The sequence below is a fragment of the Nanorana parkeri genome, unplaced genomic scaffold (assembly GCF_000935625.1).
Source record: "Nanorana parkeri isolate BGI_ZX_2015 unplaced genomic scaffold, ASM93562v1 scaffold319, whole genome shotgun sequence".
NCBI lineage: Eukaryota > Metazoa > Chordata > Amphibia > Anura > Dicroglossidae > Nanorana > Nanorana parkeri.
This window is the reverse complement of record NW_017306587.1, coordinates 816,002-888,090: the sequence shown is the minus strand read 5'-3', so window position 1 is coordinate 888,090 and position 72,089 is coordinate 816,002. Positions and strand designations below refer to the sequence as shown.

Genomic DNA, 72,089 nt, shown 5'->3' with positions numbered 1-72,089 from the left:
ACAGGATAAGGAAGCAGATAATCAACATGTAGCCTCAGACAGATAGTCATTTAAGGAATTTTCTAAATCCAACCAGGCCTGAAGCCCGACCCTTCCCCTTTGACACCCTCTGATGGTCACAGTCTGGTGCCAGAGGCAAGCACATCATAAAGACGTTCAAGCGTTGTCAGAATCAAACAATCCCATTGAGGGTTCCTCAAAGGACAAGGGTAATGGAGGTTTTGACTTTTCACTGGTTCAGCCCTATGTTAAAGCAGTCAAAGTGGCACTGTCTGACCTTTAGGAATGCCGACATCCCAACCTGCAAAACCTTATTTCAGGGAGGTTCCCGTCTCATTTCAGGGAGGTGCCCTTTCTGTTTTTTTTTTACAGCGGCCGTTGTCAGAATATAAAAGAAATAATAATGATAATAATATATATATACACTAATATATAAAATAAAATCCATATACCAATAATACAATAATATTATATATTTATTTATATATACATCAGATTTGTGAATTGATGTTCAAGTATCTGTCAGTGTAAAGGTCACAATTTATTAGACAGCCCGAGACCTTTTTAAAAAAAACGCTAAGTAAAGTCCCTGATACACAGTTGACTGGTTGTTATGGGCAGCAAATGAAATAAATGTTCTTTATAACTAGACAACCAGGACATATAATTGATTCTATATTATCCACAAAGGGTTAACAGCACTCTCTCAACCCTGCAGCAGTAGATCTCAGGGCCTGTACCTGCTCTCAATAGTAGTCTATGTCCGCACTCTCTGTGCAGCAAGTAGCTTCTTCCTTCTGAGAGCCAAGCCTCGTTCTGAGGCTACTCTAGAGATCACATGACCTTCCTCCAGGAGGCAAGCCTCGTTCTGAGGCTACTCTAGAGATCACATGACCTTCCTCCAGGAGGCAAGCCTCACTCTGAAATCTTACCCACTGTTATCTTATCGGAAAGGTTTACTCAGAGTAAACCTTTCAGGGAGAAAATGCCTCTCTCGCGGACATCAGGGAGCCGTTATCTAAAAGAGGGAGACTCCCTGAACATCAGGGAGACTTGAGATCCCTGGGAATGTAAACACTTTATTTCACTTTAAATAGTTCTCTTTTGTAAATGGAACATTAGCAGATTAAAAGAACCCAATCATCAAATTCCAATATCTACAGTAGGTTACAATGTATTTTAAAAGTAAAAATAGGGAGCCATAGATAACAATTTCCAGGGACAATTATTTAAAGACTTGAGACTCACCATATATATTGGGAACAGTCAGCACCTTTCTACACTAAGTAAAGAACAACCACATAAAATGATAGAAGAAAAGGTCTCTGTCTCTACAAAGGCAGCATGTCATATTTCCTTGAATTTGGTTGTTTATGTGTTGTGAATGGGAGTCTTGTGAGAAAAACAGATGTGTCAATATCTGTTACATGCATCCAGATAGGCATATCATATGGCTGCAGAACTAGCCGACAAACATGAGATTAAAGCGCGCGGTTCAGGAAGAATTAAATGCAGAGTAAGCTCTCTGCTTAAAGAGGAACTGAAACTAAAACTTGTGGCATTTTTTTATAGCGGTCATCTTTGGTGGGGATATTTTTCCTACCTTCTGGTGTAGTCACAGGACAGGAGGTAAGAGGAAACCTGGCCAATGGGTGCACAGACTGTAATGAAAAATCTCGTCACAAATATACATTGTCCAGCAAAGTAATTCTGTATAGTTTTGCCCAAGCATGTACAGTCATCATGTTTCCAAAAAGCTGGTTCCATCTCTCTCAGCTTGGCTTCCCTGAACTTCCTGTCCAGTACAAGATCACAAGAGAGAGAGAGCAGACTCCAGCAGCTGTCCATCGAAGATAGAGAAGGTAGAAAGGAGGAATGGGGAGTGGGGAGGAAGGAAATACCTCCCTGTGAGTTTGTGGAGACACACACAGCTTACTAGCACACACAGGGGTGGCTCCATAGGACCCCGCAAAGGAAAAAAACAGGATATCAGGGGCGGTGCTCAGAGGACCAGCTGATCCTGCAGGAAGCTAAAACTTTTAAACATCATCCATTGTAAGGGATTTTATCAGCATTTGAAATCGCACAAAAACCTTTTGACTTTAATATGGCTTAAAGTGAGGATCTGTGGACTTTGGTTCCACTTTAAAGTTGCAAGCCAGGCAAACAGCTATATACACAGAACAAATCCAGTACATATACGAAGGCTATTTTACATGTCAAATTGTAATTCTGTCCATCCAGTGATAAGATATACTCAGCTCTGGCAAACAGCGCAGTCTTGTCTGGCAGGGCAGGAGGCCTGATTTTTCCCTGCTGCAGTTTAATTACACAGGCAGGACTTGTCCCTCCTCCAGCCTGTGACTTGACAGTGAAGAAGAAGCAGCACAGTGATGAGCTCATCTGATACAGATATAGGGACCCACTCCATCCAAGTTTTTATTCTTTAGATTTGCATAGAGTAGGGAAAAGTTAAAGCTGAAATCTGGGCACAAAAGGTTCATTTAAATATATTCCTCAATAGCTGCATAGGATATAATTCCTCTTGTGTGCACCAAATCCCTCGGCAAACCCAGTTATTACCTTCTATAAGTAGCATTGACATCATCACTGTGGTGCACAAAGTCTGCGCAGAGTTGCCAGGAGGAGGAGGAGAACCCAGTGGGTCCCTTCCTGTGCTTATGAAGCCCATACAAAAAATGGGGGTTAGGGACGCCCCCAGTACAGAAAGGCATGGACGGCAATAAAAACATTGTCAAACGTAATGAATCTCTTCAATTGGGACACAGAATGCAATAAGAAATCTAAAAGAAAAGGTTGTGATCAGGGATCAGCAAGGTGTCCGTACACAGACATTGGTGTCCATGAGTGGCCCTTGCAGGGTCCGCTGCCTAGGGCTGAAACAACGAATCAAGCTGCCTCCTCCTACCCTGGATGAATAGGGCCGTTCCGGCGTCACCCAGAGTCCTGGGAGCAGGGGCTGTTCCCTTTCGGTATCCGTGGCCTACCCCATGTCTCACCCTCCTCCTCCTCTCCTACCCCACGGGTTGCTCATAGTGCACTGTGGATGGGCTGAATGGAGATGTACAACTAGTGTAAGTAGTGTGTACTATGTGTTGTATGTGTGCTGTGTATTGTGTTGTAAGTGTGCTGTGTGTGTGTATTGTGGTATATATGTGCTGTGTGTGTATTGTGTTGTATGAGTGCTGTGTATCTACTATGTGTTGTATGTGTGCTGTGTGGTTAATATGTGTGCTGTGTGTGTATTGTGTATGCTGTGTGTGTATTATGTGCTGTATGTGTAATGTGTCCACAAAGGACTTTGATACTGCTGCTGCATCTAACTCCAATCAAAAAACATAAAAGGTAAGAATTTTGAAAATCTTTTGAACATTTTATAACTGTATACCATGAGCAGTCTTTATACAAATGTTACTTGAAACGTATTTGTACTTGTGGAAGGAGGCCAGAGACTGGACAGAGTGTTTATCATGGACCTTGGTCTCCTTCACTAAGGTCTGTACTTTGGAAAATGTCCGCCACAGCCTTGGTCCGTGCCTATCCCTGGTTCTGACCTTCCCTTCTTTATCCACAACTAAATAACAAAGTGTTTGGCAAGAATTAGGCTTTAAAAGCACATAAATGTAAGAAAAAAAAATCTGAAATAAAATTAACCCAATCTATTATAGTTCAAAGAATATAAATGTAATTTCTGTGCACCAAATGCCTTGCAAGCCCAGCTTCTGACTTGTGAAAGTAGCAGTGACACCGTTACTGTGCTGTACACAGCCTGTGCAGGGAACAGAGCTGTGGGAAGGACCCAGCAGCTTCACCCACTACAGTCTGCCTACGGAAAACTATAGGAAGGGGCGGAGACAAGACCAGTCACCCCTACAAGGGGAGAGAGCAGCAGTGACTGGTCTTTATTACAGGAAGTTGCACAGAGGTAAAGTAAAGGAAGGATACAAATGCCTCTTGTATTTAGACTATATTGGCTAATCCCGAAGCTGGCACATTTCAGTTTGGGTCAGTATGTAGGCCCATCACGCCCAATGATATTACACGACTTATTAAGAGCATCAGGTAATTCATTGTTATCACCAGTCATCTATGAAAATTGCGAAACGTGTCTGGAAATGTAACAAAGTTCACACATTCTTCTTATTCATCCACATCACATTTTCAGTTGACAGATCTCCATCCATGGCCCCGCTCATAATGGGCCATCTGAAGGAGTGACTGTGCACACAGCCTTGTAAATGGAATGATCTATTGTTTGCTCACATTGTCTTCTGTCAATGTGCTTTTCAAATATGCTTTTCACTTCTTCTGAAGACGATTATGTCATTATGTACTGTAACTTTCCTGGGTTGTTCTTTCTAAACACACCCTAAAACTGACAACTGTCAGAACGTTGTCAATATTTCACATTCAGTGTACAGTGGATGGCTGTAGACGCAGCTTGCAGCAAATACCAGTACAGGTAATGTGAGTATTCCATTGTAACCATAGGTGACTTGGAATCAACTTGACTTGGTAAAACTAAGAAAACTGTATCCTTGCAGTGGGGCTACCCCTGAACTGCAAGGGTTAAGTACTTGTTTTGGTCTAGGGTCTAAAATAACAGACATATACTCACCTGAACCTTGGAGCTGCATGGCTGCTATTCCGGTCTGTGCAGCCTCACTCCCCCTCCACTCCAGCCGCCTAAGAACCCGTGAGTCTTCACGTCCTATACAGTGTATTGCATGTGAGGACGCCCAGGGAGTGGAGGGGCAAAGGGGCTGCATTTTTACTTTAATATCATTTTAAGTTGGGGGAAGAGGAATTAATGTTTACCATAATTAACCCTGTCTGTACTGTATTGACAGATCTACATTATTAGTTGTAAACGAGATTCTCACAAGCTGTCCTAACAAAGGGTTAGAGATCTAGAAGCACTGTATTTCAATGAGAGAAACTCATTGAGAGGATATTTACCTAACTTTGGAAAGATTTGCTCTCATTTCCTGTTGTGTCTAAAGGGGTTTTAATGATTCTTTGCCGTATCCAAACTATAGATAAACTTTATTTCAACCCCATAACATACCTCCAAACTTTCTGAGATGGGGAAGGGGGACACCTCCGGGACAATGTATTTAGGCAATGGACACACCATTAAGAATTTACTGTGGATGCCAAAAATTATTGGTGAAACCCAAAATCATTTTTTTTCTGCCATTACTGTTCCTTTATACTGGACTTTCTAAATGGTAAACATGATAATTAGGAGATAAGATGAAGGTTTTAGTGTAGAATAACATTTTAGCACTTACCTAGAACCTTCTCATAAATATCTGTACATCAGACCAAAAAGAGGGACAACTGAGGAGGAAAGAGGAACACAGGGATTTGGTTTCAAATAGGGATAAGCTCAAGTTTGGGCTAAACACGGACCGAACCTGAGCTCCTCCGAACACAGAAAAAAGGTTCCACCCAATCAGCTGAAGCCAGGGAATCCCCTGTCCACAGCTGCAAGTAAGCAAAGGGGCAGGGTGCAGTGATGTCATTGACCATATATGGCCACGTAGCTATATTTGGTCAATAACATTGAATATGGCCATATGGCTATATAACGTCAATGTAAGTGATGCCATTGACCTTATATGGCCACATCCCTATATTTGGTCAATGACATTGACCTAATATGGCCATGTGGCCTTATATCAGGTCAATGACATCAGCACAAGCATCCCGCCTCCTCTGTTTGTGTGCAGATCAGGAGCAGGGAATGCCCCGGCCGCAGCTGATTGGAGCAAGTGGCCCATGGCACTTCCGTTTTTGAAGAAACTCAGATTCGGACCAGGTTCTGTCCAAATCTGAGCTTATCTCTAGTATCAAAAGAGAAACAGTACCTCCAAATGAGAGACATTTGGAAGGTATGCCAACTCATAACCTCCTCCTAATGTCCAACCAAAACGTTTTCTTTTAGTTTTGAATAGAGAGGGGAAGGGTTAGACCCCTGACAGGGTTTTACTGCTATCTGGGGCTCCATACCGCAGATATATTATATACCAGATAGGAAGTGATAAGAACTCTACCACTCTCTCATTCTTCTTTAGTAGAGAAGGAGAAGACTAGAACCCCAGTCAGATTTTGATTTCTGTAGGCATATACTTGGATTCGGTGGCTGTACTACACAACTGTCTACAGCTTATATATAGCTTCATGAGTCCATGTTATAGCCCCCTAAAGCACCATTGAAGTTGTATGGCGCAATAGTTATTTAAGAGCAAGGATTCAAGGACAGAGCCTGCAGAACTTTATTGATGTTTTGCTTGAAACTTTGGAATCATACTTTGATGACTGCTTTGAATCAATTCTCAGCCACTAACACATGGCTATTGTCATATCTTACAATTGAATTACATGGCTGGTGTTCGGAGACTGACTCATGATACATTATACAGGATACATGCCTAATATATCTAGTCTTGGAACAAGGACAACATTCAGAGTTGTATATTTACCTTTTTGTTATATTATACACAAGGATTTCCTCCCTTTCACTCTTATTATGCAACTGACATCCTCTTTGTTTTTTCTGTTTTGGTAACTGAGCTGTAATATTATACACCTCACATTTCTTTTGCAAATATAGAGCTTTGAACTATTTTAGGTGTTCTTTCGAGGATAGGACACCAGTAATGGACTGTACGGACTATACTTATGGACGTAAGGGGCTCCACATAATACATGGTGTTCCTTTCTTTTTGACTCTCCACCCGGCTTCCCGATTAGCAGGGAAGCCATCCCCATGCTTCTCGTCACTAGGTGATGAGAAAGCATGGAGCCAGGTTTCTGGCCAGTCAGGAAGCTGGGCGCTGTGTGATGACGCGGCGCCCAGCTTCCTGATTAGCCGGGAAGCCTGCTCCATGCTCCCTTGTCATCAGGTGACGAAGGAGCATGAAGACGGCTTCCCGACCAATCAGAAAGCTGGGCGCTGCATCATTACACGGCGCCTGGCTTCCTGACTGGCCAGCTTCCGACCAATCAGAAAGCCGGGCAGCGCGTCATTACACGCTGCCCGGCTTACTGATTTACCGGGAAGCTGTCTCCTTGCTCTCTCGTCACAAGGCTTCCCGGCCAATCAGGAAGCCAGTCAGGGTGTATTGACGCGCTGCCCGGCTTCCTGATACCGGAAGTATCGGGCTAGGCATCGGAGCATTTTGGCGAGTACGAGTACTCGCCCAAATACTCGGCATCGGCACATATACCGATACTAGTATTGGTATCGGTGCATCCCTAATATATATGGTTGTGATAGCTAAAGCTAAAGGTTCTCAATATAAGGTCCCATATGAAGATTTTTATTTCTGTCTGTGTCCCTTTTGCAGATTCTCCTTCAAATCCTGTCTGATAAGTCAGAAAGGCAGCAATTGAGGATAAATCTTTCTAACTTAACCTTGGATAGTAGTAAGAAAAAAAACAGACAGGCATTCTAAGCCTTCCCCACTCTATCCAAAACTCTATCTTTACATACATTTTAATGCCATATTCTACCTTTTGCAAAAAATGAATTCATTGGTGCCTGTAACCACGATAGGAGGTTGCACAGGCTCCTGCAGAATATATTCCCAGCCTCAGGTCCATCCCGAGATATGGACCTTTTATTATGGAGCTGGAGGAAGTAATCAATTGACTACAAGTATGCTCACATCACTACACTTGTGCTCCATTGGGGGTCTAAAGGTCCCTCTGCCCCAGTGGCAGATGAAACTGGTAGTCTATCCATTCATAGATTCCTGTGAATGGATCAGTGAATGAATGTCGCGGCTGTGTGGGCAGAGCTAAGGATGGAAGTCTGTGGACTGTGGCCATGTTTCAAAATTACACCCTAAATATAAGTTTGTTTTGTTTCATCCAAAAAAGACCCGCACTCAATATTTCCTCCAAGCGACTCCAAGTTTATTCCAATCCATAGAACAGCATACACCTCTCAAAGCTCTCTCTAGAACGAAAGAAACTCTCTCCTCACGCGTTTCACCCAGAGGGCTTTGTCATAGGAAACACAACATGTGGTCACAAAGGTGGACTTAACCTGTAACGGTCTTCCAAATTCCAGTTTGACAAAAGCTTAAAAGGAAAAGCTATACTCACCTGGTCTCCTGCAGACTCACTGATCCAATGATGTGGCACTGCTCCATGTCCCAGCATTTATAGCCACACGGGTAACTGTCACCCTAATCCAATCACCATGGAATGTATGAAGGCAGATGTTGATTGTCCAAAAACATGGCAGGAGGTGTGGAAGTTCATGAAACCATGCTGTTCTGATGACATAATAGAATCACCATGCCACCATGAAGTCTGGGACATGTGGTAACTGTTTGAGATAGGAAGCTGAAGGTGTGGATTGTTGAGAAATTGCCCAGGTAAACATGGTAAAAGGTCATTGTATGTGTGTGACAGATGGGGCTGAAGGCCCTTATCCCTGTTCATAATTGTTCCAGTTTAATATATATGGCCTCTTTCCTACCTGATGACGAGCAAGCTGCTTGGATGAGTAGAGAAATGTCTTCAACATTACAGTACAAGTCCAGTTGAATGTGATGAACTTCTACCAGCTACACCATTAACTGGAGAAATTAGAACCTTTACAGACATAACTATGATAAGTTGAGAAGGGATTTCCAATGGATTAATTTCATCACTGAATAATGGGGCAAAAAGCCCACAAGGGCTGATGCTAGAATAAAGTTGTAGGTTATATTATGGTTATAGTGTACCATATTGCACTACCAATCATACACCATATGCCTATACAGTCATATCTGTCTTTATTCTGAAACAAAGGTAATCCTTACTTTGCGTGCCCTTGAATCTCACAAGTTGTTCCTTCATAGTTTTCACAGTCTTGTAAAATATTCTTTGTCTGTGCAACTGTAATTATACTTCTAATCTGTCACTCATTTTGATTCTAAGTCGCACCCAAGTTTCGCAATGATTGTACTTTCCAACACGCTCCTGGAGGAATTATATCTGCACACTGACAGGCATAGTTCCATAGAATTGCCTAAACTTTCTATGTGGGTCAACTCAGTTCTTTTCAGATGTGAGCCTGAGCATAATGAATCACAAGAACACAGAAAGCTCTTTTGTTTATTCCTTCAAAGTGGAACTCCAGTAAATACTCAATGAATGCTGGGGGAATTCCCTTTATGTCCTGCTGTGTGACCAGGACAAGAAGTGGAGATCATTTTTCTAAAAGGGGTCCACGATCTGACAAGAACATCTTACATCGAAACAAAAACCCACTAAGGCACTGTGGGCCATGTTTCTATAACTGGAGCCTGTAAACACACAACCATTGGTGCTGAAACAACAACTCTCAGGTAGGCTCACTACCTTTACACAGAAGAATTTCCTTTATTACTAGTCTCAATCTGACTTAAGGCCCCCTTGCACTGTTCCTCACCTTCAGCATACCCATTGTATTACTCCTTTCTTTCGCCTCCATCTTATCCATTTTTATTATTCCTCCAAGGTCAGCTTTATAGCCCAACTCCAGCTTTAAAAAATAATGAATTCCCTAATATCCCTAACACCTACCAAAAGACAAAGCAGTTTTTGTTTTTCCCTATAATATATTATTTTCACCTGTTGATCTTGTCAATTGATTTGTTATTTTTTTACTTTGTTCAAGGTGAAATGGGTGTTTATTCTGGAGTGAAATTGCGCAGCAGCGTTTATATTCCGTGGATAGGATAGTCCTAATTTTAAATGGGCTTTAAAGGGTTAGTTCACTTTGCTTACAAAATAATCTATGCGGCCTTTGGAAATCTTCATAAATGCAGCTGTCATATCTGTAGGTCATCTGCGCCCCACAGTGCCTGGAGTGCCTGCCTGGAAAGATCACAATATAGTTTAGAGCTTCATCCTTTCCACTTCTCAGGACAAGCCAGCCATTGGACGCTCGCCCCTGCATATGTGCATTGAGCTCTCTCCACTATTGCAGCTGCTGAGCTTGGCTAAGGAAGTACACTGTGTATAAGCGGGGCTTTGAAAAAGGCACACTTTGCCTGAAGAAGGGGTCCTGCGAGGCCCCGAAATGTTGCACTTATATGTCATGCTAAACGAATACCAATAAAAATGATATTTTGAAGCAGAATGGTGTGCGGACAACTTATTCTCTAATCTGAAAAAAGGTTGGCACTGGCTCCATGATGCTGGGGGCGAGCGTTCAATGGCTGGCTAGTCCTGGCAAGCTCCCAGAATGGACCTTTAAACCATATTGCGATCGTAGCGCTACCCCCGAAGGAGCCGCTGGTTGCCTGGTTCATTTATAGTCTGTCTAGGGTATGATCTTCAGCTGCCCACCCAATAGCACTAACCGCCCTTCTTCCGGTGCCCATGGCCTCACAGGTGCATCCTGGGAAGGTTACATCACCAGTGCCTTCCTGGGAAACCTTATTGTAAACTGTAAAATCACTCGAGATGTCACGGAAAGGCATATTTTCCCCGCTCAGATGATGCACACTGTCACATGTTTCAGGAAGTAAAGGGAGATGGATTAATCTGCCCTTAGTGCAGATGGCTACTGTGAGGAAAATGGGGAGGAAAAGTGTAATAGGGTATGCAGAGAATTACAAAGCCGGCAATTATCTAGAAGTATCTGTTTGTAAATTGTCATTACTAAACATTTATAAAGGTGCGTTTGTTGTAATTTTTAGGGTAAGGAGGAAAATCCTTTTTAAGTAAGCCACACATTAAAGCCCACCTTCTCTTATAGGCAGGTATAGGAAAGATTTTTTTCTTAAAAAAACACCATTGTTAAATGAGAACTATGAGGTGAGTGATTTTCCCTCATCCTCATAGTTCGAGCCGAAGTTTGACTATGAAACTGTCACTCGTAGGCTCAATAGATCGGGAAGTGAGCAAACACATACCGTCGATCGCTCACTTCTCAATCATCTCTTTGCAGAGAGCCGTGATTGTCACACCTGCCTCCCTGCAGGGATTCCCCCCCTCCCTGCTCCGATCTTCCAGCACTGACTGGCGGAACAGACGGGGGAGGGGGCGGGTACAGCTGGCTCTGCCTCTAGATAGGCAGAGCCAGCTGTCACTCGCGCAGCTCGGTGGATCTAGACACTCTTACTGTACGCCGTGATATACTGAGCTTTGGGTCACAGGAGGACGCTAGTATATGTCCTCCCATGACCCTTAGGAGAACTATGGGGGAAAAACACTTACCCCATAGTTCTCCTTTAAACTGGCCATACACTAGTAGATTTCTGAGGGAAAGTTTTTTCTTTACCACACGATAAGGCCATCAGAGACTTGACCAATGTCCAACGAAATAATGGATCTACTGGCAGGATCAACAGGTAATAAAAACTTGCAGGAGACATTCAGAAAAACAAAAAAAAAGTGTTAATGCTATTGACAGGCTGCATCATATATGTAATTTCTGATTTTGCCCATAGTTTTCTACTTTACTTTTTTTTCTTGAAGGTATGAGGGGGAGAGGTGGAGGGGGGAGGCGGTAAAAGACTGTGGAGGTGGAAGTTGGAGCTGGAGTTCGGTTTCAAGTCACCCAGAGCATTAAGGAATGTACAGTAACATTTGTTTTTACAAAACTCTTATTCTTACTCTTGCAGTTTTCTGACCACTTTCGTCATACCTGGATAAAAAAATACAGAATGTGTTAAACATATGAACTCAAAGAAAACTCCGCTCACCTCTGACTGCAGCACACCTTGCCAAGAGTTTGCAGGATGATTAGGTTAAAGTTAATGCTGCTGGAACTGCTGAACAGACAAAACAAGTTTGTTTGTGAAGTGCATTCAGACAAATTCGCAGTTGGAGAAAACCTTTTATGGAAATATATGGGGACATGTAACAAATGTCCAACAAATATTATTGTGTATTGATCCTGAATTGGACTTCATATAATCTTCTAATCATTAACTTGTAAACTGATACCATACAACTTGTAGCACTAAATAATCTACTTGGCTATGATTATTATTATCATTATTAAAAGAGAACTCTTCAAAGTCAAAGCTTCTCATCTGGGTCCCAGGAGGAGTATATTTACTAATATACACCTGTGACCCAAAATCACCATAGAGCAGGCTACTAGTTGCTATATGCTGACAGTGCAGAGCCGCACTCAGCGGCGTATTTACACTTTGTGCTGCCCCAGTCGCCGGCCGCGTCCCCGCATGTCGCCGGCCGCGTCCCCGTGCGCTTCATCTCTCAACCGCAGCGCTAGGCGTTTGCGTACGGCGGCACCAGCGGAGCAGCCGCCCCGACGGAGGGTGCCGCCCTAGGCAAATGCCTAGTTTGCCTCGCGGTAAATACGCCCCTGGCCGCACTGCAGCCAGGAAGGGTCCCAATAATATTGTCGGGATCCACCTTGCTGCTTGATTGACCGCTGTCTCTGCCTCTCTAGAGCCAGAGCCAGCTGTGCCTGCCCCCTCCCCTGTCTGTCCCTCCAATGAGTGCTGGAGGACCAGAAAGTGGAGGCGGGATCACTGCAGGGAGTGGTGACCGACAGCCGCTCCTCTCTGCAGGGAGAAGACATCAGGAGCTGAGTGATCAGCGGTTACATGATCAATAAGCTCTCGATCTATAGAGCCAGCATATGACCCCTGCAGTGTCCCACACCAGCTCTAAGTACCCTATAGAGAAGAGTATATTTTTTTCAGTCCTAAAATGTGGAATATAACATGGGTGCAAAAATTGAAAAAAGGGCCTCAGTCATGAAGGGGTTAATAAAAGACCTACTTGGAAATTGTTGTGCGGCTATAGGAGAGGATAGCAGTAGGGGCATCCATGCCAGGAAGATAACTTGTGGTCTTGACCCAGACAAAAAATGGAGAGAGACCCTGCTCCTCTAGGATGGCAGTTGGGCTGCATGAGGCTCCCACCCCACCATATGTAAAAAACAACTTTTACAATGCCTGAAGGCAGTGAGCTGTAGCAGCATAGATTGATTATAATTAAAGTGGAAGCAAACCCAACTAGTGGCTGCTACAAAAACTCTAAACTGCATATTCTGTCACAAAAACCATGCTGCAATGCCGGCATCTAAAGAAATACTATTCTTACTGCACTAAACACTACAGTGGTTCCAGCACTGACTTCCTCAAGTCACAATGTAGATGAGTGCAGCAATACAATCCCATGAGAATATGGTCTTTGCATGGAGATCTAAAGGACTGCGGCACTGCTTAGATGCTGCGAGTGTGGCACATGCACTAGTGACATCATTATGATTACATAAAGTGAAAACAAAGAAAGGACATTGATTTGTATGATGTGACAGCTATCAATGGACACTATTTTATGTGCATTTTCATAACGTTTTATTGGTGAGTTTACTGCCATTTTAAAGGCCATCTCACCATAACTGGAACAGATGGATTCTCCATAATGGAAAGGGACAGGCTCCATTTATCTCTATGGGAAAGTGTAGCTCTAATTTAGATGTGCAGACGATCACAGACATGGACATTTGAGACCATACGGTCTCAATACAATCAATTTTTAGATTTACCAAAATTATGGAATATGATGACCTGCCCGATATATCCAATCAATTCGTATTCAGTCAGGCAGGGCCTTGCACTGCATAGTTGCTGGCAGACTTAAAGGAGATTGTACAATGAGATGGTAATATGTATGGTGAGCTTAAGTGATAGATTCATTCACCCATAGAGATAAATAGAGCCTGCCATTCACACAGCACAGCTTGTCTAGCTACGCACAATATGGGGAGCATTGAGCTGTGTCCATTTATTTGAACAAACCCTAATAAGCCCACTGGAGAATCAGAAAGGAGAAAACAGAAAGCAGAACGGGATGTGAAAATAAACAAAATATGTCCTTAAACAGAACAAAGTTATGTGAGCACGTAGGCAGCAATTACAGCGGAAGCTACGCATGGCCCTTGTTGTGTAAATTGCTGCACCCCCCTTGTAGTTATAATATATGACATCCCTGGTCTACTTACAATTCTCACACTGCCCTGCTGGACAACTAATCCCTATTTACATCAAAGCAGAACTATGGCCATTACAAAATATGTGCTGCAGCACTTGATTATAAGTATACCTGCAGGTATAGTTTTCTCTTAGTCCCTCTGCAAAGTCACACAAATACTGTATGTATTGATCCTGCCAGTGAAGTTCACATAATGCAGATTCCTGTGATGCTGTGGCAACGATGTTGCACTGCTCCTGAACTCAGGGCGAAGTTGTCACTTTCATGTAAGCTGTGTCTGCTTACACTACAATGGGCTGAATAAATATTGCAGGGGTCGTGGCTCAGGGACATGCGTTGAGGTCAGTGGCAGGTGAGACACGCCCAGGCCGCCCACTGCCCCCTCAGGGCCGGTCACTGAGCTACAAATGGAGGAGGGAGAGAAGAGACAGGGAAGAGCCTCTCTGTCCCTCATTTGCACGTCACTCATGAGGCATCTAGATGGATGAATTCTTTTTTTTGATTGGATGGCTTGGACTAATGGAGCTTTGCCATTGGACCAAACCATCCACAGAGTCCAATCCTCTGACCTTAAGTAAGAGGCTGTTGTAGCTCTGACCTCAGCATGTTAGGTTACACAGAGCTTGTATAACCCAACATAGATGTCCAAAGCCTGATGAAGCTCCGTCCGTGACAGGTTACGCAGCAGGGAGGCTTTCCCTGCTGTGTAACCTGTTAGAAGCTGGTGGGAATGGAGCAAAAGCTGTCAGCTTCAGCACCCAAATGAACCTTGCCATGCTGCTACTTCTACCACATGTTTGGCCTCATTCGCTCCTCTGTCCCCCACATGGGCCCGTGACCGGCACAGTGGGTCTCCCCTCACTGATCGGAGGGAGGTCAGCAAGCTTCTAGCCGCTGATTTCTCTTGTGATCACTGGACCTGGAAATGATGTGTATTACATCACTTCCGGTGTCACTGGGCACATTCTCTGGCTCCTAGAGACAGGAGAAGAAACTGGGGAAGCAAATTGCTGCTCCATCAGCTTCTTTGGGGTCCCTAGGTGACATTAGGGGTCTGAAAGTCTCCATTAAAAAAAAAACGCTTTAACAGCGGTTTAAACTTTCCTTGTTTTCGCTGCGTGCTCCAGTCCGAGAAAACAAAACTGCTCTGGCGGCCGCAAATCATTTTGGGGCGGGCGCATGCGCAGTTTGGATTCTCGGCAGGGAGACGAGCAGAGACGCAAGGTGAGTCTATGGACGCGTGCACCCGCATGCAGACACCGCTGGATCGGAAGTGCCTGCAAGCACAGAGGCGTCAGCGCTGGATCGGAGAGCCGCCACACCGCTGGAGGGACAGATGAAGACATCAGGAAAGAAGAGGAAGATCGGATTAAGAAACATCATTTAAGGTAAGTGCTGACGTTAACATGGGGGGAGGGAAAAAAATTATCCTTTAATGTCACTTTAAGTGTAACAAAAATGTTTTCAAAAACTTAAAGTAACATATAAAGAATGTTAAAAAATGCAACATTTTTTTTTATAATCCCCCCCCCCCTTTCAGGCACATACAACGTAAACCCACGTCGGGTACGCCTATCTACAAAACCGAAAATTGAGCCACACATGTTACATATCACCATGAACCTCGGAGCGTGAGCAATAATTTTAGGGCCATTAATCACTTTTAACACTAAACTGATGAGCGGTAATGGCTTTTAAAGCATCGCCTATGTGAAATTTGGGGGGAAATTTTACCCGACGTGACCCTGTCTTTTATATTTTACCAAAAAATGTACCAATAAATCGGGCATTATATTCTAATTCTGTGCACTCAATTTCATTTTAGTGTATGTTATCCTAAAAATATTGGTTTGATAAACATTTGCGCAAATACCGTGCGATATAAAAAATTGCAACTAGCATTTTTTTATTCTACAGGGCCTCTGATTTCAGAAAATATATCATTGTCTGAAACTGTTTTCTAGCCAAAAATTCAGATGTTATCATGTGTGTGCAAATATTAAGAAATTGCTCCAGACGGCGCGTGGTTTGTCACGTTTAGACATGTAAACATGTACGTGTTTTAATGGGTAAAACTCACGCTCCATTCCTCCATTTTTTCTTCTTCTTTGGACGTACGTGTTTGTAAACTGAACGGAAGAATTATTTTACGGATGTGAACATTTTAGGGCCTATTCACACCAGTGGCTGGTGTGTGATGGCGGACACAATGCCGTTTCACCTTTCCTGGCACATCGCACTGTGTACTTTTTTTGGGTGGTATAACTTTATTGAGATGTCACAAGTAACCTTTCATTCAGTTTTACGGGCACAACGGGGAGCGAGGCGGTTGTTCCGCGTCACATTCCGCTTCGCTGAAAAGTGTAGCATGCCGTACTTTTTTTCAGCACATACCACCGCATTCTCATCACAACACCGTGGTGTGAACCGACCCCATCTGTGACAATGCAAATTGCCTTATCTTGTGTTGCAGATGCGCTGGCAACAGTGGCCAGCGCAGGCCCAACGCATGTGGTGTGGATCTGCCCTTTCAGGTGTTTGTGCGTTTAAACGCATGAAAACGGAAGTACATTATTGACCATCACGTGTTTTTTATTTTTTACACAGGAACTTTCTGCCAGCTACATCCTGAGTAGATATCTCTCGTCTTTATTACGCCTTGTTTGCCTCAGACCTAATTCTCGAAGTGCCCCAGTCAGCTGACCAGCCGGACACCGGCACCGAAGAGGTTAGTGGAAGAGGGCGTGACACAAAAGTGTGGGCGATGTCTGGCTCCGCCCACCCTATCGTAATACCTTCGTCAGAATGAAAGGCGTGGCTTGGAGAACGGCGCTTCCCCATTGGCGGGGTGGGAGTGTCTGGTGACTTTGGCAGTGTTGCGCTGGACTTTCCCGTCATTTCGCTCGGGACGGTCCTGTGAACGGAGGGGAAGGAGAGTTGCCGGCCGGGAAGAAAGAAGGGGGAACAAGGAAGAAGCGCCACACCGAGGAAACACTGCGACCACCACAGCGAGGAGACACCCGGCCGGTGCCAGGGGCCACCATGATGGAAATAGAGTTACCCCCCGCCAAGCAGTCCATGCAGGTGAGGTGGCGAACTGGACGGGTGGGGGGCGGGGCCGAGCTGTCACCTCTGTACTGGCTTGTGAAGGAGAGGAGAGGAGGGGGGAGGGGTGGCTGGAGCTGTCATACACGGGCGCCCTGGCTGTCACATGACCACGTGATCAGATGATCGCAGGCTGCCTGCTTCTGACCATACACCGGACGATTTTGTTGGTGATGCAATAAAGTGCTGTTTTCTGCTACTAGAAGGGGAACTTTCACACATAAGATGTAGAAGGGCGCAGATCAGTACAATTGAGGCTGGCCATGCACAGATTTCCATCTTTGATACAACTCGTTTGGATAATTGCCTTTTTTGGAGCCGATTGGTGCCCCCCCTTTGATCGGTTTTACGCCAAATCGGCAGAAAACGCCTGAAATACAGTCAGTGTATGGCCAGTTTAAGACTGAGCCTGATATGTTCATCCGGTAATGCCGATCTTCACCCTCTTCAGGGATAATAGATTGATCGATCCTCGTCTGCTAGAAATCGGTGCTCTTTAATAAATCTGTCCCATCCAGAGTCACGAGTGGAAAATGGAGGCCGTGATTGGCTGGTTGGCTGACCTCTGCTGGTGTATGGCCATCATACAATCACATTGGCGGGTCTCCGATCTCCAGACATGTCCTCTCTTCCGGAAGATACAATTGTCGTTGTTCTTTCTCTGGTCAGAGGAACAAACGATAGAAAATCAATAACACGTCATACAGGACATCGGTCTGAATGGAAAGGAATTGCGTGTTGTTGGTGCCGGGTGTTTTCAGGGAATGAACGAGATCAGATTTTGCTTCATATCGTCCTGAAGATCTACCCTTGTGGGGCCCCTAAAGACAACATTACATGGAGTGTGACATGACCTGACATCCCATTGAATGCACCGATCTTCTCCTGTCCTCACTGTCTGGGGGCTCATCTGGGGTGCAGGTTCATCAGAACTAGGTTGGCAAGGGTGCCCTCCAGCTGTTGTGGAACTACAAGTCCCATGACTGAAAGGAGATTGTACAATTAGATTGTAATGTGCGTGGTGAGCTTTAGGTTGTCATGGTCGGATATAAATGTGACGGCAGCTGTCTGATACTTCTGTATGTGTCATACAAATTAAACCCAAAACATTAGATTAGGGCCCAGGTGCGCAGTCCGTGGTCATTTGGCACTTCCTGTGCGGCCCTCGGAGCCCCGGCAGACAATAGTCTGGGATTTGTTGCTTTAGCCAGTGAAGGAAAATGATCATTTAGAGTGGATTCTGGTCGGTGCATCTATTACTTTTTGTTTTATTGGGGAAGTCTCCTTTCACTTCCTGTCCTGTAGACACAACAGGAAACACTGGAAATCCCCTCGGTGATGGTTGTCACCAGAGCAAGTGTTACCATTGGATAAATTCCTCTCTCTGCCTCTTATGGCGACAACTCTATTTTTATTATTCTCCCATCGCCACCAGTACTAAGAGGGGTGAGCCTCCCAGCAGGGACAGCAATAAAGCTTTGTCTTCAGACTTCTTTCATTGTGCAGATTGGACTTGTGTTCAGTTATGAAAGTTTTATTTGTTGAACTTAAAGTGTATTTCCACTTTTGCTTTCACATTTGAGAAAACCGCTCCATATGTCCGTTATGCTGTGTGAATAGGAACACATAACGAAAAAGAATTCTTACCTTTTTTTTTTAGATGTTTTGTGAAATCAGACAAGATGGCCGAGTCCAGGCTCCTCTTAGCCCGCTCACAGTGGTCTGTCCTTCTAGAAAAACTGAAATCTGGGGATGTGATGAGCGTCATTAACATACAATGGACAAGCCCCCTCTGAATGGACAAGGCCCCCCTCCCTCCCAGCCCCTCCCTCACTCACAGCCCCTCTTAACATTACAAAGGAATAGAAGCAAGAAGAAATGTTAACCCTTTTAAACCCTAACCCGAGTAAAAGCAATATAAACGGCAAGAAGCATTTTTATTTGTTTTTTATCTTGCGTGATGTGAATGGGAACGTGTAACAAATATAAAGTAGGTGTGATCCCAATTTGGCTGCAAAAGTGGAAATACACTTTAAAGCCCATCTCTGGGGAAAAAAATCCTCCTTGTATTGGTTCTCAGTTATGTCTGCGGCAGCCTTTCTCAGCTTCTCTTCAGACACAGGACTCTTTAAAAGAGTGCAAAATTTTGAGGCCCCCCAGTCTAAAATGTCATAGGTTTTAAGGGTGGGGCCACATGCAAAAAAGTGGGCTTCTCCCTTCACATCAAATGCCCCTCCTTTTTAAATTAGGATTTCCCCCCTTTCACATCAGTCCCCCTCCTATCACATTGGGAGTCCCCTTCGACTCAATCTTCATGCCCACCTTCACCCCACAGTCCCACTACCACAAAATGATGAGGCACCCCTTAGGAGGCACAGCACCGTAGAAGAGAAAGGCTGGTCTATGGTACCTTGGTAAAGGACTTTTAGTTACCTGATCCCCACTGACACCGGCCCCCACGTCCTCTTCCTGCCTCCGCTGCGGTGGTCGAATGCCCGCTGGTGTCATCACATCTAATCCAGGGCCCATATCCCTGAATAATATGCGAGGGGACAGTCTACAAGGGAGAGGGGTGAGTGCTGGCCTCACCTTCCCAAATAAAGCCGCCATGGTTTGCTGGCTGTATGTGGAGTTAAATCACATTACACTGCTCAGTTCTAGAACTCCTTCTCTGTTTTAGCTGTTGTGTGATGTCAAGTTTTCTGGTGTTACTCGCTTTGTATGTGACTTTGTCGTTGTCGGGATGTGTAGTCTGAACGCAGGCAATGGTCGGAGTTTGCATGCTCCCTCGCTCTCTCCTTGACAACTGAATGTGCAGAGTCACAAAGGGGCTCCTTAGGGGGGTCAGTCCATGTGCAGGGAAAGGTACCGGGTTATTGGAAGCCGTGTTCTATGGCTCCTCTTAGCCCGCTCACAGTGGTCTGTCCTTCTAGAAAAACTGAAATCTGGGGATGTGATGAGCGTCATTAACATACAATGGACAAGCCCCCTCTGAATGGACAAGGCCCCCCTCCCTCCCAGCCCCTCCCTCACTCACAGCCCCTCTTAACATTACAAAGGAATAGAAGCAAGAAGAAATGTTAACCCTTTTAAACCCTAACCCCCACGTCCTCTGCTCAGTTCTAGAACTCCTTCTCTGTTTTAGCTGTTGTGTGATGTCAAGTTTTCTGGTGTTACTCGCTTTGTATGTGACTTTGTCGTTGTCGGGATGTGTAGTCTGAACGCAGGCAATGGTCGGAGTTTGCATGCTCCCTCGCTCTCTCCTTGACAACTGAATGTGCAGAGTCACAAAGGGGCTCCTTAGGGGGGTCAGTCCATGTGCAGGGAAAGGTCCCGGGTTATTGGAAGCCGTGTTCTATGAAATCCATTCTTTGTGGCCTGCATGATGTAACATTAGCGTATCACATTCTCAGAGTCCGGATACGATTTGTGTTGGTGTTCTATGAGAATCGTATCATCTCTGAGCTCAGTGGTTTATCTTGGCTGTTGGCGACATTGAGCTCAGGGGAGCGGTCCTCCATTTTATCCGTAAAGATAACCTGGAATTGCATGTTGAGTGAACAGGGAACATGAGTATTAGTGTTCCCTTCTGAAGGATCGTTCAAGGGTTTTGTGGAAGAAATATCAGACTTTGTGGTTCTCTATAGCAGGGCTGGACAAATCCCAGGAGCCAGGTAACCAATGCTCCTCAGAGATTACAGCTGCGGCTGAACTTTTCAGGTTTTCTCTAGTTGTCAATGGGGCTGAGGCCTAAAAAAACATTTCCTGTTGGCGCCTGGACTGGACAGACCGGCTCCTGTATGACCATGGTTCTCAACTGGTGGGTCACGACCCAAAAGTGGGTCACAACCCCATGTTCAGTGGGTCGCTGCGTGCCTTCCACTGCTAGGTGAGAGGCTCCTCAGCCTCCCCCTAGCGCAGAACTGTCAGTTCCCGCACCAAGCAGCCATTCAAAATATGCTGCCCGGTGCCAAGTATCAGCTTGAGGTGGGCTGGGGGTATGGCCACAAGGGAGCTCCATCCATACCGGCATTGCTTACAGCTCCCTCCTGTGCCCTGTAGAGGTGCCTGGACCGGAGTGACGTCACATTGTGGCTCCCGGTACCTCTACAGGTCGCGTATGGGAGCTGAACAAGCAATGTAGATGGAGCTCTAGCACAGCAGCCCACACCGGACCCCAGGCTGAGGATCCCTTCCAGTTGTTAGTAAGGTGGAGAGTGGATAGATCTTATATAAAATCATTTTGGGAGTGTGTGCATGTGATAATGTGTCAGTGTTTTTGAGGGCCCATTCACTCTAGTACAGTGCAATAATCGCACAGTCGCATGTGATTAACGCACTGTACCATGGTATCGCACCTACTACACGTTCTGCTGTGGGAGGTGCATTGCGTTGCCACTCCCGCCCACAGTTCGATCACCCACACTGGAACGCACTTCATTGCAGTGCGACTTGGGTCACAAGTTCATGACCAAGGACAGTGAGTCCTGAGGTTACACAGGTTGAGGACCACTGCTGTATGACATATATTTGTTTCTCTACCGCTGCCCTGTAGTCGGGGTCTGATATTGAGCTCCATACTTCATCATTCTCACTAGAATAGGGAAGGACAATCATTGTTGGCAGTACTAGAGAGACCGTATTTGATGGCATTGTTCAGGTATTTTAAGAGCCAGCGGTGCCGACTGCAAGATACTGAAGCGTGGCCCCGTGGGAGATTCCGCCATTCACACATTTAGTGTAGATGGAGGAATGTGTTGCACTTTTTCCATCTGACCATAGATAGTCTGCAGATAATCTTTAGGTGTATGGCCAGATTTTGCTACTCAGGTGACCTTTCACAAGGCTTCAACATAAGAAGGATCAGAATGTCAGCTGTCAATAGCAAAACTCACTAATGGGCATTTATAGGTTGCCGTTATGTTAATTGGAACATACTATTGTAATATATAACTTTTATAAACTGACTTGTTGATAAGCATTGCTGGGACCGGTACGGCTCTGACAGGAGATCAAAGGGAGATCAGTACACGATCTCCTATTGATCTATTCTCCAGTCCCGGAATACAGGAAGTGATGTATATTACATCACTTCCTGCATTCAGTGTCACTTTCCAGCTACAGAAGCTGAGATGCTGATGAAGCAGATCTCTGCATCTTCTCTGGGGGTCCCTAGGTGACATTAGGGGTCCCCTGATTCCTCCATAAAGAGGACCTGTCATGTAAATTGGCTATCACATAGGGGGCTTCTTAGCCCCCCCCCCCATGTGATAGCAATAAGGTTGTGTAAAAAAAAAAAAAAAGTAAGTAATTCAAAATTAGAAAATCATAAAAAAAAAAGTCTTCTTTAATTTTATTTAATGTTTCTTTATTTTTTTTAAGTCCTCCGCCCTCCACATACACATGCAGATATGCGTCGGGTGCGCATGCGTGCAAAAACAACGATATGCCAATGTGCCTGTGTTTGGGTACAGGAGCCATAACACTGTCTTGGGGCATTTTAACGTTGGCGTTACCCTGAAGCTATACGGTGCTTTCATCACTGACAGATAAACATGCTTATCGGATAGACATGTACACTCAGTGAAGCTCAGTGTGCCAAGGGCAGTCAGTTTGTCATTGTGTACTGGGAACAGTGGATGGAGAGCATGGAAACCTACCTAGGGTTGTCCTGTTGGATTGGAAATAGTAAAGTGGAAGTGTTGGCACATTGGGCTGGCAGCTTCCACACACCAAAAAGATTACCAAAATGTCCTCAACTTGCAGTATATAACATTGGATCAGAGATGTTAATAGCCCATTAACAATTTTATTCCGATTCAACGTCAAATAGAAGCTCAAATTAAGAAGGTGACACATTTTTTTGCCTGTCCCCCCCCCCCCCCCCCCCCCCTAATCAGGAATTAAAAATAGGATGCAATGTTTACCACCATAGGGTGTACTGTTGATGTTCTCTGGACCAGTGTAGCACCGGGCACAGAGCTCATTGAATACTGGTCACCTTTACTGGAGATCAGTATTAAGCTGGCCATACACCTAGAGATTCCTCAATCTACGCTAAACTGTGGATGGAGGAATCTCCCGCTGGGCCAAGCTTCAGTGTCTTGCTAGTCGGCCCCGATGGCTGTAGAAATACCTGAGCAATCTGATTGGATGCAGGCATTGTTCAGGTATTTTAAGAGCCAGCGGGGCCGACTAGCAAGATAGAGAAGACATGATCTTGGGTAATTAGTATACCTCCAATACTTCTAAACGAGCAGTTTCCTGTTAATATGATAATGATGTCTTGGTACGCACATTGGATCACTTTGTTTACTTGGTCCTGATAACAGAACGACATCTGTGTAACTGGGAACACGAGACGTAGAGTGAAAGTCCATCTGCTTTGATGATCTCGGTATCATTCGCATGTCTAGATGGTAGCCACTTTGGGTTCCATGTACAAATCAGCTGATGCGAGCTGATTGTCTGTGAAGCCGGTTTCATTTCCTGCCCACAGATGTATGGAAGATGTTTCTTTCTTTAGACATTGTGTGTGTGGTAACGGGCCGCATTCCCTGCGGTGGAATTGTGTTGTTAAGGTGCCTGGAGACATCAGAGGAAAGCCCGGCTGGGGAATATTAGTATTTCTATTGACCTTCTCTGATGACTGAGCCTGGATCAACCAGGATGGATCCTTCCCGGCCGAATCCTCTTGTGTTCCCTCCTATGACCGGCTGCTCCTCTCCTCTTCATGGATGCCAACATGCAAGTTCCCCGGATGGAGGGGTTTGGTGTAGGTAGTTTTCATACCTACTCTCAATATATTTTGATTTTGGGGAGGAGGTTTATTGCACCTCGATATAAAGCTCTGTTGGTGCATTAGGCAAATTCATCTCAACTATATGTAAAGTCTTAAATTAACTGAAAAATATATTTTGTGATCCTGCCAGACACTATAGCCAGGATACTCCCTTTCTCTGCCATCTTAGGCCTGTGCTTCTGCTCTTTTCCTGACAACATGTCCTGACTTTTGACTGCCGGCTCTATGCAGTAGAACTCTGATTTGGTTCCTAGTGTGCTCCCCCTCTCCCAGTCTGAGTGCGGCTTGCAGGAGATTACTTGAGTCTAATATCTAACTTTTCTGGTGCATTACCACACACATTTACATGCAGCATTTTGAGCATTGAAAGAACATTCCAATCATTTAGAATGAGATGCCAAAAGAAGAAAAAAAACAGATCTGCATTGCTTTTTTTTTTTTTTCTTCTTTTGATGCAGCTCACCGCAACGTTGTGAAGTGCTGTAGGGCTGCAACTAATCATTATTTGCATTATAATGGCCAATAATTTTTTCGATTAATCGGATAAAAAAAATGAAATACCGTCCTTAATGTAAAATCAAATACACAAATGGAGTGTTACAAAGTTTACTGCAGAATAAAACTGCACGCACAATTTATTGGAATCGCACTGCACTGGAACGCACAGCATTGTGGTACTGTGTTCCAGTGCGGGGTGATCACACTGTGGGTGGGAGGCGCTTTTGGGTTGCCATTGAAATGAATGGTACTACAACGCAACTCCCACAGCAGAATTTCAGGCTGAAAATGACTTTTATTTTCCCATTTTTTTTTTTTCTTGTTTTTTTTCCCCCCTTTTAAATTGTATTGTAAGCACATGCTGCTAGAATAGCTTCAGCCAGGGAATGACTGCTGCCAGTGGCAAGATTCTGCAGGCGGCAGGTGAATGTAAATATAGCAGGTAGTGGGCTGGTGCAATAGCCTGTCTGCTGTTGGCCATTTCAAATTGCAGTAGCCAATAGCAGGCTGGTCATTGCGCCCGCCCACTGCTTGCTGTGCCCTCCTAGCGTGGAGGAGAGAGCTAGGTGATCCCACCAACTAATCGATAACGAGAATCTTGGGGGATGTTTTATACACAGTTTAGTGCTGAGCCAACATCAGGGGTCCAATCACCCCAGCAGGCATGTGTATAAGGCCTGGTTCACACCTAGGAGTTTTTGAGCATTTCGAAAAGCGCTTTTAAATGCCCAAAACAAGAAATCCCATGATTTTCAATGGCCCTTGTTCACACCTGAGCAGAGAAACGCAAAACGCCCGAAAAGGTACATTTTGCCCCATAGACTTAATTGGAAATGCCCCAAACTGCATGCTGCTAATGTGCGTAGAAACGTGCAAAAACTGTGCTGCGTAAGTGTGATTCAGGCCACAGGCATACCCTCTGACGTGCGCTGCGTATGGGCGGTGTGATGTATTGCATATCACACTGTTTATCCTTGTTTTTGTATTTAAACTTTATTAAAATGTCACGATATGGCTTTTCGTTCATCTTTATACACACAGCACGCTGTGATGCCGTGTATTGCATTGAAACACGCAACGTAATAATGCGGCATATCCTACTTTTCGTCCGTGCACACCAACCCAGCGCAATGGTATGAACTGAAGTAATAGGACATGAGGCAAATTGTCTGACCTGTGATGGGCAACTCTGACCAACATATGGTGTGAGGAGGTTCTTTCAATGGCCATGCACTGGTCGATCTTTCTACAAATCACCTCAGAACATTCCAGAATGCCGGCAAATTTGTAGAATTTCTTTCGATGTTCACATTTGGTGAACATCGAAAGTCTTGTGAGGGTTGTAAAGTGTATGGGCACCTTTAGACTTTACTTCAGAGTTTAGTGTTTACTTCAGAGTTTAGTGTCACGTTAACTCCATATACTTTTTAGAAAATCCAACAAACGTTCTGAAAACCAATTTTTTCAAGCAAAATTCTTTTTGGGTTATGGCCACCTTTTTTTAAATGTGTGACGAATGTTATAAATCAAAGGTATTTATATATTTACCTGGCGTGTAATAATACATTATACAAATCTAAATATATACTTGCTGCCTCCGCGAATTTATTCTTACACATTTTAAAGTGCAGCTGAAAATGTAAAAATGATTCCTGTGAGTTGATTTGAAGCTAGTGGAAAGCTGCACATGGCATGGAGGGAGCGTGTCGTTGCTGGTTGGCTGTCTGCAATCCCCTTGTTGGATCCCCGCTCATGTGCGTGTGAGCTCTCCACACTCTGTGCACAGCAGGGAGTTGTTGGGACGGCTGAGGCTCTTGCGCAACCATCCCGCTGCACTTCCCTTCCACTCCCTCCTCCGCAAAGGGCAGACTTTTTTTTTATTTCTCCTTTTTCCTACATCTGGTTCCAGCAACTTGCAGAGCCAGCACCGTCTTCTGTTCCATTGATTGCACAACTTCCCTTTTAACTAGACCACTAAAGAAAACTTCTGAAAGGATCAACCTATACACAATTGCTCAAGTATTTGTATTAATACGTAAAATCTGTCCAATAGTAGTAACAGACCTGGAAAAAAAATCCACTCAAGGGCAAGGCAGAGGAAGCCAGACTCACCCAGTGATTGCTAGAGGAAAGCTGTGCGGGCTAATGAAGCAACTCAGAAGTGATGTGAAAATGAGCAGTGTGCATGAAAAGTCCAATGATGTGTAAATCTGGCCATACATGGCCCAACTATAGCAAGCAACGCTCCTGATATTAAGCTTCCGTGGTGATCACAGGGCCGATTCTTATAGTTTAGGCCTCTGGAAGGTGGAGGTGTCCGTTATCACACATGGAAAGTTTCCAGCTTGCAGCAGTCATTCTTCAGGAGATCTCTGCTGGCTAAAACTGCACAGTCTTTGTTAAGGTGCCCATACACCTGCCGAGTGATCCCGCGATCGTACGATAATCTGCAGGTGTATGGGCAGCGTGCGACCGCATCTACTGTACGGTCGCCCGACTTTAGTCTTCCTAGCCGAAAAATCGCACACTGCCCGCTCAGCATTGCAATCATCGGCAAGCCCATACCCTCAGCGGGGAGGGCTTGCGATGATCGCAAGTACGATCTGCCTGTCCAAGATGGGCAGGTCGTACGAAATTTTAATGACCTTACAACCATCGCACAACAAAAGTGGTGCAATGGTTGTAAGGTTTATGGCCAGCTTTACAGATTCATGAGGATCCTTAGCCCCAGACCGATCTTCACTTAAAGCTGATCTCCAGCCTTGCCTTCAGTCGTGCACAGTTGTACCGGCTCCCCTCCAGTATTGAATTGCTTACTTTGATTTGCCTGAACACTGTGGGCTTCTCGGTGTGCATTAGATGCAACAGCAAGTCTGAGAGAGCCCACCTCATTTCCTGTCTAATCTGGCATCATCTAGGTCTTTCATCCCCAGTCTGTACCTGGCACACCCCTTTGATTCATTGGATTTTGGTTCTCTCGGTCATGGAGGTTCAGCTTTATATGTGGGTGATACAAGAATGCCCTCTCCTCCCGACTGGCGGGCACCCATCAAGGCATTTTGATATGCGATTACCTCCTACCAAGAGCCAGCCCACTACTTTTATCAGGCCTGAGAGCTCCTAGGAGGAGTACTGACTGAGACAGGGTGCTGTGATGGTTTAAGAACCACCCTTGATCTGCTTTCTTTGCACAGCACAACACAGGGGTCCAGTGATGATGTCACTGGACCTAAAAATAAGGTTTGTAATGAAAGCAGAATAGTTTTAATAGAAGCATACAAAAATGAGCTCTAATGATGTGTACGGAAGTGAATGTACAGTGTGTAAAGCTCTGAGTAAATTGTCAGCGCTATATAAATACCTGTAATAAAGTATATCTATAGCCAAAAGTTTTTTTTTGGGGGGGGGAGGTTTAGAGTAGGGAATACTTAAAACTTGTCAGGTAATAACTCTTTACCCCAACCTGTCCGTCTATCTCCCACCTTGACTGCCTTTAGGCGATCCATTCAGACTCCTCTTCAGGGAAGCCTATCCCACCTCAACCTAACCACTGAGCCACCATGTTCTCTAACAATTCATCCCCACACAGCTCCCTCCTCGTGTATCACTTCCCCCTCCCTTTTTAGATTGTAAGCCCTTAAAGGCAGGGCCCCTCATTACCATCTTGTCTTGAATTGTATTGTGATTGTAATGTTTTCCTTATATGATAAAGTGCTGCGCAAATTGTTGGCGCTATATAAATCCTTAATAATAATAATAATAATAATAATAATAATAATAATAATCACTGCTTTATATACCCCCATTGGGGAGATTCATCCTTTTCTATTTGCCTTCATGACCAAAATACATCATAAGGTAAGGGGGAATCTTCCAATGGGGACATCTGTTTCAGTGGCAACTGTCTAGTATCAGATTTCCCTTCATTTCTAAAAGCGATCTTCTCCTACTTCCTGTTGTGTCTCCAGGACAGGAAGTAAAGGTCCTCCTTACAATCTTGTCTTGAATTGTATTGTACGGTGGTACCTCGGTTCATGAACTTAATTGGTTCCACGATTCTGGTCACAAACTGAATTGGTCGCGAACCATATCAAATTTCTCCATAAGGTTCAATGTAAATCAGGTTAATCCGTTCTGACCCCTACGAACTTGGTCGCGAACCGACAAATTTTCCCATAGGGTTCAATGCAAATCATGTTAATCCATTATGAACCATATGTGAATCCATTACCGCTCTGCACTTTCTTTTTTCCACCATGCTTGCTCTGCACTTTCTTGGTAGCCATGCTGGATTGAATAATACTGTACAGTACTGTGCTAAAAAGCACACAAGAAACGTGTTAACCCAGGCATACTGTGCTATCGCATAGGAACCACCATTTGTGCAGCTCTCACATGCTGTATCTTGCTTTTTGCTAAGACTGAGGATCAACCTTTTTGATTTGAAGGCTCAATGTGATCTACTCTTTTGTGAGTATCATTCCACTTTTTGCCATTTTGTATAAAAAAACTGAATGTACACTAGGGAAGGCGCCCCTTGTTTTTTTCATCCGATATTAGTCTCCCTGACTGATGTGGGGCTGCGACCTGTAGAACTTCTGCATATGTATTTCTTCAGTGGAGTGGTGATCTCAGGCGCTATTGGTTCTTTTCGTGTGTGCACTTTGGGACTGTTACATTTCCTGTGATCTGTGCTCAGTCATATACTACTTGAACGCATTCCGATTCTGATCTTTCAGAAAGGAAGTTCTAAATCCCAGGCTTGCCATATTCGTGAAGTCTACACATTATGTAGCCATAAAATTGTGGCACAACATTAGTCACGCCGTACAAGATAAGAAGCTGAAGAAGATTGTTACTTTGGACTGGGAATTGATCGGTGTACGTTATCATGAAGCCATGTCTACTTGGCCCTAGAGAGGCATCACGCTTCAATGATGACAGCGGATGCCAGTGATTGATAAGATGCACGTTCCGGAATTCTCTATCAGCTCCGATAATGGCCGCGTTTAGTGCAGGCCTGACTTTGGAATCTTACTGTGTTGTGTAAAACGTTTCTAAAAGGCCCCGATTATGGTTTTTGTAGAGCTTTTTAAGGTTGAAAAGTTAGTCTATTCCCAGCCTTCTAGAATTCTTTAAGCCTTTGGCCTGGTTTGCAGCTTTGTATTTTCCAGTGTGTTCATACATATAGAAGGATGTCCTAGTAAGAGTCCTGATTGCTGGAAGGTTGGTATTTTAATAGGAATACAGGCTTTATCCATATTAAGGTTGTTTACAGTGAATTATGGCCTGATCTGGGCCCTGGTGGGAGCGGGAAGTCCTGGTTAGTCTATTTGGTGCATCTGTTGGGTTGCGGGCACTGACCTTGGAAGACTGGCAGCCATCGGGCGAGTTTCCTGCCCTCACTACTTGAGAGTAATTGGCGGTCAGAGCTTTGTTGATGGTTGTTACTCTTGTCTATGGCCTCAGGTGGACTTCTTGGGTATTTGAATGTCTGCCCAGCACTCGTGGCAAAGACAGGCTGGTATTCAGGTATTGCTTAGGTGTGTATAGGTGCGTTAGGTGTATACCTGTGGCTGGCACAAGTTTTTGCTGTTTGCCCGTAGTTGTATTCTGTTCAATAGTGGAAGCTGTGCCTATTGTTTAGCATTGTGCTTCTTTGTGGAGTCAGCGATCTTGGTAGAGGAGCAGGGCTTTGCTTCCATATGTCAGAGCTGCACTCCTGATGATTGGTGATCTGACTTCAGAATTCGGAAGATTAAATCGCAGATTAAATAAAGCAAAAAATGAGTAAATTTACTCATGGTGAAGGCCAGTACATGCCATGTTTTAGCAACACAAGGGCCCCGTGTCCCCAAAATGTCTGATGTATTGATATCCTGAACGAGTGAGTTTACAATTATTTTTTTTTTTTTGGGAGGAGTATTGTTAGGCTCCTAAGTGATAGCAATAAAGTTAAGCGGGAAAAAAAAGTTTACAAAAATTAGTATGTATGTATATGTCTCCTGCATACTCGCAAACATGCGTCGGGTGCGCCCACATGCGAAAATGACGATTGCACTGCACATGTTACATATCACCGCGAATGCCAGAGCGGGAGCAATAATTTTAGGGCCATCAATCACTGATAACCGTAAACTGATGAACTACAAAAGCTTTTAAAATGTTGCCTGTGGCTAATTTTAGGCATAGGTAGTTTTTTTTTTTTTTCCATGGGCACACGCAATTTTAAGGCTTGACATGTTTGTCTATTTACCCAACGCGACCCCGTCTTTTATATCTTACAAAACATTTTGGTGATATTAAATGTTTCATGCTTCCAGGGTGTGATCATTGTGACAGACGCCTATTGGGGTATGTATGGGGTGTGATCATTGTGGCAGACGCCTATTGGGGTATGTATGGGGAGTGATCATTGTAGCAGACGCCTATTGGGGTATGTATGGGGTGTGATAATTGTAGCAGACGCCTATTGGGGTATGTATGGGGTGTGATCATTGTGGCAGACGCCTTTTGGTGTATATATATTGAATGTATACAAACAAACAAACAGACATGAAAATCTTGCGTATTTTTGCTTCTGAGTTCTGCAAAGTAAACGTGAAATTCCTTCCTGTGGGAACTGAAAGTCATCAGATGGCGTCTGCAGGATCCTTTTTCTACAATGGTTCTGCTCGGAGAATATACAGCCCAGATCCACTCTCTGCATTGCGCTTCTTCTGTTGTTTAAAGCTGTCATTTTTTTTATTATTGGTTGTCTCGTTTAATTGTATGTTCTTACACTCGGAGGGGACACCAGTATATTTGGGGTATGAATCTCCTTGCAAGGTTTATCTTATGCAGGGCAGTTGTGGTCGTACGGACAAAGAAATGATGATTACAACCATCCCGCTGGTTTAGGTTTAACCTTTTGTTGCTCTTCTGTGGCCCTACGAGGTGTCTTCTTATAACTTCATAGACCAGCAGTAATTAAACAAGAGCTTGGAAGTGTATTAAGTCCAGCAGATTACCTTCAATGTTTCAGGTGCCTGAGCAGATGACAAAGTAGGTCATGATTTAAAGGGCAAGTCCACCCAACAAATATTTTAGCTATAAGTAGATGCTGGTATGTCCTACAGTTATACTACGTGATTCTGGGATGTGGCTTGCTTCATAATACACAACAAGAATAACTGCACAGTTGGGTTCTTTTTTTGTTAATCATGGGGTAAATGTATTATTTCCTACAGCAGCCAATAAGATTTGTATGTGCACATTCTGTCCTTCATTGGGGAAAGGGCAACTAAACTCCTATTGGCTGCTCTGGGCGCACCTCTGCTTCACTCTTTTTATGATCCTGAAAGAGTCTAAGGTCACATTTACGAGGGGCAAGCCGCAATAATTAGTTTTATTGATCAGTGCATGTGTAAGATAATCGGTCTTTTCATAGAGTATAGGTCGTCCAACGTTCATTAATGGTATATGGACCAAAGAAATATTCTCATTTGCTGATGTTGCGTTTTGTCCTTTGGCAGTGTCTTGTCTGTATATCTGTACGGCATCAAAAAATCTTTATTCTGAGAGCCGTACAAAGGTCAGAGGTGTGTTCTAGTGATGAGTATTATGGCTCCCATCTATGTACATACAGAAATACATTTGTACAAGGAGAGAGCAGTTCTCGTTGTCCTCAAGAACCAGATTCAGGTTTATTCAATAAATGGCAGTCCAGTTGCCTACAGCAGCCAATTAGAATTCACTTTACCGACCGTCTGGCCAGTATAACATGGATTCTGACTGGTTGCCGAGTCCTGAAGTTTGCCAATAAACATCTATATGATTCTGAGAAGGATTGGGAGAAAGTGCTGCGGTCAGATGAGACCAAAGTTGAGCTAAAGTGATGTCACTTTAAAGGGGCCTAAAGGATAAGTTCTCTTTTTGTTTTCAAGTACTGAAGTTCCCATTTTCTTCCCCCTGTCTCCCTCTGACAAAGGTGCCTAGCGTTCCCTATCAGCACTCCTGTAAGTGTGGCCTTTAGCTGTACATGAAGTCCTCTCTGACCAATAATAAAGTACAGGAGGAGGGATTTTATGGCAAATTTGGCACAGCCGGTGGGAAAATAACTTGTAGCTGAAAATGTCTCTGGTGTCCTAATGAAGGCCCTTTAGGTATCCCAACGTACTTTGTGTTTACTTCTTATCCTGACACTGGATACAGACGTTACTAGGAAGCCTTGTCTGTTTTGTTGGATCAATTTTCAGTCCAATGCCTTGACTTTAATTACATACGGCTCTTCTAATGAGCAACATCAGCGTGTCTTTGATGTCAGTTACCTCATGTAATGTTGATGCCGTGCTGCGGAATTGTTTACGTGACCGTTCTCTACGCTCCATAGACTGGAATCCAGAGGTGCATGTCTAGGCAGAAGAAAGATCATTTCTTCGCATGTTCTCGCCATTTGTACAAACAAGCTACAAAGTGTGGGGGCCTACCTGATTGCCTAGATCAGGGATGGCCAAACTCCGGCCCTCCAGCTGTGGTGAAACTACAAATCCCATGATGCATCTCTCTTTGGGAGTCATGGCTGTGGGAATCTTGCAATGCCACATGGGATTTGTAGTTCCACCACAGCTGGAGAGCCGGAGGTTTGCTACCCCTGGGCCCTAGATCATTGCATCCCTGTTGGAAGAAAAATGTGATTGTAATATTGTGGCCAGCTTGAGGCCTCATGCACACAGGTGGGGCCACGCATTGTACAATTTGGGCCTATTTACCCATCATGGAGCCACAGTGGCCGTGTACAGCTGCCCATTGAAAATGAATGGCTGTAGGAGGGTATACACCACTGCATGCAGAAAGGCCCAGAAATGCACCTGGGTTTTACGACCCCATGCGCCTGTTTGCATGCCAAAGGCATTGGATGAAAAAACGTATAGCTTAAATCACCTGTCCCTGTTGCGTCGCTTGGACAAAAAAAAATGAAAAGAAATCTCCCCAGCCGGACAGCCAGCCAGAAATAAACTGATAGATGCTGCACCCCTTCCCTTCTCCCTTCTCAATACAAAATGAAAAAAGCTTTGGGCTGGACATGTACTTTAGGATCACAGTGTTATGTCTTACAGAAGCTGAAAACCATCAACAAATTTTTTTTCTTTCTTTAAAAGGACCGGTGACCCTTTTACTCCCCGATATGTCCGTACACACCCACTTCTTGAATGTGCCAGATCTGTTCAGTAATACTCGGTAATCTTACTTCTAGTATGATAATGTCACTCTGTTGTAATAAGGAACAGGTCTTGTAATTACAGCTGAAAACAGCGTGCAAAGAACTCATTATTCCATTACCGAGCTGTCATAACAAGTCTCTGTAGATTTACTTATGTGAGCTGCTTAGGAATAGTTCTCCTGTCGCACTCCACAATTAAAGGGTACCTGTCGTGAAAATATCAAGCTGAATAGTAAACCCCCCTCCAGTGTGTAGGGCAATGTCCTATTGGAATCTGAGATGTCAGACTGCTGAGAATGCGGTTATGTGTGCTGCTGTGACATCATCTGGTCTGCCCCTATGCATAAAGCCAATCATTTATAGAGCACTTCTATGCTGTCATCAAAATTATCTTCATTCAAATACACAAGCCTGCTACAAGAGGCTCTGGTCAATCTGTTTTTAGTATTGTATGATCCATTGCTATGTTTATCTACCTGGTGCCCAACCTGAAGCCTGCCTACTGTAGTCAAGCCAGTGAAAAAAATATACTTTTACACTGGCCGGTTTGGTTTATTTCTTTCAGGATATCTTATTTGTGTTTTTTTTTTTCTATCCCCATTCCTTCCAGTCTTCTGAAGCATGCCCTAATTCTCCATCAACTCATATATCATGTTTGCAGTCTCTGATCATCTCTGGTAGCCTCTGACCATCTCCCCCGTAGCATGTCTCTAGCCTCTGACCCTCTCCCCGTGGCATGTCTGCAGCCTCTGACCCTCTCCCCCGTAGCATGTCTGCAGCCTCTGACCCTCTCCCCCGTAGCATGACCGCAGCCTCTGACCCTCTCCCCCGTAGCATGTCTGCAGCCTCTGACCCTCTCCCCCGTAGCATGACCGCAGCCTCTGACCCTCTCCCCCGTAGCATGTCTGCAGCCTCTGACCCTCTCCCCCGTAGCATGACCGCAGCCTCTGACCCTCTCCCCCGTAGCATGTCTGCAGCCTCTGACCCTCTCCCCCGTAGCATGACCGCAGCCTCTGACCCTCTCCCCCGTAGCATGTCTGCAGCCTCTGACCCTCTCCCCCGTAGCATGACCGCAGCCTCTGACCCTCTCCCCCGTAGCATGTCTGCAGCCTCTGACCCTCTCCCCCGTAGCATGACCGCAGCCTCTGACCCTCTCCCCCGTAGCATGTCTGCAGCCTCTGACCCTCTCCCCCGTAGCATGACCGCAGCCTCTGACCCTCTCCCCCGTAGCATGTCTGCAGCCTCTGACCCTCTCCCCCGTAGCATGACCGCAGCCTCTGACCCTCTCCCCCGTAGCATGTCTGCAGCCTCTGACCCTCTCCCCCGTAGCATGACCGCAGCCTCTGACCCTCTCCCCCGTAGCATGTCTGCAGCCTCTGACCCTCTCCCCCGTAGCATGACCGCAGCCTCTGACCCTCTCCCCCGTAGCATGTCTGCAGCCTCTGACCCTCTCCCCCGTAGCATGACCGCAGCCTCTGACCCTCTCCCCCGTAGCATGTCTGCAGCCTCTGACCCTCTCCCCCGTAGCATGACCGCAGCCTCTGACCCTCTCCCCCGTAGCATGTCTGCAGCCTCTGACCCTCTCCCCCGTAGCATGACCGCAGCCTCTGACCCTCTCCCCCGTAGCATGTCTGCAGCCTCTGACCCTCTCCCCCGTAGCATGACCGCAGCCTCTGACCCTCTCCCCCGTAGCATGTCTGCAGCCTCTGACCCTCTCCCCCGTAGCATGACCGCAGCCTCTGACCCTCTCCCCCGTAGCATGTCTGCAGCCTCTGACCCTCTCCCCCGTAGCATGACCGCAGCCTCTGACCCTCTCCCCCGTAGCATGTCTGCAGCCTCTGACCCTCTCCCCCGTAGCATGACCGCAGCCTCTGACCCTCTCCCCCGTAGCATGTCTGCAGCCTCTGACCCTCTCCCCCGTAGCATGACCGCAGCCTCTGACCCTCTCCCCCGTAGCATGTCTGCAGCCTCTGACCCTCTCCCCCGTAGCATGACCGCAGCCTCTGACCCTCTCCCCCGTAGCATGTCTGCAGCCTCTGACCCTCTCCCCCGTAGCATGACCGCAGCCTCTGACCCTCTCCCCCGTAGCATGTCTGCAGCCTCTGACCCTCTCCCCCGTAGCATGACCGCAGCCTCTGACCCTCTCCCCCGTAGCATGTCTGCAGCCTCTGACCCTCTCCCCCGTAGCATGACCGCAGCCTCTGACCCTCTCCCCCGTAGCATGTCTGCAGCCTCTGACCCTCTCCCCCGTAGCATGACCGCAGCCTCTGACCCTCTCCCCCGTAGCATGTCTGCAGCCTCTGACCCTCTCCCCCGTAGCATGACCGCAGCCTCTGACCCTCTCCCCCGTAGCATGTCTGCAGCCTCTGACCCTCTCCCCCGTAGCATGACCGCAGCCTCTGACCCTCTCCCCCGTAGCATGTCTGCAGCCTCTGACCCTCTCCCCCGTAGCATGACCGCAGCCTCTGACCCTCTCCCCCGTAGCATGTCTGCAGCCTCTGACCCTCTCCCCCGTAGCATGACCGCAGCCTCTGACCCTCTCCCCCGTAGCATGTCTGCAGCCTCTGACCCTCTCCCCCGTAGCATGACCGCAGCCTCTGACCCTCCCCCCCGTAGCATGACCATCATTCCATTAGACCCAAGTTCTCAAATGATTTCTAGATTGTAAGCTAATACCAACAAGTATGGTCCCTAGTACATCTTATTTATCACCATTGGAGAGTGCAGAAACCTAGAAGCCAATCGGAAAGCCTCTGTGATTGCTCTGAAGGCTCTCATGGGATATGGAGAGATTTTAGATGTCGGCACTATCTCTTCTAAACATGCATGCATGGCCAGGTATACATATTTATGGCAAAGAAGAGTAGGAAAACCCTTAGCGTCAATTCACACATCTGAAGGCAAATCATCATAACCGGTTTCTTTATCTGATGAATGGTTCCCTGAGTTGTTGGCCGGGGTGACCGTCATGTGATAAGTGTGGATACCTTTATGAGATAAGAATGCTGGTTGCTACTAGTTACTGCTCTTTGCACGTTATCTTTGCAGTGTTTTGTGTGTGATGAGATCGGGAGTTCTGGAATCCAGTATGGAATGCTCACTTTCTGGTTCCACTGACTACAGCCCAGCCCTCCAACGTGTGTTCGGTCACTAACAGACTCAACAGGCGCAGGGAGCATGGAGCCGGCTACCATGCCAATCGGGAAGCCGGCCTGCGTGTAATGACTAAATACTCGGTATTGGTGCATCCCTAGTGACAACTATTGGTCCCTGTTCCCCAATTATGCTCCTGTGTGATCACTCGCTCATCCTGGCTCGTGATGGGAACTACAAGTGGCTACTTCAACACACATTATGCATACATGGTCCACTGCCCCGAGAAGTGCCATTCAGCCATTGCTGTGGGCATGCCTGTACACAGGAAGTGGGTGCAGGTGATCAGCAGCACTGAAATGTAATTAGGGATGAAAACAAACAAGTATTTTATTTAAAGATACGTCGCTAGTTATATTCCACGGACAGGTAATGATGAAAGAAAAGGTATTCACCATAGTCGATGGCAGGCGTCTGGCTAAGCTACTAGTTTGCTTGATTACTTTTGAAAATAAAGTGACCAAACTTCTCAAGAGGTTTCTGACATAATTTGCAAATCAACACTGTTCAGTTATACATTTCAGTCTTTGAATGCTCTGCGTTTACCTAATGAGTTCAGAGTGCAGCGTGCTTAAACATTAATCAAGTAACTGGAAGGACATCGAGATTGTTAAAGGAGATCTCTCCAAAACAACTGGTTTAACGCAGGGTACAACACGGAATGCTACTAGCGGCTTGGGCCATTGGTTCTTGGAGCATCTATACACTTACAATGGGCTTGTCCGTTGCAGTATGTCTACTAAGTTCAGTTGTACACCCTTGAGATACACTTCCATACGCCTTCCTCCAAGTAGGAGCCCCCTTAGGGAACCTGGATGAGGTACCCAGACCACCATATAAAGATCCCCATTATCCTAATGCATAAGTGGTGCACTTGCAGGACACATGTAGACAATTAAACTTTTTAAAATGTCTCAGCCACCTAGTGAAGGCACTTCATGTTTATTACTTTTATTCAGGCCATGCTGGACCCATAAAAGGTGTCCCTCGGGAGGAGTATAGGACTATAAATTGACCGACGCACATTGTAAACCACATGCCTTATTAACAATTAACAAAGTGAACGCTCCAGCAGGAGAAAGATCCTTCTTCTCAAAAAGATGACCGCCATTTTTAGCTGCGTACAATGGGATTTCAAAATTGGTCACATGGCTGAAATAAAGATCTTTATCCTTGTGTTAAAGCTCTGTGAATTGAGCCTGTTGTCCACAAACTCGTATCGTGCTTTTCTACATATAACAAGGGCCATGTAAAAACACATTTCCTTTTGATTCCAATGAAACGGTTAACTAGGATTTTGCTAATAATTTACTGGCAGGTTCATTGGAGTTCTGTATCTGGAATCTTGTGTTGCCTGTTATGTGAGCAGATTAATAAAAGGCATCACCCTAGAAATATACTGATCGGTATCTTTCATTGTGAGCTAGACACAGCCTATTGTGTGTTGTAGGATATTATTTTGACAGGAAATGAAATGAGCGCAGTTCCTCTGCTAGTTCCCTATTGTTACGGGTTCTCATGTGACATGACGTGTGACTGCAAAAGATGGTGGAAAAACCTTTGTCCTAGACCCTGAGGGTTAGATGTTGTCAAACCAGAATAACGGCATGTATGTGTGTGTTCATTTTATAGACATATAGACCATGTTTCACCCTCGGGCTAGGGATAATATACCTCATCTCCTCGTACCTTTTAACAAGCAGAGAATCCACACCAGATTGATGCTTCTAACACTTAGGTTTTTGTATATGACAAGTAGCATGCTTTCCAGTATGTCAATACCGGTATATTTTTATGAAGACGCACCTATTTTCCCAAACCCTTTTCCCTTTCTAACGCTGGTTACTATATTGGAAAGTCCTGTGTATGTCGCTTTACTAGGGTTATTTTTACAGACTTTAGTGCTCAATATCAGTGGAGGTCGCAGAGAATGGCAGTTTGTTGCCTTCTTTGTCATAAATGCAGTGGGCTCACCTCTGCCAAGTCTCATTGAAGCTATGCTGACGGCCTTAGTTTGCCCATGTACGCCTATCCCTATGAATAATACATAGTGGGCCCACTTAATGATGCCCAAAAGTAGTGCCCTGGCAACCAGTTGGAATCATGTTGACAGTGAAGTATTGGAGATGATAGAATCTGGTTACTGTGGGTAACAATTGCCCTCCGACACTTTTACCCATCGGGCCCAGTGTGTAATGAAGGCTGTCGGGTTATACTTTTTTTTTACTGACACAATATTGTCTTCCTTTCTTAGGATACAGAACTCATCGACATCCTATGGAAACAAGACATTGACCTCGGTGTTGGTCGAGAAGTTTTTGACTACCACCAAAGACAGAAGGAATGTGAGCTGCAAAAACAGAAGAAGATTGAAAAAGAGCACCAGGAACAACTTCTGAAGGAGCAGGAAAAGGCTTTTTTTGCCAACCTGCAACTAGATGAGGAGACTGGGGAATTCATCCCGATTCAGCAGCCGGCATTAATAGAGGCTGCAGTAGTCACAAGTTCCTTGCAGGTAATTGGTCCACATCGTGTTTAGTGAAGCAATGCGGCATGGACTGCCTGTTCACATTAACAAGATGATAATGTTTGTTTCTTTTTGTATGTAGAATAAGCCGGATCTGGGCCAAGGACTGTCCTTTGATGACTGCTTGAAAATCTTAGCCGATACATTCCAGATTGAGGTGAATATTTTGGGGTTGTGGGCTTTTGAAGAGTACAGATTTAATTCTAACAAATGTTTTGTACTTCAAGAGGAACGTTACCCATATCTTCAAAATAATAATAAACACACCTTTAGAAATGTTTAGTAATGACAATCTACAAACAGATACTTCTAGATCATTCCCGTTTTTTAAATTCTTTGCATACCTTGTTTTTCTTTTCCTCCCCATTCTTCTCACGGTGGCCATTTTTACTAAGTGCAGATAAATCTATCTCCCTTTTACTTCTGGAACTCTGGCACATGTGACCATGCTCATCATCTCAGGAAAGGAAAATATCTTTCCCGGACGGATTACCGATGAGCTTTCCCAGCAGCGTTCTGCTGATATAACCTTCCCAGGAGGCAACGCTTGGGAACGATTACATCACTTTTGTCAAAGAGAACCAGGGAGTAGAAAACCAGAAATTGTAGGTAAAATAAACATGTTTAACAGTTGCATCCTGGGAGGGTTACACCAGCAGAGCATTGCTGGGAAATCTCAAATCTCATGAGATCTCGGGGAAAGGAATTTTCCTCCACTGAGATGAGGTGCATGGTCACATGTGCCAGAGTTCCAGGAAGTAAAGGAAGATCTAGTAACCTGCCCTTAGTTAACATGGCCACTGTCCGAAGACTGGGGAGGAAAAGAAAAATAAGGTATGTAAAGAATTCAAATCCAGCAATTAACTGTGAGTACTTGTAGATGTCATTACTAAGCATTTCTAAAGGCGCCTTTCTTGTTGTTTTGAAGACATGGGTAAAGTTCCTCTTTAAAAAGAAAAAAAGTAAATAAATGAATCTTCGGTGCCTTTACTTGCCTCCCTTGCTGTAGCTCCTGCAAAGATCCTATACAAACCTTATGATCGGTATGGGCACCCGGCTAGCAAAATTCCAACCACCATGTGCCAAACTTGGGACATGACGATTGGATGCTTAGGCACTAAGCGGTGCACTGAAGCTGGATACAACAATGTGCCCCATACCTGTAAGTATGGTGATTATTACTGGGGCTGCAGGGCAGATCAGGGTGGAGTAAGTAAACAGCATTCCTCTAAAGTGACATTAAACTCAGCTGATAAATCTTATAAATGCATTGTATTTATTATACAAACACGTGTGACATATTAAACGTAAAATTCTTTTGGTTTCCAGACGCCTCCAATGACCTACCAAACAGAAATTTCACCCACTCCTCACATAGAGGTCAGTCAGAACTTCCTCACTACAGATCCGCTTCCTGCAATTGAAACTCTGCAGAACACAACCGCTAATGCAGAATGCATGCATGAAATGGACCAGGCCTGGGAGGAGCTGATGTCTATTCCTGAGTTACAGGTAGGCTTGCTACTGTGACGTTTCCTCTAGAAGTCAATCGCACACAAATTCTGATCATCAGAATTACATTTTTAAAAGGCAGCCTTTATAAAATTGAATGAACTAAAAAAATGATTCATTCAGTACAAGTAAAGAGATTAAAAGAGGGGAAAGATGGCAAACTGCTGCAGATATGAAGTGCACCTCCAAATCATGGGGGCGTTCCAACAGGCAAACAATCAACACTTCCTGTTAAGTGCCGAAGCTTGCCCGCCCTTTCCTACCACCTGCATATTCCTATTGGCTAGTGAAGCTAGCTAACATAGTAATGGACTAAAAGGAATGTGTGTGGGGTTGGGCTAGCAGCCAACGCTGACACTGCAAACTACTTTTAAGAACGGCTCACATCTGCTCTCATATGCTCCATACAACATTCATACTCTCATGTCCAAACCTTAGAGCAAGACAACAGACATAAACAATAAATATATATATATATCACACACACACTTCTTTTTATGAAATGTTGTATTACAAATATTTAGCAAAAAAATATTTAAAATAACTACACATACGTCACTGGACTATACGGTTGTCCATTCTGCCTGTAGCTCATTATTTGTGCAGTTTGCTAAACAGTTTTATGCAAATCATTTATATGTATATTCACACCATTCAAATCCTGCAGGTTAACGCCCCGTGTACTTATGACGCATTCCTGATGATTGATGTGACCAACATTTATTTTAATTTATTTATTTCAGGTATTTATATAGCGCCAACAATTTTCGCAGCGCTTTACATATCCTGATGATACACCTGCCTACAGAACAGACCATATCATGACGGCCTATAGTGATAAAGCCATAAAACCCCTTGTGCCAATATATATCCCAGCAGCATAATGCGTGATTATTATAAATCATTTACCTGTAGATGTGCCGCACTAATCGCTAAATACAATTTTAATATATAGAAATGAACAAACTAAACCAAATCCTATATAAACCTATGCTGAGAATCAAAATAATGCATATATAGCATAATAAATACCAGCCCATATAAATGTGTGCATGTCTAAATATATTGTCTGTGTGAAAATTCCACTGCATATAAAAGACGTATCCGCAGTAGAAAACAACAATAATCAGTATATCATATAATGTCCCAAAGTGAATTCTTAAAAGTGCAAAAACATTTTAACAAATCCAGAAGAAAGTTTGTGCTGCGCTTCCTCCACCGCAATCATTTCTTCCCCCAGTGCAGACCCTCTCCAGGATGTCCCTTACCTTATGACTAGACCTAGCACGGTCTAATCGCGCCAATCCCCTCCTAGGCTAGGTTCACACCTAGGTGATTCAGCAGGGGAGCTATTTTGGCACGGTTGTCGTGCGTTTTTGTTTGCGCGATTTTGCTTTGAAAAACGTGCGTTTTTTTTTTTCCAATGCATAGAGATGTCTATAGGACACAACCTGCGCAAGAACCTTCCGAAAAAAGCTGCTGCACTGTTTTGCGTGACAGGCGATTTCTACCACGCGACAAATCGCAAAGGTGTGAACAGCTTCCATAGCCTTGAATAGAAATCTGTTTTATGTGACATCACGCGGCAAAATCCAAGCAATAAATCGCCTAGGTGTGAGCCTAGCCTTACAGCGGGCAGGTTTGGATAGTAATCCTCCGTTCCTCAGTGTCACAATCCTCGTTTGGTGATCCAAGAAATGAAAAAAAGCGCAGACTAAAGTGCACACTAATAATAGGATAAAGTCAGTGTGTAGCGGGTTAGTGCAACCCCACCTTAGCCAGTGCCTCTGTATCTCTCTCTCCACCAACTCCGCCCACCTAAGTGTCACAAACTCCGCCCTACGTGCGTTACTTGGTCAGGGGTATCGCTGTGTAGGTTTATGTAATATTTTGGTTTTGTTTGTTCATTTTTATACATTGTGTTTATTGATCAGCACGGCACACCCACAGTGATACAATCCTACTATGATCACATTGGTTATCCTAACCACTTTGCTGGGAATATTGATGGGCAGAGTCCTTTTACAGAGCCCTATGTGTTACTTCTAAGCTGGCCCACAATTACTAGTATGAGCTTAGTCATTAAGTGTGAGTGGACGAATGGACACTGAATTCTGGTACCTGTCAGTCTGTCTCCGGATCCAGCAGCACTTTGCTAAGCCACAAAAACTTCCATTGTAATCAATCAACCGACATTTTCTAGAAATCTTTTGACTCTTGGCATCCAATTCTGATAAATCTATATTCTTTAATGTAACAAGTAGTTGAGTTAGTAGAATTGCATTTTCCAGGTTTAATGTACTTTGTATCTTCTCTCCATCCAGTGTCTGGGCAGTCAGATTGATGGCTTTGCTAATCTGAGTATGTATCCGAATCAGGAACCCGTGACAGAGGCTGTGCACAGTTACATGTATCACAGTCCAGTACCAGCGATGGAAAATCCAGTGGAAAACATAGTACCGGTTTTCTCGAATGACTTTGCAGGTTCTTTTGTACCCAATGTGCCCACAGTAACCACAAACCAAACCTTTCACATGGAATCTTTTTGTGATGACATATTTACCCTTACTGACCCCAAAGTGACCAATGTGCCTTTAACAGACAATTCAGGCCAGTCTCTCACTGAACTTTTACATGAATCTGTTGATATTACGGACCTATCAAAGTGCAAAGCATTTAACGGGAACAATCCATCAGAATACAATGATTGCGATTCGGGAATTTCAATTGGCACAAGTCCTTGCGCTACATCGCCTGGGCAGCAATCTATGGGCTCCTCTGTCTATGGAGACGCTCCTTTTGGATACAGTGACTCTGAAATGGAGGACACGGAAAGCACATCTGAAAGCGTACTACAAAATCCCACTGAAGAGCTCCCAGCGTCCTTCACGGAGGATGCATTTTTTTCACTCTCGCCTTTCGTACCACTCGATGCGTCCTTTGAAACAGAACTTCACAATTCCCCAGAAATGGAGTTGCCCGTTAGGCCTGGTCAAAGCAATACCCCATTCACGAAGGACAAAACTGCAAGCCGCCTTGAGGCTCGTTTCACTAGAGACGAGCAAAGGGCAAAAGCTCTTAATGTACCATTCTCCATTCATAAAATTGTTAACCTTCCTGTGGATGACTTCAACGTTTTGATGTCCAAACACCAGTTTACCGATGCCCAGCTCGCCCTCATCCGAGATATACGCAGGCGTGGAAAAAATAAGGTGGCGGCCCAAAATTGCCGCAAGAGGAAAATGGAGAATATCGTGGACCTGGAGCAGGATCTAGACAAGCTGAAGAACGAGAAAGAGAAACTACTCGCCGAGAAGGGAGAGTACAACAACAGCCTCCGTCTTATGAAGAAGCAGCTCGGGACCTTGTATATGGAGGTCTTCAACAAGTTGCTTGATGAGGATGGAAAGCCGTACTCCCCTCTGGAATATTCCCTTCAGCAAACAAAGGATGGGAGCGTCTTCCTTGTTCCGAAAGCCAAAAAAATCGAAATTAAAAAAGAACAGATCTTAAAATGCTAGTTTTTTGTTGTCTTCGAGTTCTATGCTTCTATAATGTTGGTAAATGGGTCGTGCTTCAAGGGTAGCTTCATTAGGACTAGCGATTTTTGTACTGTTAGCACTTAACGCCCATGAAATAGAGAATATCAAAATATATTTTTAAACTAAAGTATCTAGTTAAGCCAGTCGACATGCTACTAAAATCACTATTTTATAGAGGCCTCGGGATGCAAGAAAAGTACGGTCATGTTTATGGACCAGGCAATAACCGTGTAAGATTGGCATGTACGTGTGCCAAACGGCCATTCTGTTGTCACTAGATACCGAGATCTGGGCAGGTGAAATCAGTGTTGCTCACAGTCTACGTTGATGTGATAAATGGCCCAGATGCTCATTTTACAAAATGGCCACCTGCCATGGGTACGGGAGACGGAGTTTTACACTCTACTCTCCAAATCAAATGACTTGCCTGGTTCAGATTAATACAAGAATTGGCATTTTTGAGAGAATTAACATGACTTTTGAAGTGTCTCTGTGTGCACTCTTCTCTTTCTCTGTGACTTCTTCTCCTGTAATCTGAAATACCTGATTTTTTATTTTTTAAAGAAGATTTCACCCCCCTGAAGGCTTTCTTTTACTATTGCATACAATGGGTAACATATATGGAAGGTCATCAGAGTCCACGGAAGTGTCACACCTTTGTGTGTCTGTGTGTGTGTCCTGTTTGTAAAAAGTGGTTGTTGCCATGGCAACTGGACAGCAAAAGAAAAAAAGCAGCTGGACAACCTAATAGAGAGGGACTGGACTCCCTCCAGCTATGGAGAAACATCAACCATTTCAGAGGTTCAGCGCACTGAAAGCAAAGCTTTCCTCAGCCGGTGCACCCAGTTTTCCTTAATTTTGTAACTGTAAATACCGCAATACATCATATTTATATAAATATATCAAATGTCCTATTTTATGTACCAAGAGAATCCAGTTTAGTACACTAAGCATTATAAGTTGCAGGACACGTTTAATTGGGGATCTTATTTTTTTTTTTTTCTTTTACCTCTGAGTTTTAATTTAGAATTTTTTTATATTGTATATGTTTTTATTAGGCAAGTCTGATGACCATTAATAAAACATATAACATCAAATGGTTTTGTGCAGTTTTCTTTCGGGTTCTCCATAAGTTTATACACTTGTAATGCAATATCATTCATCCGCCATTACAAATCAGGTCTATTGGCAACATTGACAGACTTTCAGCTGTTTGCAATGAACAAATCAAACACAAGCAATTGGAATAAGTCAACACAACACGTTTCAAGTAGGGATGCACCGATACCTGTTTTTCAGTAACGAGTACCAATATTTCTTTTTCAGTACTCGCTGATACCAAGTACTGGTGCCGCGTGCCCCGATTATCGGGAAGTTGGCCGGTGGATCATGACCAGTCACCCTGATTGCTTGGGAAGCCGGTGTTCTAGCACAAGAACACCGGCTTCACTTCCTGAGGCTTACCAATCAGGAAGCCGGCGGTGAGTCATGAGGTGCCATCTGGCTTCCTGATTGGTTAGTAAGCCAGGCTGCCTAGCAACAAGTAAAGCCTGCTTCGTAGCCAATCGGGGAGGTGGGTCATAACTCACCTCCCAACTTCCTGAATGGAAAGGAAGCCGGCTCCATGCTACCTCAGCACTGCCAGTCAGAGAGAGCTCCCTCTGACCAGAAGTTCTGGTATCGGAGCATTTGGGTGAATAAGAGTACTCGCCTAAATTCTCGGTATCGGCACTAGTATCCGAATCGGTGCATTCCTAGTTTCAAGTGGTTTCCCCAAATTCAACTGAAAATGCAACTTTTTAATGTCTTCTGCAGTCTCAAAATGATTGATTCAATCCCTTCACGGCAAGCATCTTTAGCACTTTGTAGAGCAACCTCTTGCTGTTACGGCCTGCTGCAACTGAGATGCATTGCCAGACACTAGCTTCTGGAATCTCAGCTCATTCCTGATGAACAATGGCCTCCAGTTCACTAATGTTCTTGGGTTTGCAAGCTGCAACCACCTTCTTCAAATCCAACCGGAGTTCAAGTCAGGTGACTGTGATGGCCACTGGAGAATCTTCCAGGACTACTTCTGCAACCAAGCCTTGGTGGAATTTGAGGTATGCTAGGGATCATTGTCCTGTTGGAAGGTCCAATGACTCAAGCTTCAGCTTACTCAGACAGTATGACATTTTCCCCTAGGGTGCCTGATTTGTAACAGGCTGAAATAATTTTGATTACAACTGCATCATGAGATTATTTATATGCCACTAAAACCAGTTGTCGGTTTGCGAGTTTAATTTTTTTTTTTAACCAATCAAATATTTTACAGGCTAAGTTTACCTTTCTGACCATGTGTCATGTAATACCTATACTCGGGCGGGGGGAGTGATCATAAAACATGGTCACATGGCACTGTGAAATCGCCACCTTTTGTAGTTCCATGCTTTGTCTGCAATGCAAAATTCTTTTATGAAGTGTGCATTTATTATTTCTCTCTAAAAGCTGGACTTTGCCTGCCAATTTACGTATCAGTTGGAGGCACTGGTACGGATATTGGCAGCTGTCACGATGGGGTGTAATTGTAAAAAAAAAAAAATCACAACTATTCTTCCTGTGAAGCTGCATGTACATTCTTTCTGTGCAAATGGAAGCAAAAACAAACGTTATTACATTTAACCTGGAAAGAAAATATCAGGGAAATACCTCATTATGACCACTAGATGGAGCACAGGAAAGTAGTATGTATTGCACCTCAGCTCCATCTAGTGGCCGTAATGTAGTATTTCACAGATATTGCTATTTTCTTTCCAGGTGAACTGTAATAACATGTCTTTTGCCTCCATTAGCACTGAATGAATGTAAATGCAGTTTTGCAGAACAAAGTGGTCTGCAAATTATTTATGAATACACCCCTTTAAGGCCCGCCCCACTAATACATTAGAGCTTACTACTGTAACATTAGAAATATGACGTTAAGATGCTGCAGACGAGTGCCTTTGGGAAGGTGCAGGCCATGCGGCTGAAAACAACTTCCCTCCACTTAAGGCATCTGAATTCTTACTGAGACTGCCCAGGCAAGTTCACGTATTGTGTGTAGTTCTATGCAGTTCTAGATCACATCCCCAATCACACGTCTGCATTTCAGCACCAAGAGGTTTAGAGGCATTACTGCATGTGGGACCAAAGAGCCATTGGGACGTTGAACAAGTGTATAAGCAGAAGTAAAGTTGTTTTTAATATGAAAGCAAAATGCCAGAATGTATTTTGTTGTAAACACTTGAATAAGTTACCCCAAATCTAAAGGATTTGTAACGTCCCCATCATATCCTCTCCTGTTAGAACATCAGCACTGTAATAGGAATACATACTGGAGGAGTCTGATAATGCATTCAAGAAAAAAAAAATCCCTTTTATGTAGTGAGCGCCACCTTCTGTCTGCCTATCACTTCCAACACCCTCCTGGATTCCCAGCATGCTTTGCATCTCTTTTCACTGCTGCATGTGATGCCATTTCCCAAGATTACAGATCCCATCATGCATTGCTTCCAGCAACCAATGATAATGTTACATTGTTCCGATGTTGAATTGTGTCAGTGCATTGAGGAAGTACGTCTGGTGGGCATATTTAACCCCTTCATGACGGGCCTTTTTTTCATTCTTTGCACCCATGTTAGATTCCACATTTTAGGCCTGAAAAACCCCCCAAACATATTTTCTGAAAGCCAAGACCCTATAGAATAAAATTGTGGCAGTTGCAACTATTTATGTTGCACGGTATTAGTGCAAACCTTATCAAACTCCAATATTTAGTGAAAAATGCCCCAAAACACCCTTTTTAAAAAAAAATAAAATGTAAAAGATGGTTACGTGTAAATAGATACCCAAAATGCCCAGGTTAAAAAATTGTGTGCGTCTGATATAGCGACAGAATTCAGTACCCCAAAATGTCAAATTACGCTTTAAAAGCCCCCACAGGTCATTAGTTTAGAGATACCCAAAAATACTGGCCCTAGAATTATTGTCGGTCACTCTGGCGTGCACGGTCATACCCAACAGCTGTAGCGAGATCGTCGTTTTCATACACTTTAAAATTAATTTTGTACAATTATTTTTACATTTAATACATTAATTGAATTGCCATCACATAGGGGGGCCCGTAGAAGCAATCTGGCGACAGCTGAGCCGCCAGAATCGGTTCTACTGTAAAGCCAGCTGCAGGAGTCTGTTTAAACAGACCTCATGCCAGTCGCCGGTCATGAAGGGGTTAATAGTTTACAAACGTCTCTAGATGGATCTGGTTATTAGGAGAGAGAACTTATGGCAATTCAATACAGATGTATTTTTAGTTTTTCACCAGAGAGACCCTTTAACACTTCTAGGTCCAGGTGGCTGCTGGATCCTACACAGAGCTATACTCCTGGATCCGCTTACCCCTCCCCACCCCCTCCTCTCACCAGAGGCACAGAAAGCCTTGTATTCTATTCTAACACAAGGGAAGGAATTGATAAACTGGTTCCCAGGAGACGAACTGCTGAAAATGTTGGTTTCCTAGAGAACTTGGGCAAAGTAGTATTAGATGGTGCAGGAAAGGTGAACGCTCTTCTTTTACAAGTCTGGCTTTAGTGAAGGGACACGGTCACGTCAAAGATTTCCGTCTGGTGACTGCAGCTTGACCAATGCCGTCTTTACTCAAGCACTCACTGGTAGTAGGCAGAGCATACACGGCACATTCAGACTTCACTAGCTGCATGCTTACGCCAGCTCTGTGAAAACACAAGGTAGTCACACACGTCCTCGAGCATGCACCTTTTAACATCAGAGCAACCTGGGTAAGTGCCTTATGTCTGTCCTCAGGAGGTTCCAACTGTCTTTTCTAAACTACAAGCCAATCTAGTGACCAGGTATTAACCTACTAAAGTACTACGTGTTTAATATCCACAGGCAGCGCAGGGGCTGAGTGACTGGCACCTCCGCCTTGCAGCACTGGGGGTCCTTGGTTGGAATCCTAACCAGGACACCACCTGCATGGAGTTTGCAGTTCTCCTTGAGTGCGCATTTACTTGTTTGCTCACACACGTGTAGGTTCTTTGCCCCTAGTATAGATCAGGGGCGGACCTACCGCCAGTGCGCCTGCACCAGGGCCCGAGTATCCCATCTAATACAGCCCCAGCGCAGAGATGTCCAGGCCATTTTTCAGTATTCAGCGCTGCGGTACTTTTATTCCGTCATGCAACGCTGTACTGAAATTAATTTTATACCATTTTTAGAGACACAGAGCTTTCTTTTGGTGGTTTTTAATCACTACTGGGGGGGGGGGGTTATTTTTATAGTAAAAAAAATTTAAATTTTGAGAAAAACCTGCTTTCCCTATAAAGTTATAAAACAATTACTCATATTTTTGGTAAAATATAAATGACGGGGTCATGCCGGGTGAATAGACACCAAACATGCCATGCTTTTTAAAATTGCGTGCGCCCACAAAAATGCAAAAAAATAACATAGGCGACGCTTTAAAAGCTTTTAGCGCTCATCAGTTTAGTGTTATCAGTGATTGATGGGCCTAGAATTATTGCGTTCACGGCGATATGTAACATGTGTGGCACAATGGACTTTTTTTTTTTTTTACGCTTGATTCCTATCACATTGGGGGCTAAAAAGGCCCCAATGTGATAGCTAGAAAAAAAATGACAGGTCCTCTTAATGGAGACATTAGGGGTCCCCGAGACCCCTATTATGGGTGGACAGCAAATGGGTTAATGTGATATTAAGGTCAAAGGGATTTTAAGCTATTTCAAATGCTGATGAAATCACTTACAATGGATGGTGCACACCTTGATGTTTAAAAGTATGTTTCTTGCAGAATCAGCTTGTCCCGAGCACTGGTCCTCACTTCTTGTTTTGAGTGCCTCCTTTGTCAAGCAGAGTGCTATGCAGTCACCCTTGTGTGCGCACTAGTAAGCGGGCGTGTGCGCACTAGTAAGCGGGCGTGTGTCCGCAAACACAGCAGATCAAGCTACCTCCCCCCAAGCTAGTAGATGAACAGTTGCTGGAGTCTGCTCTGTCCCTTGTGATCTTGTACTGCATAGGATGTTTAGGGAAGCTGAGCTGAGAGACTTGGAAGCAGCTGTTCAGAAACATGATGATGATTGTAAAAATGTAAACGAATGCTTTGCTAGGCAATGTATATGTGTTTGATGTGGATTCCATATTGAAGAAAAAAAGTTTCTACCACTGAGCAGGACTAAACATGGAGCAGGTTAAGTACAGACTTGCACCAAAGAAAATCTCACAAAAATAACAGAAGAGAGTTTATTATCAGCATCAAGTTCTCTGATGAATTGAAAGGACAGAGTTACACAATATGAAGCCGGTCATCATACAGACAGTTCAAACACCATATAGTGTCTTTCTGAATAAAGAACTTTCCATACATGTACATCAAAGCTCAGGCATCTTACAGGATAGGAAACCATTCTGCCACACTATTAGAAAAGTTAACATTTAACCTCCCTGGCGGTATTCCCAAGTATGGCTAGGGGGTTAATTTTCATTACCAAAAGCCGTAACCCAGAGCCACACTCGGGATTACACAGCGCCACACTTACCTTGTCCACGGATCCTCGCTGTGTCCTCCGGCCGAAGCCAGCATCCGTCTTCCGGGTTCTGTCCCTTGCGAGCGTACGCTTCACAGGGGGTCGGAAATGGCGGCAAAATTTAAACGTAAAAAGGAGGGGAAAAAAAAATACAAAAATTGAAAATAAATAAAAATCATCAGACCGCCAGGGAGGTTAATGGACACCATGGTGTCATTCTCCCTGGAAGACTGAGTACATCATGTGATTGAGAATAACCCAATGCTGTATGGTGGCGAGTACTGCTGACCAAATTGCTTTTTTTTTTTAAACTCTACCTTGGGGACCTTAAAAAAAAAAAACAGTCCAGAGTTGGGCTTTAATGCCATTTCTGTACACGAGGAACTCGACATTTTTATGCCTCCCATAACATTTGTTGACTTGGAACAATGCTTGAACAAATTCTGCGAATTCTTCAACAGCACTTCAAGAAACTCATCTTCACAATGCCACGGTTAGCTGTCAAAATAATCCGAGATCCAACTTGCACATCACTGGCAGCCAAACTGAAGAGCTAGGGGGAAAAAAAAGGTTAGCTTTAAAGTGGACTTGAATTGAAAGCGTACATTTGTTATCGGGGACATCTCCCTAAACATTACACCCTGAGATTTACCTTCATCTAGAATTCCTCTTGAATTTAGCAGAGCACATCTTCATATGAGATTCTAGAAACTTCCTCATAGCTGTATAATTGTAGTGTCAAATCTAGCAGCCTCCGTCTCAAGATTTGGTGAGGTCACTACATTCCTGCTCTGTTCTTGCTGGAGTCCCTGACATATGGGAGCAAAATATGGTAACTTGCTGCCCCTGACTGCTAATCTCAGAAGATTTGGTGATGTCACTACTGTGGAGCGTGCCACTCAATGCTATTGTTGGAGGCTCGGACATGAGATAACAAAGCCCTGCCTCTACCAAGTTGGCTGCCTCCTCAGACACTGTGGAACAAGGCATGGCAAATCCGTAATGGGGAACAGATCAGCTACAGGGAGACAAGTTTGGGGACCAGTCCTTTACCATCTGGCCTGCCTTTTTGTGGGCACAGTTTCCAGAGTTCACTTCCTCGTTCAGAGGTATATCATGCAATGTAGCCATAAGAATTTCAAGATGGAAATATCAACTTTCAAAAGGGTTATACAATATAGGCTCATGGCGCATTGCAGACAGACATTACCTATATACAAAGTCCTGGCATGTTTATTAATCTTTTAAAGTCCATTTCTGTCTTTGCAGAGGTATTTTTAAAAAACATATGCCTGCAACGTATACCGATTAAACATGAAGCAGGCGTATGCAGTTGCTGTATATGAACACAAACTTGCTTGTTAGCTTTCCACTTCATATCCTGATGGAAATGGCCGCCTCTGTGCTCTGCAAGCAAAGTGTGTATATTACAACTGAGCTCTAACTCCTCCCATTCATTAGTATTCATAGTGGCACCCCCTCTTCCTTGGACAGTGTATTATGTGTAAAGGCAGAGCTGATGTTTAGTGATTTAGAATCACAGGGGGGAAGCTGTTTACAGCCTGCTTCACAATATGACCCCGGTGTCAGACAATTTCCTGTGGAGAACATTTTTAAATTTGATTCAGGCATTAAAAGAAAAGAAATGCGAGTCATGAAAATGTGCACATATACATCACTGCACCTCTACATTACCACAATAAATGCTAATCACTTACAAAAGGTGGAAATGGACTTAAACATAAACCCTTATTTTAGGGTTTACAAGCCGGGTCACACACACACCAATAAGTAAGAATCTGTATGAATCATGAGCTTCCGCTACTCACAATAAGGCTGGGTTCACACCTGGGCGTACGGAATATGCACGTTTGCCGCACGTTTTTACTGCGATTTGCGGTAAAAGAAACATGCGACAAACGCGCGTTTATGAGCGCTATCCGGATGTATCCTAATTGATACGCGCGGAAAATACGCCCCAAAGACGCTCCTGTACTTCTTTGGACGTAGGGCGTTTTTCAGCGCATTCCTAAGCGCTGAAATACGCCCAGGTGGGAACCATGCCCATAAGCAATTATTGGTTTTCACATGCGGAGCGTTTTACAGCGCTGTAAAACGCCCAGGTGTGAACCAGTCCTAAAGCATTTGTAACAGAGCAGAGCAATGCAAGTCATTTTTACCTTGTGTCCTCATTCACTGGCCTGCCTCACGGTCTTTGGCGTATGGACACATTTCTCCCGATGTCCCCACTTTTTACAGATTCATCCTCCTAAGTCACCTGCACAGTACAGAAATAAAAAAAAAAAAAAAAAAAAGAGTCTGTATGGTGGGGAAAGGGTTAGAACCTTTGTTAATGTAACACACACAGTCATTCCCACACCTAGCTGTGTGTGTATGAGTGTGCATGCATTGGTGTCTCAACAGCAGGCAGCTAGCTAATGGAGACACTCGTATGGGGGGGGGATAGCAATTTGGCTACCACTAGAGAACGAGGAAATTAAAAAGTATTTATTCTTTAATTTTTTTTTGTAAGCTTGGCCCCCATAAACAAGAAAAAAAACTGGAAGGTTTAACATCGCTTGATCTTCCCCTCACTTACAATGTTACTATCTTTACAGTCTTTAACCAGTTAGGAAAAAGTGTTCAAGTCTGGTTTACAACCGATAATGAGATCGGCCAGCACAGTACAGACAGGGTTCATTATGTGAACATTATGCTCTGGAATGCAAGGGGGGTTGGGCAGGTAAACTGCTACAGAGAACTTCTTTCAGAAGAAAGCATGTATGATACAAGCAGAAATGATAAGTTATACCAGGGGTGGACTAGTTTATACGGAATTCAGGAGCCAGTCAGTCCAATCCAATAGCCAGCAGGATTATTATTTTTTATGTGCCAACTCCATAGACAACTAGAGAAAACCTAAAAGGGTTGGGTGCCAGCTGTAATGTCGGAGCATTGGTGACCTGGCTCCTGGGATTTGTCCAGCCCTGACTTATACTATGAATGAGAAACCTGTAACAAATATAAAATGTCAGTACAATTTGGCTGCAAAAGTAGAAATAGACTAAGACTGATGAATGCCGGTTGAAAATGTTTCTCACTTACCGTTTATTTGGAAGGGAAAAAAACCCGATTGGGACACAAATTAATAAGAACTGCCTTATGTTCCAACCCTCCCACCATAACCATACCGTATCCAAACAATAAAAAGTCTTGAAGGTACTAGAAAACCTAACAAAAAAACCCCACCACATATGCTTCACCTGTGCACTTCAACACCCCTCTCCCCAGCTGCACATACTTTCCCTTCTCTTCCCTGACCTGCTACTAAAAAACTTGTTCCTGAGGTTAAGGGTCTACCATTTCATGTTTTGGTCACCAAAACTTATTAGAAACATAGCATAATGGAACCTTACATTGTAAAGTAGCTACCGCTCCACGCTCACTCCCTGTGATGGACTACAATCTCACATTTGGTTTACTAATTTGTATTGAGATTGTGGTCTATCTCCGGAGTGAGCTTGGAGCGGTGGCTACTCTATAGCACACACAGGGACCATGAGAAACAAAAGTAGCCACGCTCCAGAAGGTCAGTGTCAGCACCAATTCAGAGATGATTGGAGGATCTACAGCTGAGTGATGCACAAATAAGATACATTTGTTAATAGTTAAGGTGCTTGAATATATTTTTGGTGTCACTTTAATGCATGCTTATACAGCCATTAATAATTTAATTTCCTCACTGCACCCAACCTACATAGACCCAGTTCTACTGGTCCTTTGCACATTCACACCAAGCCCAGCTGAGCACCACACACCGTTTATGCAGAATTGCAGGCTAACGGTTTGTTTTTGGGAACGGTTTCACTTGCACAGCGTTTGTATTACTATCTATCCAGGCAGTTAGGTTGGTGATCCCATTATTCTCTACCAGTGTTTTCTCATCTTTTTTCCAGTCATTGCACCCTTTAAAAGTATGTAAAATCTTGAGGCAACCCAGTCTAAAATGTAATGAACATAAATAGCGATATGTGGCCCCTCTAAAATTAATACCAGGCCCTTGTCCCAGAAAGGGGTCTGGTATGGACTTAAAAAGGGGGATCCCAGGCAATTAACCCATCTCTGGAATTCACCTTCCACAGGTGAGCAACATTAAAAAGGCATGTGTGTCACTAACCCCCTCCCTCCCCTTTTCACCCACCTACTCCCCGCCCCTTGCTGTTCTCTTCTGACCCCCCCTCCCCCATGCCATCAATTGTAATGCAACCGGCATAATTATCGAAACCTGGAATACCCATTCTTGTTATCACATCTAACTACCATGCCCCCTTTGTGCATTCTTTCAACTCCACCATCAGAAAGTTCCACCAGACATAACTTGGGTATTCGCATGCCTAGAAATTCACTGATAATATATCCCCCAAAATGCAGGGATACACACATCCAAGCGCTTATATTGTTTATTCTTTAATTGACAATGGTAGATGTTTCTACATTCCAGGATTCGACCCGTGCTTGTAATACTGTCGATTACATTGATGCAATGTGAATGTTACATGCTTTGATTTGATTTGTTATGATATTGTCATTCTGATGCTTATCTTAAATCAATAAAAATATTTGAAAGAAAAAAAAAAAAAGGCATGTGTGAAACTTTTGAGGCACCCATGTGGAAGCTAGAAGGCACCCCAGGGGGCCCTGGCGCTCTGGCTGAGAAATGTTGTTCTATCGTACAGTGTCACTAAAGTCATAAGACAAATGTTATATTTTCTTCAGAATGCCATTTTAACATCTCTCACCCTGTATCTTTACAACCATTCATGTAATGTGCTTTATGATGCATTTCACCAGTATACATGCCACAAAAGGGAAAACAATGACTTACTACTCGTATATAAAGTGGTACCCAGGAAAAACCAGTGTCCACGCTTGTTCTTCAACATGTGTTGCTAGCCGATTGCGCCTGTGAAACGAGAGGTAAATTAGTACATCTGACATTATATATTCATTCATTGGGCTAGAGAATAAAAGCACACCTTACCTAGTCTTATGGCCCCCTGCTTTCAGGTCTCACTGCTAGACCTATTGGCTTTTTGTCACACCTGCAGTAGCTAGCATTCTAGTAGGCTCCAAAAGATGTTGCTCGCTTGCTAGACTGTCTTCTTTATTTCAGCTGTAACTAGTCTTGGGGAAGCTCCTTACTATCAGCATAGTAAATTCTGCTTTTTTCTCACTTCTTGGAAACTTGCAGCTCTTGTTCCTGCTGTAACTCCTTTAATAAGGCTGACTGAGTCCATACTGAAAAGGCTGTAGAGGTCCTGTGCTAAAGAGAGCTCATGAAATCCACTGGTCTATAGAGGAGGGAGGCTCGAAATGTTCTAGTACAAAAGACAATGCTTAACTCCAAACAAACACTACATTACGAGACTAGTTAATTCTTCAAAAGATTTGATACAAAAACCAACACTAACCATCTGGTGTACAGTGCAAGATCATTTCACCTAACGGTTACATGTACCTAACACCTAGATTTACTAAAGTGAAACATGAAAAGAACCACAACACGAATATCTAGTGGCCCTTGAGGACCATCAGAAAACACAAAAGTGGAGTTTATACAATTGGCCAAAACCTTTGTATCCAGGATTGGATACTGAGAGAGTTGGAACCTCTAACACTTTTCTTGCCCTGTCTCCACTGAAATCCCCTCTTCACTCTGGTGACAAGTCAGAGGGAAAGGTAATGTTTCCAGTAGGGAACTGACCACAGACACCAAATACCCCTCAATTCTTTTCCTTGTGTCACAGCAGAAATCTCTACATTGGTGTCACGGACTGAGGGCTTGACACCATATCCAGACCAGAAAAGTTTGTTCCTGGGACCAAAAAAGCATCCCAATGTATTCCTATAGTATTCCTGGGCTTCGTTCACACCAGCGCAGTCCGTTCTGGTCCAGACAGAAAAAAAATAAAAATATACTGCTAGTCTAATTTTCTCTGGTCTAGAATGCATATAAAATGCGCTGTACTGCACCCGAGGGCCCAGTCACACCATAAAGAGCGCGTTCGGCCTCTGGAACACAACCTGGCCAGCTCACTTTCTTTTGCAGTGCGATCGCCGGCATATTAGGGCCTGCGTTCCGGTCCAGTGTAATCTGCAAAAAATGCTGCCTGCTCTATTTTTTGATCGCACTGGCACACATTCTGGTGCGGGTGATTGTACTGCAGGGGGGACTTCAATGCCACGCCGCCTCCCACCCCAAACCAAGCCAGCCGGGTTGCGTTCCAGAGGCCGAACACACTATGGTGGGACTGGGCCCTGAAAGCCTATTTTAAGCTTTAAAAAAATAAAATCCCCCGGAACATAGCCCAATAGCAGAGAGAAGCCCTCTCCCTTCCTTACTGTGTTCAATAAAAACATTTCATTTCAACCTGTCGAGATTCCTGCAGCTTAGCTCACGCACCACTCTGAAAGAGCAGACTACTATTCCCATGAATTTAGAATTATGCTATAAAACAAATGCACTTGGTAAATGTAACTCCAGGCCAATAAAAAACAACGTAACCTTTGCAGTACAGGGGTAGCCCCACTGCAAGAGTAAGTGTTCATTTTGGTGTAGGAGCTGGAAGATTTAGTTACTTGATCCTGGCTTCCTCCATGCTGCTACGGCAGCCCCTGCAGCCTCTTCTTCCTTGGGCTCCAGCAGTCTATGGACTACTGACATCTTCACATCCTATGCAGGTCTATTGACCTGTATGAGACACAAGGATGCCGAGGTACATTCAATGGGTGCAGAGGATGGGAAGAGAATTAAATGACCGAGTTGGGATCAGATAAGTAAAACTGATTTGAGTTCCTAGACAAAACGAGACTTAACCCTTGCAAGCTCCACTGCTCGGGTAAGTTTTTTTTTTTTTTTTTGCCTGAGTTCTTCCAGAATTGGTTCCCTTTTGTTAGTGAGCCCATCCCCCCCTTACATGTATGATACAGGGTGTAGTGCAAGCCATACCATGGCCTGCATCTGTTCTGGACAGTAGATTAGAATTTAATAGCTACAAAAAGGACAAGGCAGAACAGAATATCAACTCACTGAAAAAAAGTAGGCATGCACCAAAAACAAACATAAAATCGGCAGAAAACTGTACTTTTTGGGAAAATGCCGAAAAATTGTGGTGCAGCGTTTCTCTCCTCCCTGCTGGTCGCTGCTCTGTGTCTCCTCTGACAGAGCAGCATCTCGTGGGGAGGAGAGAAACGTTCAGGCAGCCGAGCAGGGAGGAGAGTGCTGCGAGCCACGATGTCACAGAAGGGTGAGCTCTCCTCCCGCACTATCTGCTCAGCCTCCTGTGGCAGATCAGAATGGAGAGAGGCGTGCAGGGACAGAGCTAGCGGTGCAGGGGGAGGAGTCAGCTGTCGAAATAGACAGAGCTCTCCTCCCCACACTGCCCGCTCAGCTTCCTGTCACAGGTGAGGATGGAGAGCAGTTACAAGCACTCCGCGATCAGCTGATTAAATAATTGAGGGGGGTTATTTATCAAAATTGGAGCAGACAAAAATCAGCAGATTTGCACTGCAGCTAATCAGCTTCTCTCATTTTCAAATCATACCTAGGCAAACTGAAGAGATGCTGATTGGTTGCCATGGGCAACTGCTCTAGTTTCGGTTTGCTCCAGTTTTGATAAATTCCCCCCATAGTATGTTTACTGTGTCCCCAATTATGAACAGCAACACTCAGCATTTATAAACAGAGGGTGCAGAAGAGATTGAGGACTCTGTATTCTCAATCTCTTTTACAAGGGAAATATCAGGGGTCTGTTTAGCCCCCTGATATTTCACCAGAGCCACCGACAATAAAGTAAAAATAAAAAAAAAAAATATAACAAAAATAAAAAAAAGTTCAGTTTTGCCCTGATAATTTTTTCCTCAAAAAAAGTTTCTATTGACAAGAGCTTTTGAACTGCTGGGCCAGAGTTATTGAATGTTTACATTAGGGCTGCAACAACTAATCGACATAATCGATTATAATCGATTATTGAAAAAGTTGTCAACTTTTTCAATAATCGATTAATCGGCTTCCGATCAGTTGGCCCTGTTCACGGCTCCACACACGCTCCACACACACGCTGCGTGCCGCACCTCCTCCCCAAATCACGCTCATCGCTGCCAGACCCGCCCACCTGCATCCACGCTTTACACAACGCACCTCCTTCCCGCCTCACACTCACCGCCCGCCCACATCCACAGGGACGCGGGGAGATGTAGTAAGGAGGAGCAGGTGTGGGGGGATGACAGCCGTCGACAGACAGACCCGATCTCAGAAGCAAGTTGCTGGAAGACTGCTCAGGTAAGCCTGCACTTTCCCCCACATGGTGCTCTATAATGTATTGCTGGGATTTGTAGTCCTCTATAGCTGATGGTACATTGTGCTGTATATTATACATAGGAATACAAATCCTAGCAATACATTATACACTGTATGTATAATGTACTATTGCTGGGATTTGTAGTCCTCTATACAGCGCAGTGCAGAATAGCACCATGCGGAATTCCACCAGCTATAGAGGAGCACTCCTCCTATAGTTGGTTATATTCTGCATTGCGCTGTATAATATACTATTGCTGGGATTTGTAGTCCTCTATAGCCGGTGCCATTTTGCATTCATTGCTGTATAATTTTACACTTTCCATTTCACTATATTGCACACCACACTATTTTTTTTCTTTTTTACTTCCACCGCTCCAAGCTTGCTCCTGTGATGGACTGCAATCTCAATACAAACTAGTAGTCCCATCACTGGAGCCATTTTTTTAAATGTATTTTATTGTTTATCCGATTAATCGAACTTAATAATCGGCTAACTAATCGATTTTGAAAATAATCGTTAGCTGCAGCTCTAGTTTACATAAAGTACATTGCATATTAAGTTTACCATCAAGTACTGGTAGAGTGCACAACAGAACCTTTTACACCAATAAGACAACTATATACACTTCCATATTAAATTTTAGAAATGGCACAAAATAATAGGGATCAGACTCCCATATTAGACACAAGGGTTTTTCAACCTCAGCGAAAAGTGGTACCAGCATCTCACAGACTGCTAAAATGGCATATCCTTTGGCTGTAGAGGTTTGAGAAAGGATTCCTAGATATACAGGCTATCTACCAATGACGTGAGTTCTATTGTCTTCACACACAAATGTGCATGTGATATTCCGTCCTCACACAAGACTCTTGCCATTACTACCAGGAGCACTGCGACTTGCCTCCTGCTATTAGAGACAGTCACCCGTCTGGTGATTTGTGCTGAGATAGAGAAGCTGGAAGCAGCAACTCTAAAGGAAAACTCAAAATGAAGGGGGGGACCATACAGATGTTCTATATATTAAGTTTTCCTATTCACTACTTCAGAACTGTTCAATTATAATTAATTTTTAGCTCCATTAAACCAGTGAACCTGCAAGCAACCTCAAGTCCTACAACACCTGTTGGAGAATTATGGGGAGAACGAATTACACTCACCCTCACAGAGCCGCCAGCTCTATTAATCAGGAACTCAGCGATAACATTTCCCGATCCTAACCCTGCAGGGACTGACAGTCACCACTCCCCGTAGGTATTCCCCCTTCACTCTCCATTACTCCAGCGATGACTGGAGGGACTGACGGGGAAGGGGGCGGGCAGTTGCCTCTGGCTCTAGAGAGCCAGCTGTCAGCCAGCGGGGTGGCTCCCGACAATATTGTCCCGGCTGCATTGTGGTTTTGCACTCAGTATACAGCAGGTAATAGCCCACGAAATGCAGAGTTTCGGGTCCCAGGAGGACATTCATAAATGTCCTCCTGTGACACTAAAGGAAACTATAGCATAAAAAAGGTTGGGCCATATCTATCTTAACTCAGGGGTGCGGAAATTTAACAAACTACTTGTCCAAAGACTATAGTGGTCATTTTAAAGGGTACGCTCACTTTCCCACACTTTTTCCCCTCCGCCGGTACAGGTGTACTATCTGTACCCCATACAGCCGCCCAGTGTGTCATTGGTCAGGTGACTGGGCTGAACGATGAGAAGCGCTTCTTAGCACGGTTAAATACGGTTTGGGTTAAAACTAATTTTTCCCAAATTACTTGGTAAAGTGAACGTTCCCTTTAGTGCACATTGTGCATATTAGATATCGCTGCTTCATGATATGGCACAGTGGAATAGGGGCAGCACTCACCTTGCCCTACGCATGTAGATGGTGGGGGTGGCAGGGTTGGTTTTAATTTGAAAAGAAAACTTTTTTCCGCTTAAACTTTATTGCTACCGCACAGGGACTAAAAATCCCCTATATGGTGATAGCATTTGGAGGCGACATGTTCTCTTTATAGAGCTTGCCCTCCAGTACAAAAGATAAAGCACATGTGTGACAGCAGAGACAGGAGGCGATGCGAGTACAGCACTTATGTCTCTTACCCACAACGGGGCTAAATGTAGGAGAAAGAAAAAAACAAAACTGCATGTCCTGGGCACCGGGCGATAGGAATCCTGCACCCATGACATCTTTCTGCTCCTGCATCAACATGTCAGGAAGAAAAGGACATATTGCTTAAAGAGTAGGTTCAGCCAAAACCGTTTTAGTGTTGGATAAAGTGGGGGAGGCTTAGAATCTCTGCCAGCTATTTACTTCCATCAAAAGCTGTTTTTCTATCTGAATTTGGCAAGTTGAAGGAAGGATTCCTGTTTAGGGAGCAACCACAGGTGGTGATAGTGAATAAGACCAAGTTGAACAGTATCTCATCTTTTCTAGAGTAGGGGGAAGGTCAGAACCCTCGTAATTTGTATTTGTGTGTTCCTCTTGCAGAATATCCCTCACTCGGTCTAGTAAGACATCAGCAAGACAGGAAAATCTATCTAAAAGGTGCCCATACACCTTACGATTATCTTCCCGATAATCGCATGCGATCGTGGTTTTGTCCGATAATCGCAAGGTTGATGGGCAGTGTATAACCGCAAATACTGTACAATCGTACAACTTTACTTTCAAGCAGGTTTGAACATTTTGGTCGATCGTACGATTTTCACAAGGTTAGTGGCGTTTCCGTACGTCAAAAATTGTACGATCTACACTGCGCAAACGAAAATAGGTGCGGTCGATTATCGCGATTCGTCCAGGTGCTTTTCTTTAATTACGGCTAATTGAACCTTGCAATAATCGGGGCAGGATGGGGCCACCGTACGACGGTTCGATCAGACGGAAAGTTTTGTCCGATAATCGTAAGGTGTATGGGCACCTTAACAGCCACGAACAACAGTTAATACCCAATCCTTCCTCACCCCATACAAAACTTAAGAAAAAAGTGACTTGACATACTAATAGGGAATGAATGGAGTAGGCGCAAGATCAGGTTCTGAAGAGGTTACAGGAATACAGAAGCAAAGGCACCAGTCATTGAAGCATATACAAATCTCCTCTCCACCCACTAATGTCTAGCTTTTTTTATATGGCAAGCTGCATAGGTCTCACTCTTGTAAGTCTTAGGGCAGGAGTAGGCAACCTCAGCAATGCAGCTACAAAGCTCATCATGCCTCAATAGTCTCATATGTGCGCTTGCCAGTCTTGCAATGCCTCAAGAGACTTTTAGTTCCACAACAGCTGGGCAGCCGAGCTTGCCTATCCCTGAATTAGGGTGTTTGCCACACAGAAGCTGCACATTAGTATTACTTAAACAGAGCTGAATTGTCTTAAGCTAGGATCCAAAAGCTAAAGCATTTATCGATAATGAACTACCAAAGTACAATATAATACAAGTCTCCTGTCAATAGTGATGGCACAAAAGTAAAGAAATATAACTTGAGTAGTTTTAAAGTAACATTTCTTTTCTTTAAAGGAAACCTGCACTGTGGAGCCTGTCACAGCTGACTGCTTCTTCCAACAATATCAGTTTTATGTAAATCTTTTGGCTTTGATACTTTCCAAGGTACAAACCAGGAACTAGAAAGCAGATCAAAAAGTAATGACTTTCGAATCTGCATGTTTGTTCCAGGACAGGGACCAAGTATTAAAAGCAGAAGCAGTACAACCACTAGTATGTTTGGAAAGGTCAGCCAAGGCAACACCTACATCTTAGTACAAGTTTCCTTTATTTAAAAAGCAGGTATCAGGTAGACAAGTATTTTTCCTTTCAGTCTACACCGATTTAGAGGGTTTTAGAAGTCACAATTTGAGTTTCTCAGCAGGTGACCATCTTGTATAATCAGGATTTTGCAGATCCATAATTCACCCATTTGTTACTTGCTCACTTCCTTTCTTACAGGACTGTGGACAGAGGTAAAGTTATATGCAACCTATAAAAAAAAATAGTGGAGTCCCTTAGGTGGCAACGCCTTAGAATGCAAGTTAAAGGCCAAACGATATCCGTAAAAGGTAGGCATGCCTCAAGTGAAAGATCACAATAATTAACATAAAAACAAAAACCAGCCACATGGTCACTACCAAGGCAGAATCTTATGAGACGCTAAACTCTGGTGTTAAATCTTGATTGCATTTTCAAGTACCTTCATTATTAACAATTGTGTGTCCTGTAGACTGAATGGCCAATCATCTCTCAGATTGCTGTCCTGGAAGATGATTGGTGAAAAATGTATCTTATTTGCGTATCGCTCGGCTGTAGATCCTCCAATCATTTCTGATTTGGTGCCAACACTGTCCTTTCTGGAGGGTAGCTACTTTTATTCCTCATGGTCCCTGTGTTTTGTAAAGTAGTCTCCGCTCCAAGCTTGCTCCCACGATGAACTACAATCTCACGCATACCAATCTTATATTGAAATTATAGTCCATCACAGAAGCAAGCTTGGAGCGGTGGCTACTTTACAAAACACAGGGTCCATGGGGAACAAAAGTAGCCATCCTCCAGAAGGAAGAACAGTGTCAGCACCAATTCAGAGATGATTTAAGGATCTCCAGCTGAGTGATACACAAATAAGATACATTTTGTTAATACTCAGGGTACTTGAATGCATTTAAGATTTAATTTCGGAGTTTAGTGCCACTTTTAGGCCCTAATCTAGACAGCTTAGTCGGCCCATTCAGATACGTGTACGGCCGTAACCGGGAAGGACAGGTGCTGCGATTATATGCAGCAGCCTGTTCTTCCCTTTGGAAGGCGCAGCTGTACGCTCACCCGAGCTGCACATCCGTGTGGGTGTCCGTGCTCAGACAGGATCCATCCCGTCTGGGTTAGAGTACGGACAGCCACGGATGTGCAGCTTGGGTGAGCATACAGTGGTGTCCTCCCATAAAGAATAACAGGCTTATGCGTACAATCACACGCAGCACATGTCCTTCCCGGGAATGACGCGACACGGCCGTGCACGCCTGTGTGAATGAGGCATAACTGATCAGGTAGAGCCACTTCACAGGCCTGCTCAGCTGCAGAGACTACATGACCACTAGGCACATTAGATGACATTGGATCACAGCAGAAACTAATAGAACCAGAGGCTAAGTATTTAGTCTCTTAAATATTCTGGTTATATACAAAAAAAAGAAAACCTGGCGTTTTTCCCTTTAGGGCAGCCTTAACTATGACATCAAGTCCAGCGGACCAAGTCATTTAGGAAGATTAACAGCATCTATGACTAGATACTTGCAGAATGCCAGCATGTACAATGGATCCCAGATGTGAATTTTTTCATAGGACTAGGGAGCTGAACATGGAAGTAGCTCCCGCAGTCATCTGAAACTTTAGCCAGTACACAGAAATGGCCTCTGGAGTGTTTTTTCTCCTCAACAAGCTGGCGTTTCACTTTTCTGTGAAATCAAGTTTTAGATTCACACTTGTACAAAAACTGGCTTCCCATGTAAAACCATGTTGGAATGGTATGCTAAAAGAACTGAGGCAGGTTTACAGATACAGGCCAGTTTTTATTAGAAAACATACATGGGGACAGAAGCCTTAAACTGGTATAGAATGTAAACATTCAAATTAGCTAAACAAGGTCATACAAGGGCATTTGGCCACTTCCAAGTGGCATGTTATATTGCCTTGGCAGGTAATCTCAAATTTACGAAGAGAAGTGTCCACAAAATAAAAACACTAACCCAACATGATATACTTATTCAATTACATGACTGAATCCGTTTAGTCACAGCAACAAATTTGATACTACCATGATCTGATTTATAGTACAAAATGGAAAGCGGGAGGTTTTCATTCTATGATGTGTTGTGCTCAATCACGCAGCCAGCTTATTGGGATACTGGATGTTTAAGGCTACAGAAGCCCGGTGCCAAGGTTGATGGATGGGGAGGAGGCTGGGCAGCTACAGGCCTGAATGTGCTTGGACCAAACTTAACCAAGTATGTTTCCCCAAGCCCCAGCAGCCCTTCACACCTATTTCACTTGTATCATAATCGCAACCACAGACTTATTGATTTCAGTCACTAGAGACATGGACATTTGGTAACACCACCTTTTTGTTCACATTCTATGATTTTCTAAAAATCTGACACTAGCTCATCAAAAATACTAAAGTAAGTTTATTTTTGTTGAGCAAAAAACACTGAACCCCGATAAGCAGGGGTCCCTAAACTACACAAAAACTGTTTTAAAAGTTAAAAATTCCTTAATTCTTTATTCCTGGTATCACTAGAACAAAGGATAGGGCAATATACCTGACATCATGGGATAATGGGAAACATACTACAACAGATATAAAGACCTCAGGAATGTACATCTAAATCAACACTACATTGCATTAATCATCAGCTGCACTGATGGTGGAGGGGGGGAGGGGGAAGAAAAAAAAAAAGAACTGTGGCTATTCCAGTCCTTAACAAGAATTGCCTCCTGTATAAGCTGCGGTAACTTTTCTGACTATGGATCCTCGCTGCTCCTGTAGTAGATTTTACAGTTCCTCTAATGCACATGGACGACTGTCTCAAAGTAACCTGCAGCTTTCCTGACAAATCCTCGCTCTCTTGCTAAGAACTGTAGCCTGTTGAATGATACAGGACAAGAAGGTTATTACTCAAGTGATCTGTCAGGCAGATTGATTTATCAGCACAAAACACATCCAATATCTTACCGGTATCTACTGCAGAATCAAAACCTTCTGCTTCCATAGCCGCCGCCACCACCACCACCTCCACCACCACTAGATCCGTAACCACCTGGAAAAATAAGTGCAGTCAAAGAACCATATACATAGGGCATCTAAAATTGGCTAGTCTCTCGTCTGCGACGAGAGGACGCCGGAGCCAGCCGAGTAGCTTCCTGGCTGGCTGTTGTAAATAAATGGCCGGCCGGGAGCTTTACATTCAAGCAATCGGGTATCTCCAGAGACACCCGATTGCTTGTATTAGCATCAGCTGTCACTGCCGTTCCCGAGATCCACTGTGCCCGGTGCGGCAGGGACCTGCACGGCTGCTCTGTCAGGAGATCTAAGGGAGATCAGTAAACGATCTCCCCCTGATCTCCTCTCCCCAAAAGCAGGAAGTGATGTATATTACATCACTTCCGCATTCAGCTATCAGTCCTAGCTACATATCACATTGGGGGGGGGGGAAGGGGGGCTTCTTAGCCCCCCATGTGATAACTTTATTGCTAAGTGAAAAAAAAAGAAAAAAATTAGTGGGTTTTTTTTTAGGTTAAGTCCCCTGCCCCCCATATACACTCGCAAACATGCGTCGGGTGCGCCTACAGGCCAAGACGATTCTGCCTTTCGTGCCGCACATATTACATATCACTGCGAACGTCGGAGTGTGAGCAATAATTTTAGGGCCATCACTAATAACATTAAACTGATGAGCTGTAAAAGCGTCACCCACGGCCAATTCTCGGTGTGGTCGTGGTTTGCGGCCGCGCACAATTTTAAGGCTTGACATGTTTGGTGTCTATTTACCCGACGTGACCCCGACTTTTATGTTTTACCAAAAACATGGGTAAGAATAAATGTCTTTCAACATAATGTAGGCCCCCCCCCTTGGCGAGTATACACCACCAAAAGAAAGCTTTGTGTGTCCCTAAAAATTATTTAACATAAATTGCAAGGCTATAGTCCGGTCATGCTGACTCGTGACATTTTTGACTGACTGGTGAAAAACCCTAAAAGTTTTCAAGCCCTGCATATACCCTTCACTCACTCAGACCGGTTCATTTAAATTTGCACAGATTTGCTATGTTTTCAGTACTTGTACATCAGAGGGATGCTTGCTTTTTGGATTCCAATACCACAGCACTTCCTGTCCAGTGCAAGCCAAAAATGCTTTATGGCTTGTCAACAGGCTTTGGGCTTGCGTGGATGACCTCAGTTTAAGTCCAAAAAGAAAAAAAAAAGGTCACAAGCACTTCAAGATGTAGAAAAGTCAATGTTTATTGACTTCACAGGTGTCACATCCTCAGAGCGACATTTCGGAACAGCAAAGTCCCTTCCTCAGGCAAAACAGATAATAAAACACAAATACAGGACAAGTGCAAATATATACTAAACAGTGAAAACCAAACACCAAAGTAAAGTGAACTCCCCTTCAGGCGCCAAAATTGTCATCTTCCTACCAATCTATATGCAAAGTGGACAAAACTTGTGTAAACAGATCATATGTCAAAAAGATTTAAACTATGCTGATACCTGCAGCTGGACACCACGAGTATTAAATGGATCTTCCTCATGATCTCCTGTCCCCTGAGAGGATCCTGTATTCACTATCTCTTCCTTCACAAACTCCACCCCCTGTACATCAGACTGTATGGGAATAGGCAGACTCCCTGGGTGCCATGGAGACAGCATCAGGGGAGGGTGATAAAATCACGTCCACACGTTCCCCTGCAAGGGGATGAGCGTCCATGTTTTTTTTACATCAGTTTAAGACACTTCAGAGGTCATTCAGAATTCATTAAGTGCATCTGAGCTGCACTGGACTTTTGCCCTGCTTCAAGATGGTTTTGCATTCTTATAGACTTGTATGGTAATACAAAACCTGCACACGCCAATAAAAATTAAATAGAAATGCATCTGCATAAAATGTGTACAGATGACGGAACACACTGGTGTGAATGGGGCCCTGCACATCTACACTACTCACCACCATAAGGACCACCTCCACTACCAGAGCTCCTTCCACTGAAGCTGCCACCTCCCTTCATGGGTCCATAACTGGACTGCTGTTGAGCTCCATAATTTCCAAAGTCATTGTAGTTACCTAAAACAGGACAAGATATACAATATAACTGGTACTTAATGCTTAAAATAAAAAAGGAAAGAATCAGACTGATTTTCACTGAAAGGTAGGGATTCACCTACAAGTACAGCATCCCAAATAGGTGTTTAAAGTCCAAACAAGCATTATTTCTTGTTAACCATGTTTTCTAGTAAAGATAATTTCAGGGCAAAATACAAAATATATGCAGTACATCTCTGTAGTGTCATCAGCTCCTAATTTGCCATCTTGGGCTGATAACAGTACCTTTCCTGGACTGAAACTAAGAAATTGTGTCAGCCCTGCCCAATTGTTGTTTGGTAAACTAAAACTCCCCCTTCTCAGCACTGAGAAAAATGGTGCTTTGTAGTCCAAGTGATGACGAGCTGATGAGAGAGCTCCGCATTTCAGACAGGATCAACAGGTATTTCTTGCATCACAAGGGAGCAAATAGTTTCATTGTAAGAGTACCAACACACCTAAATATGCCCTTTTTTGCAGGTTACAAATACATTTGACAGCAAGTTAAAACTGAAAAGTATTAGCCAAGATTAAAAAATAACTCACCACCAAAGTTTCCGCCTTCGTTGTAGCCATCATATCCACCGCTGCTACCACCACCACCATAGCCGCCACCTTGGTTTCCATATCCTGGGCTACCTCCATAACCCCTGCCACCATAGCCAGGGCCACCTCCATAGTTCCCAGGTCCTAAGTAATTAAATGGCAACCATAAAAATGTATTTAGGAGATCAGTAGAATGTGCCAACCCAATACACTACAGAAAGTGTAAGAGTTGGCCATAAGAGTTTGAAAAACTGCAAGTTATTAAAGACACAGCAACACAACACACCACAGGCAAAAAACGTACCATCTCCTCCAAAGCCATTGTATCCATCTCCTCCACCATAGCCACCTCTACCACCACCATAACCACCTGGAAACAGAGGATTGATAAACTTATTATAACTCTTTATGGTTGAGAAACCCTTTGCATGTATTGTCCTTCAATTGCTAACATGCCAGATACAAAACCTGAAACACTACAAATCTCACCACACACGCAAGTCATGAGATCAGAATAGATGGATAAGTGCAAGCCCGATCCACAAAACACATTTTGGCCTAGACCAATTAGGTTGTGTCTAGACAATACATTTAAAGCAGTATATGCAGATGAATCTCAGCATTTTACCTCTGTTCCCAAACCCGCCGCCACCGCCACCACCACCACCACTGCCTCCGCTGCCTCTTCCAAAGCTTCCTCCACCGCTTCCATAACTTCCACCTCTACCCACGAAGTTGCTTCCACCTCCTCCTCCACGTCCTAAAACCAAGAAAGAAAAATCAAAAAAAGTCAAAGAACACATTTCTAAGGCAACCAATTCAGGTCTATCAACTCTGCAATATACTGTACCTCTTTGGGTGGTGGCAGTTTGCATCTCTTGCTTAGAAAGAGCTTTTTTAACCTCACAGTTGTGATTGTTGATTGTGTGATATTTCTGAACTAAAAAGCAAAAAAAAAAAAAAAAGACAGCTTTGCTAGAACGGTATTATTATACCAAAGGCTAAACAGACTCATTGGCTGTGGAAAGCAACATTCAGTCTTGACATCAGGTGTTTACATACAAGTCTTATCAATGTCTGTGATAAAAACTTCTTGGTTGCTGCATTATCCAGTCCTTGGAAGACATAACTACACCGTACTGCACTTAGCATTCATCCAGATGTAGCCCAAATCTCACGTTTATAGAATACCTAACCTATAAGAGCAAGACCTAAGTAAACAAGTCAAGCTTCCTGCCAAAACTAGTACACAATTGGTCGAGTTCACCAGTAGCGGGTTCAAAGGGAAAACTTGCTATGGCAAATTTTACTCACCAACAATTTTATCAACCGTGTCATGATCATCAAAAGTGACAAAAGCAAATCCCCTTTTCTTTCCAGACTGACGGTCTTCCATCACCTCAATAGTTTCAATCTTGCCATAGCTCTCAAAATAATCTCTCAAATGGTATTCTTCTGTGTCCTCTTTAATCCCACCAACAAATATTTTCTTCACAGTAAGATGAGCACCAGGCTTGACTGAATCCTGTATAAAGGAACATTTTTTAAGGCTTTTCCTACGAACTTAAGAGGGATACATTTTTTTTTTTATTATTAAAAATGTACCTCTCTGGAAACTGCTCTTTTAGGCTCAACAACACGACCATCAACTTTATGTGGACGAGCAGACATTGCGGCATCAACTTCTTCCACACATGAATAAGTCACAAAGCCAAAGCCCCTGGAGCGTTTTGTCTGTGGGTCTCTCATAACCTGAAAGTAATAGAGCATTTTTTATATATACTTGCGTAATGCAAACTGGCACATCACCTATGATGGGTACAAATGCAAACATGACAAACATCTAACAGGACCAAGTGAGAAACACAAGGAAAATCTTTTACAGACCTATTTGAAAATTATTAAAAGCATACAAAAAAAAAAAGTCACATTTGAATAATAATTTAAAAAAAAAGTGACAATCACTAGGTTCGGTCTGTCATCCCTCTTATTACATGGAATGTCGGCAGTTAAAGTAAGATGCACAATTGGGGGACATTAAGCAAATCAGTAACAATTCCAGAACAATAAAGTGGCACCACCAATGAATATGATTCATAAAGTAAGCTTTCATGTTTGACAAGCTGTGCACCTTAGCGTATAAACTTACCACACAGTCTGTAAGCTTTCCCCATTGTTCGAAGTGTTCCCGCAGGCTGTCATCTGTTGTCTCAAAACTCAGGCCACCAATAAAGAGCTTCCTTAACTGTTCAGGTTCCTTAGGTTCAGGTCCCTGGATTAAAGAGATTACATTACTCGTATCACTAATCCAGTAAAGAATTTCTGTCATTTGTGTATTTAATACATTAACAGACACTGTTTAAAAGTTCTAAAATAAATAAGTGTTCTTTATACATAAATCTAAGACATTCTCTGCCCTTTAGAAAACTAGTTTGCAGTGTATTGGAAAAAAATGAGAGCGTCACACTGATCAATTCAGCCCAGTATGGGTTCTTATTAGATGCCCGCACTGGGTACTGAAGGGGGAAAGGAAGCCAGCCTCATCTCCTGACAGCGCTAGGAGAATCCCTGGGGCTCACAACAGGTAGGCAATCCTACACCATCTGCCCTACATGGGCAGCCATTAACGAAAGGAGACTTCCCGGGCAGCATCACCACATGGAAGCCCCTCTCAGCGTTCTGTGACACGCTCCCCAGCTTTACTGTGGAAACACAAAAGACTGGAGGAGGGTCTTTTAAGGAGTTTAAGTGACGTGTTTCCTGTGTGTGGGGGAGAAGATTCCAATCTCGTGATGCTGTCCTGGAAGACGTTATGGTAAAAAATGTTCTTGGAGTTCTCCTTTAAGTTAAAAGTAAATGTGAAAATACTTGTGCAAAACCAAATGCTGTGAGCTAACCCCCTAAATATATACGCCAAAAGAGTGCAAAGTAATGTGCAAATAAGCGAGCAGCAACACCCAGTGTGGAAAATGAGAAGTCTACTGTGATGAGACTTGGAAATCAGATTGTATACTTACGGTTTCTTCTGAGGTCCAAAATTTCTATTTTAATACAGAAAATATATTTAATCTACTTCTGTAGAAAGCCCTTACTGCCCTTTATGACAAAAGCATTCTTACACAAAGTCAACAATAAAAATCCACCAGGAACTGTACAGCCATTATCTGTACTAGGCACATTAAAAGCAAAGAGCGGTGTAATGCAGTAAATCATACTGACCAGCAAATCAGATTTCATTAGATTGAAACCTGCTTGCTGGCTGTATATCATCTTTGCCACACCAATGAACTAATTTGCATGTGTTTGATCACACATGTACAGTATCCAGTTAGACAACTAAAAATATATGATTTGTGGCCAGTTCAGCCCAACATTTCATTTGCCAATATTTCTGCTTCCCACCTACAGCAACTAGCATGCTGCAGAACGCGAAGCAAAGC

General features: G+C 43.9%; 2 protein-coding genes across 2 annotated transcripts in view; one reads left to right on the top strand and one right to left on the bottom strand.

The window, feature by feature from the left end:
• Positions 1–16,842: 16,842 nt before the first annotated feature.
• On the top strand, positions 16,843–44,309 carry NFE2L2 (nuclear factor, erythroid 2 like 2). The gene is made up of 5 exons (XM_018558064.1): positions 16,843–17,073; positions 39,004–39,264; positions 39,359–39,433; positions 40,606–40,788; positions 43,113–44,309. Exons 1-5 carry the CDS (start codon positions 17,032–17,034, stop codon positions 44,307–44,309), a joined length of 1,758 nt encoding a protein of 585 aa, XP_018413566.1. The 5' UTR covers positions 16,843–17,031.
• A 20,946-nt stretch (positions 44,310–65,255) lies between these two features.
• The window catches only part of HNRNPA3 (heterogeneous nuclear ribonucleoprotein A3), a 9,565-nt gene continuing 2,731 nt past the window's right edge, over positions 65,256–72,089 (bottom strand). Inside the window, exons 3-12 of the mRNA XM_018558080.1 lie at positions 70,799–70,921; positions 70,255–70,401; positions 69,964–70,174; positions 69,500–69,589; positions 69,278–69,409; positions 68,954–69,019; positions 68,650–68,793; positions 67,969–68,085; positions 65,978–66,057; positions 65,256–65,887 (exon numbers count right to left, since the gene is read on the bottom strand). Coding sequence (XP_018413582.1) covers positions 65,990–66,057; positions 67,969–68,085; positions 68,650–68,793; positions 68,954–69,019; positions 69,278–69,409; positions 69,500–69,589; positions 69,964–70,174; positions 70,255–70,401; positions 70,799–70,921 — 1,098 coding nt within the window. The 3' untranslated portion in view covers positions 65,256–65,887; positions 65,978–65,989. The remainder of the gene's footprint in view (positions 65,888–65,977; positions 66,058–67,968; positions 68,086–68,649; positions 68,794–68,953; positions 69,020–69,277; positions 69,410–69,499; positions 69,590–69,963; positions 70,175–70,254; positions 70,402–70,798; positions 70,922–72,089) is intronic.

Bases quoted from the DNA above. Each gene is read 5' to 3' on its own strand.
- NFE2L2 (XM_018558064.1), top strand. From the start codon at position 17,032: ATGATGGAAATAGAGTTACCCCCCGCCAAGCAGTCCATGCAG. The intron at 17,074-39,003 runs GTGAGGTGGCGA...TTCCTTTCTTAG, and splicing joins CCGCCAAGCAGTCCATGCAG to GATACAGAACTCATCGACAT. The intron at 40,789-43,112 runs GTAGGCTTGCTA...CTCTCCATCCAG, and splicing joins TGTCTATTCCTGAGTTACAG to TGTCTGGGCAGTCAGATTGA.